Source organism: Barbus barbus, assembly GCF_936440315.1.
Source record: "Barbus barbus genome assembly, chromosome: 3".
Taxonomy (NCBI): Eukaryota; Metazoa; Chordata; class Actinopteri; order Cypriniformes; family Cyprinidae; genus Barbus; species Barbus barbus.
In genome coordinates this window covers 6446588-6518676 of record NC_136731.1, presented here as the reverse complement: position 1 = coordinate 6518676, position 72089 = coordinate 6446588, and the positions used below count along the sequence as shown (strand labels likewise).

Genomic DNA, 72089 nt, shown 5'->3' with positions numbered 1-72089 from the left:
TTGCGAAACCTCAGAAATGTTGCTGAGGAAGGATTTCATCTTTTGGTAACTAAAACGAGTGCACCCAACTGGGAGGAGGGAGCGAGTATGGCCAACTTGCTTTCTCTCTCACTTGGAGGGTTGTTCTTAACCTGTTACCGTTCACCAGAGCGACGTCGCACTGAACGCTCTTTGTTTGCATGTGTCATTGTTTTCTAATAGAATAAATGAAACGGGACAAAGTTAATCTTGACAAACTATATATCATTCTGAGGGTCTAAGCCTCAAGCATCGACGACAGATCGCTGTTTTTCGATGGAAAGCTTATAAGGAATGAGTGGCACAAATTTGCTACATTTGTGTAAGCAGTACACATCCAAACACGCAGAGTAAAAAAGCCGTACATACCTTTATCATTGTAATAACGAGCCACAAACGCGTCCACTGCTGAAATCCCAGTTTAGTTAGAGAGGTAAGGGTCCACAGAACAACATCCCAGCGAGCACTTTTAGTCCAGCGAAACAATAACGTTGTAATAAGGATGAATATTCCTTTGTTTACGTTTCATTTCTTCGGGAGAGTTATTGTTCGCGTCCGTTATGGAATAAATTACGCTCAAAAACAGCGTCTTGGTGGTAAAAAAACAACACTGTTGCAGCATACAGTTTTACAAACAGAATGAGACTGTCCACGGAAAAAAAAGTCTCAGAAAAGCGGAATATAGATTATTTGAATTTGGCGCTCCCTCCTGCCAGCAGTGACGCGGGCTATGACGCTGTCATCTGAGCGGGGGGCGTAACTTAGCGATCTGCTTTATCCATAAAAAACTTTTTTTTTTTTTCTTCTACATTTTTTATATGTGTGTCAACAATTTATTGTTATTTATTTATTAACAACATAAATGTATTTAAACATGTTTGTGTGTGCGTGGCTGCGTGCGTGCGTGCGTGTATTTCACAAAAACTAAAGGAAAGCTTTAACTGTAGCCTATATTCTGACTAGTTTATTCATTTTATATTTATATATATATAAAACTAAATACGACCTCACGTTTTATACATTTGCAGCCTCTGCAACTTCCGTCCGTCATGAAAATTAATTCGGATGGTTCGATTTTCTGTATTTTTCGCATCCGTACAAATATTTTGAGGGGTGTTTTTGACAATTGAGAGCCACCAAATGACGAATATGAAAAAACGAATACGACAGTTTCGGACTCAGTCAGGGTGCAAGGACCTTAAACTTTTGAGGCTTGCGCAGCTTCTCGAGGAGAAATCAAACAAATGAGCGCCGTTTTCTAAAGTCTATGAGCGCAGCACACACAAATAAACTAAATTGACATACTGCAGTTAAATTTCAAAATGTGGTGTTTTTATATTTATAACATTTGAATACAGTTCAGCAACATACATCACACGACCTGACGACCAAGAGAGCTGACAATTGACCATCACTTAATTTACCATCACCTCACGATTGAAAATGTGACACTGATTTCATATGACAGTTCAACAAACAAGTTAATAATATTAAGTCACTTACATTTTTGATGAAATAATGACTGTTTTGGTCTATTTTAGCAGCGAAAATAGATCCGATGAATCCAAACAAAGATCACAGCATAGCGCATCTCACAGCAACACTCAATCGTGTTTTGAATGATTCAGTGTTTTGAACGAATAGATTGAGTCAAAGATTCAATGACCCATGCACAAACATCTGTCTCATTCTTGATGAATCGGCCGTTTGAACGAATCGTTTGAATGAACGACTCAATGACTCGCTTAATAAAACCGCTTATCACCTGCATTTGCACTCACTATCGACAAACCAATCAAATTTGTTCAAAACGCTTTTTTTTAAATCAGTCCAAACACATTTTAATTTTTATTCAGGAGTTATGTATATACAAAACTATAACTTTTTATGACAGTAGTTTAGTGATAAATATATATATATATTTTTTTCAGTTTTTTTTTCTCCCATCCTGTAGCCTACTCGCCCCCAGCCCCCCCCCCCCCCCCCCCCAACTCCCCCCCCCCCCCCGCGAGAGTGTCCGCGCCCCACCGGTTGAGAACCACTGGCTTACAGAAAGCAGCATGAGCGGGCAGATCAGAAAGTCAGAGAGATTGAACAATTGATGAAAGAAATGTCAGAAGCCTCATTAGCGCAAGGTCAAGCTGAAATTTTGTGCCAGCGTCTTAATCAGATGACTGGTGTGGCAGAAAAAGCTGCTCTTCAGGTAGCCAAAGTTAATACTAAAAAGAAGCGAAAACCAAATGTACGTAAGGTACGGGCATTTGTAGCTACCGCAAATGCCGACGGGTGGGATCCATCTGCTTGGGATGGGAATATTTGGGATTCTGATGATTATAATACTGGACCAGACAAAGATGTCGGTCCAGACGAGGGATCTGAAATAAATCCTCCTTCTGTTCAGGTAAAACCAATTCAGAGAAGGAGATTAGTGCAGGGAGCATTGGGTAATAACAGACAAGATGTAATGGAAGATTATACTCATCATGAAATTTCAGACATCAGAGAGCGAATGACACAAAAATCTGGAGAGCCTCTTGATCGTTGGTTAGTTCGTTTTTATGATCAGGAAGCGAGTCAGATCAGAGTGGATGCTGTTGATAGTATGTACTTTTTAGATCTGTGTTATGATCTGATTGTTCGAGCCGGAATGAAAACTGAGGCAGAAGCTCTTGATGGAAATGAAAGTGGTCGGTTAACCCTTATTGCTAATGCAGTGTACCGGCGCTTTCCAGACGAGGGTAGCTGGCCCTCTAAGGAGGGGCAATGGCATACTTTGAATGAGGCTGTTTCACGTTTAAGAGAGTTAGCTATGAGGGTAACTGCAGTCACAGGGCATACAGGAGAGTTAGATGACACCCCACTAACTTTATCCATGAGAAATGCTATTATTAAAAATACCCCCTCTCAGTACAAAGGACCTGTGATGGGTGTCCTTTTGGGGGCAGAGGATTGGACGATTGGGGGTACAGTTACCAAATTGCGGGAGTTAGGTAATTTGGGGGAATGGGACAAAATTGAGAAACCACGATTCACTCCAAATAATGGTAATACATCGGGGAATTTTGGAGGAGGCAATAAGGAGGGGGTTTCCAGAAATGGAAATTGAATTAAATTGAAATTATTAAAATTAAATTAAATTGAAATTATTAAAATTAAATTAAATTCAAATTACATAAAAATTACAGGTGGTGACCCACATTAAATTGAATTAGAATTCTCAAATTCGTAATTAATTAATTATTCGTAATTAATTAATTAAATCCCACATCCCTAAATCTAAAAGGTTACTAATTCCTTGTGTCATTAGAACCTTCAGAACAAATTAATCTTTACCATCTCAATTTATAAAGGAAATTAAAAAAAATTCCCGGGCCTGACAATCAAACAGTTAATAATTAAGATCTTAATGGTATTGTTAACTTATCAGAGCACACATAATTATCTCAATCAGTCTATATGGAATCTGGAGCTGAAGTTATTTTAATGAAATGAGTTTAATTTCACATCTGGGATTAGTTATGAAATTAAATTATCAGTTTCAAATATTTCATAGTGATTCACCCGCTGATATCCTTAAAATCATGAGCGCAATTATAATTAAATTAATTATCTTCTTATCAAAGCAATGAGGCTAAGGCCCAGCATTGACTGCGTCTAGCTTCCTGGGGAAGAGACTAATCTTGAATAAATGCCTTATTTCTATAAAAATTAGCTGCCTTGCCTAGCAATTGTTTATTTAAGTTTGCATTTGTTAAAGTCCTTTCAAATGGGAGGAGAGGTATAGCATGAATAAATGCAAAAGAGAGAGAGAAATGATGTGAACACTCCTAGTGTGAGTTAAAGTTCAGCGGTAAGAGTTAACCGTTTAAAACACACACTGCATTCAAAACCCACAGGCTACAACATGCTAGGTGCTAATCGCTAGCCTTCAATGCTACCAGCTTTGGCTAAGCTTCAATGCTACCTACTAGTTTCAGTTAGCTCTGTGCTATGCTATTTGTTTACAAACAGCTTCAAAATCAAAAAAATTTCCGAGAGAGCCTCTGAGTCAGGCCGTTACCATAGTGACACACCCAGTCCCTTTTCTTTCTTATAGCACTAACAATCTCAACTCATTTAGACCGAATCAAATTAACCCACAGATTAATTATCAATCTAACAGTTTGGCCGTGGCGGGCCTTAGCTCTCTGTGTAACTTCACAGACAAAACACAGTGGATTTCTATCACACAATTTATCTTTTAACAAGATTAGTACAGACGCGTTCTGGCCACTGCTTCTGAGTGCCGCACGCTGGATTGACTCTTTAGTGAATCAAACATGGCAGAAAATTCATTAAGTAGCTAAGTTAATGTTCTCGCCAGGGAAATTTATTAAACATAGGTGACTTGAAGTGGAACACGCACGAAACTATATCACACTATGAAGGCCTTATAGAAGGAGAACAAGGAACACGCTTGATTCTCTTTTGCGCTTGGAGTGACTTATGTCTCAACAGATACTTTTATTTTATTTTTCTGCAGTTTGCTCTCTTCTTAACAACTAAAGTTGCTATTTCTTTAATTCAAAACACATTGCCACGAGTACATGTACAGTACTGAAAACAACTTTGATTTCTTTCTGAAAAACACACAAATTTATTATTTATGAATGTGCTATGAATTTTCAAATCAAACTAATGCCAGCTTTTATTCTCCACCAATAATGAAGTAACTTTATTACTATTATTTTAATTTTAGCTTTTAGGGAATCACTCTTAAGATTCGATGTTTTAATGATTAATTGATATTAATCAGAATGTCCAACTTATACCTTGTTAACGATACCTTATTAACAACTTGTCCAGCAAGCATTAAAATCAGCACGTTATCTGTTAACAACTTTGTTTATCTTATTCGCTGCCAACGATAAAACAAACCAAATAGTTAGTTATCAAATTCATGAGCGTAGATCTTTTGGCAAATAATTTCAGACTTGAAAAATCACATAGCAACAGACATGAGATTTCTTAATAGAATCAAAGTTTATTTCCCTACTCTAACACAATACTAAGCTAAACTAAACAACACAACACAAAACAGAAGACTTAAACACAAATTACAGGTAGTGAGTTGTTTTGATCTGAAGAGAGTTCTAGGTTCTTCTGTTCGTTCTCACGAATGCTTTACTTTGACCTGAGGGATTCACAAGCAGGAATTTCACTATCATTACTCTTAAAAGATAAATACAACCAGTTTTCAGCAGAGTTAGGGAATATTGTTTACTTTCCTTGCTTTCGGTTGAGTTCAGGCCTGTCATTTGTATTTACAACCTGTAGGTGACAGCAGTACACTAACAGTAACAGAAACCCTAACAGTATACACAGCATGCTCTTGTTGTCCAAGATGGCGCCGATGATGGCAGCTATTGTGCGTTGCTCTTCAGTGTTTGTACTGTTTTTATTTGTTTTTCCTGTTTTTTGTTTTTCAAATACGATCAGTTTTACCAGGGATGACCTGCTGAACATTCGGCAGAACACAGCACAAAATCTTTTACCGGATTTTATTTTTTATTTTATTTATTTAACCTTTGTTTAACCAGATAAAATCAGTTGAGAACAAGTTCTCGTTTACAACTGCGACCTGGCCAAGACAAAGCTAAACAGTGCGACAAAAACAACAACAGAGTTGCACATAAAAATAAATAAAAAATAAATAAACATACAATCAATATACCGATCCATATATACATAAAAAAAAAAAAGTTCTGCTCGTTCATTCTCGTGAGTGTCTACATTCCACCGCAAGCGCACGTGAGCACAGCTTTACAGAAACTCGCTGATCTGATCACAGAGAGTGAGCAACAACACCCGGACTCTGTTTTAATGATTCTCGGGGACTTTAATAAAGCAAATCTCTCCCGCAAACTGCCAAAATACAGACAGCATGTTACATGTCCCACCAGAGAGTAATATATTGGATCATTGTTACACAACAATAAAGGACGCATATCACTCGGTTCCACGAGCAGCTTTAGGACTCTCTGATCACTGTTTGGTTCATCTTATACCGTCCTACAGGCAGAAACTTAAATCTGCAAAGCCTGTATTAAGATCTGTTAAAAGATGGACTAACGAAACAGAGCGGGATCTACAAGCCTGTTTCGACCTCACTGATTGGACTGTCTTTGAAGCTGCTGCAAATGATCTGGATGAGCTCACAGAGACTGTAACATCTTATATCAGTTTCTGTGAGGATATGTGCATTCCTAACAGGACTCATCTAATCTACAACAATGACAAACCATGGTTCACTGCAAAACTCAGACAGCTCCATCAGGCCAAAGAAGATGCTTACAGAAAGGGGGATAAAGTCTTGTATAAACAGACCAAATACACACTGGAAAAGGAGATCAGAGTGGCAAAGAGGAATTATTCTCACAAGCTATGGAACAAATTCTCTTCCAGTGATCCTGCTTCAGTGTGGATAGGAATGAAGGATATCACCAGTTACAAGACACCATCCCCCAGCACTCTGGAGAATCAACACCTGGCAGACGACTTGAACGAGTTCTATTGTTGTTTTGAAAGATCACCCCACACCCGCCCTGAATACCTCTCCACACAACCATTCACACCTCCAGCAGCCCCTCTCTCCCCCACACCTACAATTCAAATCAGCGAAGATGTGTGCCAGGTCTTCAGGAAGAACAAAAGAAAGAAAGCACCAGGCCCAGACGGTGTGTCATCAGCCTGCCTAAAAATGTGTGCTGATCAGCTGGCCCCCATCTTCACACAGATCTTCAACAGATCACTGGAGCTGTGTGAAGTCCCCTCATGCTTCAAACGCTCCACCATCATCCCCGTCCCAAAGAAACCCAAAATTACTGGACTTAATGACTACAGACCTGTGGCCCTAACGTCTGTAGCCATGAAATCATTTGAAAGACTGGTTTTGGCTTATCTGAAGGACATCACTGGACCCTTATTGGACCCCCTGCAGTTTGCCTACAGAGCAAACAGGTCTGTGGATGATGCAGTCAACATGGGACTGCACTTCACCCTGCAGCATCTGGACAGACCAGGGACTTATGTGAGGATCTTGTTTGTGGACTTCAGCTCCGCTTTTAACACCATCATCACGGAAACCCTTCAAAATAAACTAACCCAGCTCTCCGTCCCCACCTCCATCTGCCAGTGGATCAACAGCTTCCTGTCAGACAGACAGCAGTTAGTAAAGCTTGGTAAATTCACATCCAGCACTCGTAACATCAGCACTGAAGCTCCTCAGGGCTGCGTTCTCTCCCCACTGCTCTTCTCCCTCTACACCAATGACTGCACCTCTAAAGACCCCTCTGTCAAGCTCCTGAAGTTTGCAGACGACACCACACTGATCGGCCTCATCCAGGACGGTGACGAGTCTGTTTACAGACAGGAGGTTAAGGAGCTGGCTGTCTGGTGCAGTTAACAACCTGGAGCTTAACACGCTCAAAACTGTGGAGATGATTGTGGACTTCAGGAGAAACCCCCCTGCTCTCCCCCCACTCACCATCACGAACAGCACTGTGACTGCAGTGGAGTCATTCAGATTCCTGGGCACCACCATCTCCCAGGACCTGAAGTGGGACATTCACATTGATTCTATTGTGAAAAAGGCCCAGCAGAGGTTGTACTTCCTTCACCAGCTGAGGAAGTTCGACCTACCACAGGAGCTGCTGAAACAGTTATACTCTGTTATACTCTGCCATCACTGAATCCATCCTCTGCACATTTGGTTCAGCTCAGCTACCAAATCTGACCTCAGAAGACTACAGAGGGTAGTCCGGACTGCTGAGCGAATCATTGGTACAACCCTCCCCACTCTCATCCAGAGTGAGCAAAAGGGCTGGTAAAATTACTCTGGACCCCTCACATCCAGCACACTCCCTCTTTGAACTGTTACCGTCTGGTCGACGCTACAGAGCTCTGTGCACCAGAACGACCAGACACAAGAACAGTTTCTTCCCTCAGGCAATCCATCTCATGAACACTCATCATTAAACGTGGAACACACAACTAATACATTATCCATTCACCACACTCACTTATTTTATTTTTTCTAATTTCTAATTTGCACATATTTGACCTGTACATACATAGTTGTCTATATTATATATTGTGTTTTTGCTGCTTTGTACATTGCCTATTTGGTTATTTGTTGTTATTCTTTTATTGCCTGTGTCCTGTCCTGTTGCTGTCTTTCTGTTGCACTGTGGAGCTTCTGTCACTACAACAAATTACTTGTATGTGTAAACATACTTGGCCAATAAAGCTCATTCTGATTCTGATTCTCTCTTTAGAGTTTGGATAACTCATTGGACTAGATAACATTTTTTAACCACAGGTTTACAGTCTGGCATTTTTTCCTCTAAGTTATTTTATTTTTATACTTTTTGATTTAATGGTTTGATCTGTGGAAGACTTACATTATGTAACTTTGTAAAATCTCAGAATAAAATGAGAATCCTCACAGAAATAGTAGAATAATGGATGCTTTTCATATTTCTGGGGTTCTCAGAAGTGGATGTTGTCATAGCTGGGTAAACCACTATAGTGGGGAATGGAAATTACAACAAATATAATTTTGGCATTTCCATTTGCTCCAATAGAAATCCATGATAGCGTCTCTATGACTTACTCTCACTTGTAAGAAACAGCAGAAGAGAGTGTTTTGTATGTTAAAAGGGTCCATTGTTGTGATTACTGCATTATGAAACTATAGGGAAGTTTTGATCATATTTGATCAAAACTTCCGCATAGTTCCCAAAAAACATTCCCATGATTACAAGCCTCATGGTTCCTGTTTGCTTGTTCACAACAATCATGATAAACCAGTTAAAAAAAAAAAATCTCAACGATGCATGACTGTCATGAACACAGCCAAAAATGCACCAAATACTTATGTTGTTATACTTCCTTATACAAAAGCACATGGTGTAAAACAAAGTTCATTTAATCATGTTAAAGGTATGTCATCTTTGTGAATGTACAATTTAATTTTTGCTTTCATATTTGCTCCAATAGAAAAAAAATCCATGATAGCATTTCTATGACTTTCCAAAAGATGAAAAAATATAGGCAGTTTGATTATGACAATCAGAAGAGAGCAAGATTTTAACATAATTTCCTAAGCCATTGTATAAGAAACAGCAGCAGGAATAAAGTGTTTTATATTTTAATGTAAATGTAAAATAACACAGAAAAAGTCTGGTAAAGGGTCCATTGTTGTTATTACTGTATTATAAAACTATGAGGAAGTTTTGTTGAAATCTTATCAAAACTTCCCTATAGTTCCCCCAAAACATTGTCATGATTACACGCTTCACGGCTCTCGTTTGTTTGTTGACAACAATCACGAAAAACCAGTTTAAAAAAATAAAAAATAAAATCCCAGAGATGCTTGACTGTCATGAACACAGCCAAAAATGCACCAGATATTTATGTTGTTATACTTCCTTATACAAAAAAACATTAATTTAATCATGTTAAAGGTATGTCATCTTGAAGAATGTACAAAATTCTGCTATTTATAATATTTAGTCATGGCCCATCTGATAATCAACAACCGCATTAAACACCTCTTTTTACAATGTTTGATGCCCTTCATACATTTAAATTGAAAGAAATGGCAATAAGTCTTTTTAATGAGGAACATGATTACTTGATACTCTCCCTATGATTTTTTTATATCATGTTTATTATAAAATGTCAACAATAAGCTCTTCATATAGTTTCACAGTTCAGCAAAAACACAACCATGTACTGGTTATTGCATTTCCTTCCTAAACTACTTTCTAAAACCAGTGTTTTCAAAACTTTTCCAAAGACATTTTGTTGCATATTGAGGGAGATTGAAATCGAAACACTATTTAATGACATACAAGTAATATGTCATTTTAAACCGCAAACATTTTTCCCTGAAGTCAGTCTGCTCACGCTCACCTCAAATGTAAAGTATACAGTATAAGTGCAGTGGACATGCTATTATTAGTGGGCGTTTGCACCTGGTCTTCCATGATCAAATAGCTATGGGATCAGTAAAATGCACAAAGTGCCAAGTGTAAAAACTGTATTCTCTGAATTTCTTGTATTGGTCGTTATTTACATTACTGTACAGTATATGTAGCATCTAACACTATTTACAATTTTTTGTTGTTGTTGTTGTTATATACACTGTGTAAATAACTACTATCACAATTTGCACTTACTGCAAGTACTGTTCAACCATAGTGCTTTAAATTAACATGAAATAAAATACATTAAAGAATTGTGCAAATAACATTTTCTCCCACAGGTTATATTCATCTTTTGGTTTGTGTATCAGTGGTGGTATTTTTCATAAGAAACTTCCCCCACAAACCAGTTTGAGGAACTTCCTCTGCTAGTGATCTGCTGTATCTACCAATGAAAGGAGAGACATATTTATTTCACCAATTGACAAAAATACTAGTTTTGAAGGGGACTAGTTTCTTTCAAGAGTTCTTTAAAATGAAACAATGGTAATGTAATGTGCAGGTTACACACACAAAACAATATATTTAAATGGTGTAGATTTGTTCCACTTCAAATCTGATCTTTGGTACAGCATGCCATGTTTTATGATCCTGTCACTAGACAATGCAGACTTTACAAAGAGGCTGTTAAGGATGAGTGAGTTAAAATGATATTGGACACAAAAGCAAACTTACAGTCAGTCTGTGAGCACTAGAGCAGAGCACTTATTTAAGCATTTATTAAAGGCAGCAGGAAGCAAAAAGTTAAAGGAAATAAATAAAAAGCAGTCATGCAATGCAGTAATTTTAGAAGAGCTACAGGGAGTGTCAGGAACGACATGGACCAGAATCACTGCAAGTTTTCATAAAACAAACAGCCCCTCTGGCTGCCACTTTACTCCTTTACTCTGGCTGCTGTTACTGAGTTTTAATAAATTGTGTTTTTTTATGGCAAGCAAAAACAGAAGAAAATGTGATCGGGTTATGTTGGGATAACATAGTGGCCCGATTCACTGATTTAGTTGTAAGTTTTACATAATTTATTCTACAAAATTAGATTCAACACTGTTTTTACAATATGAACATTTTTTTTTTTAACTTGTGCGCAAAGAGGTTGTTCTCTTGGCACACATGGACATAAAGAATCAGTATATCAATCGCATATATTTCTGATTAGAACATCACAAAGCAAGCTACTAAAATATCAAAAAGTAAAAGCAAATAATAAGATTAAAAGAAAACTCAATTTAAAAAAGACTATTTAAATGCATAATATGTTTATGTCGCAATGCATGCTGGGAGCCATGGATGAGTTGTGACTGGTGCACCCAGAATGCACTGCAGAATGAATCAGTTTGTTCATTGCCACCATTGTTGAGATTCATGTGCTGATTCTTGATGAATATGTGTGTCCAAACAATGCTGGTGTTCAAAACATTTTGTGTTAAATTCTTCACGTTATCTGATTAAAATGCTACTGTGATTAAATATGTTAAATTAGCATATAGTACATAATCACAGATTTAGACGCTTGGCGAGATCAGTTAATTACTGATTACTAATATTGATAAGTAGCCAATATGACCCAATTATTAGACTTTCTCTTGGCTTTCTTGAAAATGCACTTTATAAACACATAGCTACTGTAACGAACGGAACTCCGGCGTTACACAATCACAAGGTCAATGGGCAACAGAGTCAAAATCAGAAAAACAAACACGGTAAAGAACGCTTGGAAATGATAGCCAGGGCAAATCAAGACTTCGGCTGCGTCCGAAACCGCGTACTCAACGACTAGGTACTTATTTTCAAGAAGTACTTAACGAGCGCTAAAAGAGTACGTACTCTACAGCCAAATCTCGTTGAGTATGAATGAGATCCGCCATGTTGACGTTATCATGTGATCTATGACTTTATAACAAGCGCAAAAACAAAAGATATCCTGTTAACGTTCACCAGAGCGACGTCGCACTGAACACTCTTTGTTTGCATGTGTCATTGTTTTCTAATAGAATAAATGAAACGGGACAAAGTTAATCTTGTCAAACTATATATCATTCTGAGGGTCTAAGCCTCAAGCATCGACGACAGATCGCTGTTTTTCGATGGAAAGCTTATAAGGAATTAGTGGCACAAATTTGCTACATTTGTGTAAGCAGTACACATCCAAACACGCAGAGTAAAAAAGCAGTACGTACCTTTATCATTGTAATAACGAGCCACAAACGCGTCCACTGCTGAAATCCCAGTTTAGTTAGAGAGGTAAGGGTCCACAGAACAACATCCCAGCGAGCACTTTTAGTCCAGCGAAACAATAACGTTGTAATAAGGATGAATATTCCTTTGTTTACGTTTCATTTCTTCAGAGAGTTATTGTTCGCGTCCGTTATGGAATAAATTACGCTCAAAAACCAAGCGTCTTGGTGGTAAAAAAAACAAAACGGTGTTGCAGCATACGGTTTTACAAAAATAATGAGACCGTCTACGGAAAAAAAAGTCTCAGAAAAGCGGAATATAGATTATTTGAATTTGGCGCTCCCTCCAGCCGGCAGTGACGCAACGTGTCATCTGAGCGGGGCGTAACTTAGCGATCTGCTTTATCCATAAAAAACTGTTTTTTTTTTTTCTTCTACATTTTTTATATGTGTGTGTGTGTATTGTGTGGGGAATGTGGCCGTGTCTGCATGATTATAATATGTATGGACGCACATCAGCGTGTTTATTAGCGACTCTATGACGGCTATCATTGTGATTCATTGATCAGCTATTATTGATTATATGGCCCATCTGTATGATCATCATCTGAATGGAAGCACATCAGCGTGTGTTTACTGACTCTATGACCATGTCTGGCAATATCACTTCACGTCTGGCAGTGATATTTATCATTGTAATAACGAATAACGAAGAATACTTCAGTATACATACTATATACAAAGCATTTTTTTCTATTTTTTTTCCTTTTTATTACTCAAATAATTATGTTTTTATTTTTTAGTGCTCAAATAAATCTGTCTATTATTTTATAATTGAAAAACTATGCAAGAACATGTATAATGACTAAAATAGCTTGTATAATTCTGCAATCCATTTGGTGGTTATTTTTCCTCAAACAGGGGGGTGGGGGGGACTATAAATAGTTTCAGAAAAAATATTGCAGGAATCTCATTTTTCATGGTATCTTCTTCAAATTTGAAATATGAACTCATGAAACACATGGCTTTCGATCCATTACTTTTCTGGATTGCTCCAGGACTTATTTCATGTATTTGTATATGAAATAAAAAAAACATTCAGTGTGGAAAAATATTTTTCAAGGCACGTCAGTGTCTATAACTTTTTATCTTTTTGAGCATTATCAACTCTGGATGATAGATAGTAAAGCCCAGAGTCTCTTCTTTCCAAAGATACCTAATTTGTTTGTGTAAGCACACTTTGTCACAAACTGTTACCATTTTAATTTAGGTAGGTTATTTTCACCTGCGAGGCCACAAATGGGGGTGAAGGTTAACAGGATATGAGCGACAGGTTTAATTAATCTATCTGTAAATATTTTGATGCTGATGAAATTTGCTCATTTTTGGTCTTGTTGAAGAAACAGCTGCCCTTATGATTGTAGTATAACCAAAAAATTTTGGGTTGATTTTACGTTTTTATATTTTTAACTCAACTAATATAACCCTACAGTTTCATCCTTAAAGAAATTATTTTTTGTTACGAAAAACCAAAAATGTTCATCCACATGCAAAACTGGCTTAAATCTCCTTTGTTTTCCTCTTTTTCTTGTTGAATGTCTCTCGTTTCATCCCTGAGGCTCATAAATAACAAAAACAAATGCAATTTTAATGCATTATGATTATTCAAAGATATTTAATCTTTTTATCCCTGTGTATATAATCTCATACTATTGTAAGGTCCACCCATTTGGCCCAAAGAAGGTATCCAAATAATGGATGAAGGTTTCCTGCGTGTTCGGTCTTTTCAATGTGCAAAGTTCTTCAATTTAAGTTAAACTCTAATCTGACTCCATTTTATCATTTAATCTGACTCCATTTTATTATGACCTCGTATTTAGCTTGAAATACAAATTGATTGCTTGTCTATTTCTAATTTGTATTCTTCTGATATTTGATTATTCTAGTTAACTCTTGACTTTATATTTACTCGTTCATTCGGTTGCTCATGTCTTTAACAAGGATGCAACGTAATCTACTAGAGTCAATAATTACAGAGTAAAACAGAATAAGGTCAAATGTAACAATTTATTCTCAGTCAGGTAAATACTGTATGTATTATCTCAATTCCACAGCAATTCAAAGAGATCAAATCATATCAATACAAATCATCGAATTCTCAAAGATAAATCTACGAGTAAAGGATGCATACCTGACTTTATAGAAATACATAGTGTGAAGTATTGAGACACACCACACTACGGGCTTCTGGCTACAGAATCGCCCTGATCCTTTTGCAACATTTCCTTAAGTACCTCAGACCAAGACCAATACCCCCTGAGATGGAGACAGGAACTAACAATTGGAATTTGCTTTGATCAAATCGAGTTAACACCTTTTGGGACAGAAGGTAATTTGCATGAAAGGCACTGGGAACTGACCCACCCTCTACAGTGTGCAATACATCTCTGAACTCTTAGGATTTGTATTACCTTTTAGTTTACTTCTTATAAGAATGAGACCATTGTACCAGTCGCCCTGAGACAATTCAAATGATACCAAACATGACTGTAAATATCACTTGCATTCATGTAGAACATTATATTCTACTATCGACCATTCTGAGTGAGTTGAGTGAAGGGAAGGATGGGTGAGGGGATTTAAGAAGAAACAAATGGACAAAAGGGAAGGAAGTTTCCTGCACCTCCACTCTGTGGGGTGTCTCTTAGATGCCCGTGCATGTTTGTATTGTCTGTTTCTCAGGAGATCAAAGTATCTCAGGTTCTTTCATCCTTACACTATGATGTATGCAAACCATTTAGTTTTCTTTTTTTTTGTGTCATTATGATTGTTCATTGTTAAAGCTATCTTTCCCAGAGCTTGTATATTCTGCAGTAATAATAATTAATAATAAAAATAAAATAAGAGCGACAGGCGCACAAACATCTCAAAGCATCAATAAATCCACAACCCTACCTAGCATGTTTTCCTCCATGTTTGTAATTTCTGTGTCAATCAGCTGCTCAAAGATCTTACCTTTGGAGAGGATTGTTGATTTTCCTCGAAAGATGTAAGTATTAACACTTAGAAATTAAGATTCCTTCAGAATGCATTGGTTGCCCAACACTTATGAACAATAATAATGATAAATGCTGACCAATAATTAATTATATGTTTTTCATATGCCATAGCTATGCATGACTGTACACTAGACAAATGCAGCCAAGGTGAATACATCTCAATTTTCAGTCAAGTAATGAATTATTGCATATGTTAATGAAACAATTATATTTTATTTACTGACAACAGGAAACATGAACAAATGAGTAAAATGTAAATAAAATTAACCATGACAATAAATAAACAAGTCAATAACACATGAAAAAGCTTTATTCAAACAAAATTGTTCAAACAATCATGTATTTACAGGCAGTGAACCACATCTACTGCATCTCAACACAGCTGAGCCAGTTCTGTATGGAGCCAGAATGGCGACTTTAAAATTTGGCATCAAAGATTAAAATTGGCATTGAAAACAAAAGCAGAACTGAAAAAGGAAACATTGGCATTGAAACATTTGTATTGAAACCAGTTGTATTGGCATTGAAACAAGTATTGGCACTGAAAAAAGAAAATAATTAAAATCTTATTCTTTCATTTTATTGGGATTTATTTGTATTTTTCAATGACAATCTTCAGATTTTTTCTTCATGTCACTCTTTTTCAGTGACAGATTTTTTTTTACAATGTCAGTTTTTTTTCACTGTCACTGATTTCAGTTTCAACTTTCTGTCACTGTTTTGGCGTGGAGAGGGGAGGGGTCTGAGGGGAGGGGTAAGTAGAGCGTAATTTGCATATAATTTGCATGTCGGCATAATGAAGAAGTAGGCCTACGTCACTTTACTGGAACCCGCCGTCAGCTCTGAAGCTTCTGGCATGGTGGCGTGACGAAAATGTCTAGTTTACCGGGAACTTCCAAGCCACAAGTAAGTCTGTTTTTTTCTCTCTGCCATTTACATGTTTATTCACGTGCAACCTGGGCATTTTGGTTAACTTTTAATGGCCGTTATGCTGTTTTTTTTGACGTCGACTGGAACATGTAAGTTACTAACATTAGCCGTGTTGGCTAACTTAACCTGTGGTTAATGCAGGGTCAAAAATAAACACCCGCCACAAGCACCGAACAAGGCTAAAAGTCCGGTTTGGCAAAAAAAATAAGTTAACATTAAGTGACTGTCGGTATATAGTTGTTGCCGCTAAGTATGAATACATCACAACAGCGGCTAACAGTAACATGGCCTGTAACGTTAACATTGACATGATAAACAGCAGGGCTTCGGCTGTGTAAGTTAAGCTACTGACATCCCCAACCGCACACACACACACACACACACCGGAGAGCCTCTCCTCTTTGAGCCGCTAGTTCGGCTTCAACGCAGGTGCTTCTACCTGTGGTTAATGGTAGTTAGCGTTAAGTCTCCAGCCCTGTGATGTTTTCTTTTCTTTTTCTTTAGGAGTTAGAGGCCAGTGTTATTGCTGCTGCACAAGGCCTCATAAACATGCTAACGCAAAACATTCAGCAGCATCACACCCCAGCACAGCAGAATCCAGTGCAGTCACATGAGCACCAGAATCGACAACAAGCACAAACCACAAAACAAAATGTGCAGGAGGAGATGGCCAGGTGTCTTTAATTTTATTTGTGATGGAGAATTGTATTTCATAATGTTGATTTATACTCTTCTGTTAACCTCCTAAACATGCAGGTCATTTCCTGGCTTCTTTACAAAAAGGAAAGGCAAAAACCGCTTTTCACCCTTACAAGCCACTCCAGGGAAGCCGAAAGTCTGTAAGATATTCAGTGTGTATTATATTTGGTGAATAAGGCCTGTACCAGCACGCCTTCTGCAGCTGAAGAGCTGGAGTTGAGCCAAGCAGGGCTGGGGAAGAGGTCCCTCACTTTGACGGATGATATGAGCCATGCAATGGTATTGCAACCACTCTTTTAATTGAAATTAATCATAATTTTGGCATTATAGTACACACTATTATTAAACTTGGAAATATAGTTATTGTGATGCTATTACTATACAAAACAATTTAAAGTATTATACTGTTATTTGTTTTATTATACTACCATTTTTTTTAAACCTCCTTTTCCCATTTCTGTTATAAATTTCTCAGGTAAATAAAATTCTCATTGAAGAATATCCCAAAATGGAGGGGGTGGAAGTTCTACAAGGCTTCAGGTGCATACCATTTTCAAACACCTTTCATTTTGATGGTGCAGGTACACCAACATTCAAAATTCTTTCTCTCACTTTCTGTATATGCAGGTGGCCACGGTAGAAGAAAATTGCTTGCCATTCATCCTGATGTAGACGGTTATGCAGGTAGACTGATTCGCAGTGTTTCGGGTGCTGGGAAGACGACCATGTACATTGTTCCACTGCAGCAGGACCTTGATCTTACTCCACTGCCATCTGATGCCACTGAATTAAAAAAAATGCCTAAGGCTGCATGCCAAGTGTGCAAAGAAAACATGCCTCTGCATATCCTAGCATTGCACGTCGAGGATTGTATGGAGTCTGCAGCAGATGATGATGAGGTTAATGCATATAACAGAAGATATTGCAAAACAATACATATATTTGGTAATTAATGGTAAAATATCATCACATTGTTTTTGTCTATGGTAATACTATTTCCTAACACATAAAATCTCAATATATCTGTGTAAGTGAAGAGTAAAATATACTCCTAATGAGGCTAAATTTGAATTTGACTTTAGGAAGCAAGAATTAAACCCTGTATCATAATAAGATAATAACATCATAAAGTGCTTTCTGTTTCTCGGATGTTTTTAAGACAATTGAGATCATACTCTGCTTGCAAAAAAGTGTCCAGGAATTTTTATCGTAACGTATGTATGTCGTAGCATTGATTATTTCTCCTATGTATTTATGGATACAGCTGTTTGTTACTTTACAGGACTGGCAAAGTGAGGTCCAGGTTCTTTCTGTCACAAACTCACCACTTGTGTGCCCTAACAAAGAGTCCAGAGATTGTGGCCAGGTAATGATTTTGAGCTGATATCTTGAAAAATATGTGAAATTGCAGAGAGACCCGGTGCAATTGATTTGAATATATGTTGTCTACAGGATAGAAAGGAATGCCCTATATGTTGTGGCTGCTTTCCATCAGATTAAATTGTTCTGCATGCAAGCCTGTGTGGTGAAAGGTTTGCCATTCTATCATGTTATTATAGACATTTTATTTCACAACATATTGTCTGTGTTAAAGCTGTGTCTCCTTGTAATATAATATAATAATCTACAATGTACTATATCAGTAATTTGGGATTCATTTAAATATAATTTGCATCTTTGTTTTGTCTTATCCTTCATAATGCACAAGAAACACTGATAGCACAAGAGTGTAATGGCAAGGTCACTCAATGGGCATCTAGGTTTACAGATATGTCCAAAATATAATTTGTTTTTGAAGCTGCGGCAAATGATCTGGACGAGCTCACAGAGACTGTAACATCTTATATCAGTTCCTGTGAGGACATGTGCATTCGTAACAGGACTCATCTAATCTACAACAATGACAAACCATGGTTCACTGCCAAATTCAGACAGCTCCGTCAGGCCAAAGAAGATGCTCACAGAAAGGGGGATAAAGTCTTGTACATACAGGCCAAATACACACTGGAAAAGGAGATCAGAGTGGCAAAGAGGAATTATTCTGACAAGCTCAGGAACAAATTCTCTTCCAGCGATCCGGCTTCAGTGTGGCTAGGATTAAAGGACATCACCAGCTACAAAACACCACCCCCCAGCACTCTGAAGAATCAACACCTGGCAGACGACTTAAACGAGTTCTTTTGTCGTTTTGAACGATCACCCCACACCCGCCCAGAACACCCCTCCACACAACCATTCACACCTCCAGCAACCCCTCTCTTCCCCACACCTACAATTCAAATCAGTGAAGATGATGTGTGCCAGGTCTTCAGGAAGAACAAAAGAAGGAAAGCACCTGGTCCAGATGGTGTGTCACCAGCCTGCCTAAAAACTGTGCTGATCAGCTGGCCCCCATCTTCACACAGATCTTCAACAGATCACTGGAGCTGTGTGAAGTCCCCTCATGCTTCAAACGCTCCACCATCATCCCCGTCCCAAAGAAACACAAAATTACTGGACTTAATGACTACAGACCTGTGGCTCTAACGTCTGTAGCCATGAAATCATTCGAAAGACTGGTTTTGGCTCATCTGAAGGACATCACTGGACCGTTACTGGACCCCCTGCAGTTTGCCTACAGAGCAAACAGGTCTGTGGACGATGCAGTCACCATGGGACTGCACTTCATCCTGCAGCATCTGGACAGACCAGGGACTTATGTGAGGATCCTGTTTGTGGATTTCAGCTCCGCTTTTAACACCATTATCCCGGAAACCCTTCAAAATAAACTAACTCAGCTCTCCGTCCCCACCTCCGTCTGCCAGTGGATCAACAGCTTCCTGACAGACAGACAGCAGTTAGTATTTGTATAATTTTGTTTACTCACTATAGCATTATCTTATTCAAAATGTTAGACATGTTTAAGAACATAATCCATGTAAACTATGCAAAGTGTGATATCCTAATATTAATTACTATTATACTGGATGTCTAAATACTGATTATGGGTCTTTGGAGTGCCATCCACTGGCCATACTGATTATAAGTCTTTAAGGGCCATGCACTGGTCGGATGCAGGTGTGTGAACTTAGAATAACCCGAGGAACTTTGGGTGATTTCCAGAATATGACAGATACATGTAAACAACTATGATGTATGTCTTCTGGGATCACTGCCAACCAATGGGAGTGATACAACTGTGATGTATGTCTTCTGGGATCACTGCCAACCAATGGGAGTGATGGAATAAAGAACTTTTTACTTTTTAAAAAATGGCGGATCTGGCCAGACGCCACCATTAAAATTGGACCAGGTGGGCTAGTAATTAATTGTGGTAAATCAGACAGACATAACCAATAAGAAAAACAGGAACTACCAAATTTGGGCAATAAAAAGTGTATATATGAAGATGTACCAACACTGAGAGCTCAGAAGCAGTTTGATCTGGCGGCTGTGTTCTCGGCTTTGTTATAATAAAGTCTTTTCTTTCACATTTGAAACTCTGCTGTTTTGAGCCTTTCTAATTGCACCAACTGAAATCCAGACTAGACAACTCCGGCGTGCCACGACATTAGTAAAGCTTGGCAAATTCACATCCAGCACTCGAACCATCAGCACTGGAGCTCCTCAGGGTTGTGTCCTCTCCCCACTGCTCTTCTCCCTCTACACCAACGACTGCACATCTAAAGACCCCTCTGTCAAGCTCCTGAAGTTTGCAGACGACAGGAGGTTAAGGAGCTGGCTGTCTGGTGCAGTCTTAACAACCTGGAGCTTAACACGCTCAAAACTGTGGAGATGATCGTGGACTTCAGGAGAAACCCCCCTGCTCTCCCCCCACTCACCATCATGAACAGCACTGTGACTGCAGTGGAGTCATTCAGATTCCTGGGCACCACCATCTCTCAGGACCTGAAGTGGGACATTCACATTGACTCCATTGTCAGGAAGGCCCAGCAGAGGTTGTACTTTCTTCGCCAGCTGAGGAAGTTCAACCTGCCACAGGACTTACTGAAACAGTTCTACTCCGCCATCACTGAATCCATCGTCTGCACTTCTATAACCGTCTGGTTCAGCTCAGCTACCAAATCTGACCTCAGAAGACTACAGAAGGTAGTCCGGACTGCTGAGCGAATCATTGGTACAACCCTCCCCACTCTCCAAGAACTGTACTCATCCAGAGTGAGAAAAAGGGCTGGTAAAATCACTCTGGATCCCTCACATCCAGCACACAACCTCTTTGAACTGTTACCGTCTGGTCGACGCTACAGAGCTCTGTGCACCAGAACGACCAGACACAGGAACAGTTTCTTCCCTCAGGCAATCCATCACATGAACACTCAACAATAAACGTGGAGCACACAACTAATACATTATCCATTCACCACACTCACTATTTTATTTTTATCATTTCTAATTTGCACATACTTGACCTGTACATACATAGTCGCCTATATTATATATTATATATTGTGTATTTTTTAGCTGCTTTGTACATTGGTTATTGGCTATTGCTTGTTATTTTGTTTTTATTACCTGTGTCCTGTCCTGTTGCTGTCTTTCTGTTGCACTCTGGAGCTTCTGTCACTACAACAAATTCCTTGTATGTGTAAACATACTTGGCCAATAAAGCTCATTCTGATTCTGATTCTGAAAATAACATCAGTAGAATACTTTTTTACCATTGTTTTTCAGGTGTGCTGAAACATAAACATTGATATATTTTACTGGTAAATTGAAAGTTTTAATGTGTTTTTGTTGACCCTTTTCAGTCTACAGGACACGTTGAACTACAGTACAGACAGCTGTGATACGCGAGGGAAGCTTATCTATGGCTGACATGTCTAGGTGTTTTTTTTTTTTTTCATCAGTCATTTGTTTACTTAAGATGTCATTAAATTCAAAGATAAGTAATTTTTTTGCTGCTTTTTAATAGTGACGATAATGTACTCCAGTGGCTTGCAAGCCAAGTAGATGCAAGCAAAGATTTTAAGATCTGCATCACCCGGGACAACCTTTTCCAAAGAGGCCTAATTCAGTGGCAGAGACAGAAGAAGGGCTCACCCGTCAACAAACTCTGTGTGACTTTCATTGGCGAAGCTGGAATCGACACTGGAGCATTAAGCAAATAATTTTTGACTGGTAATGTATATTTAGGACTATCTATGGCACCTGTAACATATTGTGTTCAGAAGCATCAGTGTCTGTAACTGCGCCTGCTGTAATCATCCTATGGAGTGACGTAGCTGTCACGTGGCTGGCACGAATGTGCGTGCGCAGCAGTAATAAAGACACAGTTTTCAGCTCCACATGTCTGGTTCTTGCAAGCAATACTTTACATGGTGTCAGAAGTCCAAAGTGCATTGAATAAAGTGCATCAGGATGGCGTCTTCACAATTTGAGCACCCGAAGATCGACTGGGATGCTGCCGACCTATACCAGGAGTTTGAAAGGTTCCGAAGTCATGTTATGTTCGTCTTTGATGGACCGCTCTCGGAGCTAGCAGCTAAGCAACAAGCCGGCTGGCTAGGTACGTGGCTCGGAGAGCAAGGCAGAGAAGTGTACAAGACGTTTACCTGGGCTGAGGGTGAAAAAGAGGATCCCTCTAAAGTGCTGGATAAGTTTGCAAGCTACATCAGACCAAGAAAAAATAAAAGGATTGCAAGACATCGCTTCAAACAGAGGAAACAAGGTCAGACCGAAAGTTTTGATAACTTTTTGAAGGATCTGAGACTAATCCTGATGGACTGTGAATACCCTGATCCGGATGATATATTAATTGATGCAATCATCGCGGGTGTGAGAGAAAAAAGGGTACAAGAAAGGCTGCTGGATAGAGGCGAGGAACTGACACTTCCAAAAGCTATTGAAATTTCCCAGCAGTTTGAAATGTCACAAAAACAAATGAAAATTGTCAGAGAAGAAGAAGCAAAAGTGTCAGTAGTGACTGTGAAACCCAAACATGCAACACACAATAAGAAAATGTACAAAGGACAAACAAAACCCACGCACAACAAACAAAATCCAGACAAAAGGCAGAGAAGCTGCACGAGCTGCGAAAAAGATGCAGAGCATAAATGGAGCAAAGGAAAGTGCCCAGCAAAGGGATCGGTGTGTTCATACTGTCACAAACCGAATCACTGGGTAGCTGTGTGTCGCAAGCGTGCTGTCAACACAGTGGATATTGCACCGGACCAAGATTCTTCAGAGGAGCAGATACTGAATATCAATTTAACGCAAGATGATAGACCTGAGGACGACAAATGGACTGTGAACCTGGATATCCTGTCTCAGGAAGTGTTGTTCAGAATTGACACGGGCGCCAAGTGCAACACCCTAACATTGGACAGGTATCAGTTACTCATGCATGAAGGTGAGCTCAAACGTTCCAGTACTGTCCTACGCTCATACTCAAATCACAAACTGAAGCCTGTTGCTGCAGTTGACCTCCTGGCAAAATACAAAACTCAAGAAGTGAGTGCGGAGTTTGAAATTATAGATATTGCTCAGGAAAATGTTTCTCAGTGGCGTTACAGCAGAGGCTCTGGGCTTGATTGTTCGTCTTCACTCTGTACAAAAGACTGACGAAGCAGACAAAATACACAATACTAATGAGTATTTTAGCTCTACCTCAACACTGAGTGTATCTTCAGGTTTGATCGAGTTTCCAGAGCTGACACGCACCACCGGAACACTGCCAGGTACATATACCATCAAGATTGATCCGGATGCCAGAGGTGTGGTCCATCCTGTCCGTCGCCAACCCGCTGCTCTTAAAGCAAAGATTATAGAGAAGCTGCATGAGATGGTGGAAGATGACTACATTGCAAAAGTTGACCAACCTACTGAGTGGGTGAGTTCAATGGTGGCTGTAGTACGCAATGGTAAAATAAGAATCTGTATTGATCCCAGTGACCTAAATAAGGTCATAAAGAGAGAGCACCACCCAATGCGCACTATAGAAGAAGTTGTGTCGGCGATGCCAGGTGCTAAAGTGTTTTCAGTTCTAGATGCCAAATCAGGATTTCTCCAGATAAAACTGGATGAGGCTTCGTCCCTCCTCACGACCTTCAACACACCAATGGGAAGATATAGATGGCTGAGGCTTCCCTTTGGACTGAAATGCGCCCCTGAAATCTTTCAGCGCATCATGGATGAGATGCTTGAAGGTGTCACTGGAGCCATAAGTGTCATGGATGACATCCTTGTTGCGGCCCCCACAGAGGAGGAGCATGATGCAATATTGTGCAAAGTAGTTGAGAGAGCAACAAGCTACAACCTCAAGCTAAACTTTAACAAGTGTCACATCCGCCAACCAGCAGTGCCATATGTGGGTCATCTGATAACAGCTGACGGGCTCAAGCCAGACCCAGTTAAAATCAAAGCGGTGCAGCACATGTCACGGCCAACCGACAAAGACGGTGTTCGCCGTTTTCTGGGATTTGTCACCTACCTTTCAAAGTTCATACCGAACCTCAGCGAAGTGGATGCTCCACTACGTCAGCTTTTAAAGAAAGATGTGGAGTTCACATGGCAACCAGCTCAGCAGAAAGCCTTTGCCAGGCTTAAGGAGTTGTGCACACGTCCACCAGTGCTACAGTTTTTTGACCCTTCAAAACCGGTGGAGATATTCTGTGATGCCAGTAGTAATGGATTAGGAGCTGTCCTCCTGCAGAATGGACAGCCCATAGCCTTCTCATCCAGGTCCTTGACTGATGCAGAAACGCGCTACGCGCAAATTGAGAAAGAGATGCTCTCTATTGTCCATGCCTGCGCAAAGTTCCACAACTACATATTGGGCACACATGTCACAGTGTACAATGACCACAAACCCCTCGAAGACATCTTCAAAAAATCACTGCTGTCGACCCCGATGCGCATCCAGAGAATGCGTCTTCGCTTACAGTGGTATGACCTGACGGTTAAGTACAGGAGAGGAAAAGACATGGAGTTGCCCGACACACTGTCTAGAGCACAACTTTCAGAGTGCACGCCAGAGATCGATGGCCTGGAATGTGTCTCCATGCTCAACTTTGTCTCAGTCAGCGACCAAAAATACACGGAACTGAAGGAGCGCACACGAGAGGAGTTAAACTGTCTCCTTCAGACAATTCAGAGTGGCTGGCCTGTCCACAGACGAGATGCGCCTGTGCCTGTACAGTCATACTGGGACTCAAGAAGTCAATTAGCTTCATCTGATGGACTCATTTACAAAGGATTACGCATCGTGGTCCCCCCCACAATGCGGGAGCACATGCTGAAACTCATTCACCAGTCTCATCTGGGGATGGTGAAAAGTAAACAGCGAGCACGTGAGGTGCTCTACTGGCCAGGCATGAGTGCGGAAATTGAGGAGGTAATCAGAAATTGCAGCAAATGTGCTGACTTTCAAAATAAACTGCCCAGGCACCCCCTCAAACCAACGGAAACACCAGAGTTGCCATTTGAAGAGGTGGCATCAGATCTGTTTGAGTTTAATGGGAAACAGTACATTGTGCTTGTAGATTACTACTCAAAGTTTATTGAAGTGGATGAGCTAAAGGACATAAGAAGCAGCACTGTCATAGAGACTTTGAAAGCTCAGTTTTCCAGGTATGGCATACCGTCCTTGCTTCGGTCAGATAATGGCCGTCAGTATTCTTCAGAAGAGTTTAAAAACTTCTGCGAAAGTTATGGAATAACACACAAAACGTCCTCACCACACACTCCACATTCGAATGGTGAAGCAGAGCGTGCAGTGCAAACAGTGAAGAGGATGTGGAGTAAAGCAGCAGACAAACACCTAGCGCTAATGGACTACAGAACCACTCCACTTGAGTCAGTAGCCCTGTCACCTGCACAGCTGTTAATGGGCAGGAGGCTTCGCAACAAGCTACCAGCTGCTCGAGCCCTACTTACACCAGCAGCTTATGATCACCTCGAAGTGAAGCGCCTGCTAGACAACACGAAGTGCACTCAAAAGTTCTACTATGACTCCAAGAGAGCAGGAAACCATCCTGCTGCTCTCAAACCAGGTGATGAGATCAGGATGCAGCCGTATCCTGGCAGCAGCAAATGGTCCCCTGGTGTCGTTGTTAAGCCATACAGTGCTCCTCGGTCCTATGTGGTCGAGTGTGGAGGCAAGCAATACCGGCGGAACAGCCAGCATCTTCGTAGAAGCACAGCAGCAGCTAACAGTCCCCGTCACTATGTGTGTGATGATCAGTGGACTGAGCCCCCAAGTCTGTCTGAGGAGTCACATACTTCCTGTTCTCCTGAACTGCCCCGCTCAAACCCCAACACTCAAGTGTTACCAGAATCAAGCTCAAGTGTTGCCCCTTCCGCTCAAGTTCAGCTGCAACGCACCACCAGGCTGGGCAGAGTTGTGAAGCCCCCTGATAGACTGAATCTGTAACTGACCACAGTTTGTTGTGTTTGCCAGTAAGCATTCCTCCCAGTTGTGTGAAAGAAGACACAGTGATTGTATTTCATTTCTGTTATTTCTTGCCGTTCACTTTAAATGATGGTGCTGCATACATTAGAGAATTTATGTTTGGTGTTTTGGTTATGGAATTTCAGCTAACAAATAAGCAGTACTGAGTTGATTTAAAGTTATAAAAAAAAAAAAAGGTCAAGTCTGTATAAGGTATTTATTTTTAGGAGGAGAGATGTAACATATTGTGTTCAGAAGCATCAGTGTCTGTAACTGCGCCTGCTGTAATCATCCTATGGAGTGACGTAGCTGTCACGTGGCTGGCACGAATGCGCGTGCGCAGCAGTAATAAAGACACAGTTTTCAGCTCCACATGTCTGGTTCTCGCAAGCAATACTTTACAGCACCAAACACTAGGTTCATCAGGTTCATAGGTGCAGTATTTTTTATTTACTGAACTGTGTTTTCTGTCATTAATTATTGTATTTAGAAATGATGCATTGCATTGAGTGGTGACTGTTTGAGGGCAGTTGCAAGAAGGGAAAGAGTCCTGTCTACTCTATTTGTGACCTAGAAAATGGTTTCTACAGGTTTGCATTTTATAGTTGTCCTACATTATTGTTGATGACATGCAGAACTGCAGGAGAAGTGTTTTCTGTCAGCCTAGCTCAGGGTGGCCCAGCACCATGCTTCTTCAGAAATTGGTGTTACCAGTTTCTTACAACAGGGGGCTTTGATGCTCTGCAGCTGACCAAAGATGATGTGGATGATCTTGAATATGCTCTACTCATAGAAAGGGTGAGTACATCTGCTATGAACAGCCGTGCAAAACCATTAAAGGCTTTTCTTAATGTACAGTATTTCATTGCTATACTGTTAATGCGTTTGTTGTCATTTTAGGTGGAGGCAGCAACTGATTTGACACAGTTCACAGATGAAATCGTGAGTTGTGGTTACACGGGTTTGCTTAAGTTGGACCAAAAGGACAGTATCATAAGGTCCGTACTTATTTTCCAGAGAAACAATTTTTAAATAATGAATTTTGTTGCACACAGCATCAGTAGCCACTTTAACAGCATAGTATTATTACTGTTTTTAGAAATGCAGCATTTGAACTTAAAATATAAATTTGTACAGCCTTGTCTTAGTCTTAATTTAGTTGTGTGGAAAACAGCATATTTCCCTTTATTTAGTCTTCCGCAAAACTTTGTTCCCTGTTCTCAATAGAGCCATTGTTCTGCATGCTACAATGCGTCTGACTCCCATGCTTCAGCAAATTAGAAATGGGATGAAGGTCTACAACCTTCTGGATGTGATTGGGAAGCATCAAACTCTCTGCCCAAACCTGTTTGTCCCCAAAGAAGATGATGACAGAGTAAGGATGCTGGGCATCAAATCATCCTGATTTGCTTTACTGCTATATACTTGATAATAATCTTAGAAACCCTACAGGATGTAGTAGTAGAGCTGTATCTCTTTATGATTGATACTATTATTTTTTGGGACTTTCTGTTATTGCTTTACTTAACCTTTTTTGTTTTGGAAGAATACAAAGTCATATGTAAAGTGGACTGTGGTCTTTCTCTGTGTTCCTATCTGTGTAGTCAACCCTCCTCCTTTTTTTTTTTTTCCTTTTGCCCCACCACCCCAGCTGGATGCTGATTACATAATGAGTATCCTAGTCCCTGAGCTGAGTGAGAAGGGAAGTCCAAGGCAAGCAAGAGAAAATGCCATCATCAACTTCCTCCAAGACTTTCTACAAGACCTGGAAATCACAGGTTTGACTTAAACTGTCTTTATCACATGTTGGAGTACTATACAAATTTGCCATGCAAACAGCTGTTACCTAAAATGAGTAGGGCAGAATGTGATTCCATGTACATGACCTACATTTGGTTCTCAGTCTTTGATTAGGGAGTTGAATATTAGCACTCCAGAGTTAATTATTTTAATTATATATACAGTTATTTTTTATTTATTTATTTAGTTTTTGTTTTGTTTTTAAACTTATGCTCCACTTAGAAGATTATAAACATGAACATTTTAACCATAACATTTTTAACATTTTTGAATACAATCTACATTAACAATCTAACAAACTCTGGCCCTAAACTCAGGTTAATTGTTTTGTTGTTGTTTTTCCCCTAGACCCCCCTCCACACACACAAGGCTGAGCAAGCTCACAGAAAAAGTGGCTCTTCATCATTTTGGTCAAGGCTCTCAATGGCAGGTTCAGCAACTGAGGGAGCTGACTTAAATGAGTAAGCATCTGATGTGCCAAAAAGCTGCAAGACATTATGAGGCAGCTAGTGCTCATAGCAAGCCTCACCAGACAGCTTCAGTCCATATCTAATCCATATCTAATGTACAGGATGGAGTTAAGGGTCTGCAGTTCCTAAGTTCTAAGTTTGCTTTTTACCACACTCATCTGGCTGAATACTCTTCAGCATTCAAGTGTGGCAAGGACAACACAGACACAGCAGCCATGGCAAGTTCTTGAAATTGGTTGATATCAGCTGCATCCCTGAACTTCCTAATCTCACTCCAGAAGCCCAGTGTGTTTTTTGTCTCATTCCATTTACTAAGATGGATGGCACACCGTTGCTGGACAATCTTGTCTATCTCTGCAGGGGAGTAACCAAGGAGCTTGGCTATTTTTTCTATTTCTCCAGGGCTCTTATTGTGCTTTAGAGTTTCCTCCACATTGAAAACTGACATGAACTACAATGCTTCGATGTTGTCCGGCAGTCTCACCCTCAACTCTTTAGTGAGGGAGATGGCGAAGGCTACACACTACTTGATTTCATCCTCAGGCGCAAGGAGGAGCTCAGCTGCCTTTGACTCAAAAAGGTAACCAAGGTACGGTTTGGGACTGATGAATCCATCTATGGGCCCTTTGAGTACATCAACATTTGCCAGTGGATTCAGCACTCTGCTGCTCACAGACTTGATCAGGCTAACCAAACTGTCAAGTAGCTTAAGAGGATCTACTTGCTCTCCCTCAAAAGCCTTGATGGCCAACTGTACCTCACCCAGAACTGACTTCAACAAAGTAAGATACAATATGTTTTGAGGATCACTGTACATGGAGTATAAAATCTCAGCCATGTAGCAGTGTTCACTGGACTTGGTGACTGCGAAATGCAGCCTAAACTCCTCCCACTCGTCCAAAATGCGTGAAACCGCAGATTCAATGGACAGCCAACGTGTGGCACACACCTTTATTATCTGTAAAGGTTTTACCCCACAGTTGATGGTCTCAAATATGGCCTTGTAGGCCTCCCTGCACTTTGGAGACGCTGAAAACCAGTTATAAGTCTCTCGTACCAAGTACTCCACACTATGGGGGATGGTGTCATTGGAAGGATGATTTACAGCAAGCTGCAGAGTGGCACACACTCCGAATAAGAACCAGATCTTTGAGGCCATAGTCCACCTTCAGCACTTTATGGACCCCATTGTTAATCTCTGTCATAACAGAGGCATTGTCAGTCCCTATCCCCAGGAGTTTATCTTTAAGACAACACTTCTTGAGGAAAGCCACAACAGCATGGGCTATAGATTTGGCATCTCCTCCCTCCAACTCAACAAGCCCTAGAAATGTTGATACGGTTGTCTACTTGGAATCACTAAAGTACCTTATCACAACCCCCAGGTACTTAGAAACGCTTATATCCGAGTACTCATCGAGGAGGAGGCTGAAACGCTGGTCACCCACATCTGCGACCAACGTTTTCAGAAATTATGGTGCTAGGACACCATTAATAATTTCTGTGCACTTTGTCCTGTGCATTTTGAAGTGGGTAGCAGCAGTGGAGTCTGACAGTGCGAATAAATCACGCTATTCGCGCGTAGTTGGACGCTTGAACATTTTGAGTTTACTCGCTTTATTCGTGCGTGAAATTCACTTCACAACAGACGCGAATTCGCGTCATGGGAGGGGCTTCTGCCAGGCGGCTCAAGTCTCGTTGTGTAATGGCTGTCATGGATTTTGTTGAGAGGTTAGTTGCACTTTATGTGCTATGGAAACACTTATTTCAGCCGAGAATGTAGTTGTTTAAAACTAAAATCTGCTGTTTATTTATAAAAACAGCGCCTATTTGAAAATGTGCTTCACCGATTTCGGAGCTGTGAGCTCCAGGCGATCACCGGGCGCTCAGTGCTCATGTATCCCGAAGAGAGGAGCATAACCTCGGCTAGTCCTTCTGACATTTGCTGCTGCCCTGATGTCTCTGTAGAGGATAAACATAAGATATAATTTGTTTTTGGTAAATCTAACAGGTAATCTATCAGGGGAAGTCGTGGCATAATGGTTAGAGAGTCGGACTCGTAATCAAAAGGTTGCGGGTTCGAGTCCCCGGCCGGCAGGGATTGTAGGTGGGGGGAGTGAATGTACAGCGCTCTCTCCACCCTCAATACCACGAATGAGGTGCCCTTGAGCAAGGCACCGAACCCCCAACTGCTCCACGGGCGCTGCAGCATGGCTGCCCACTGCTCCGTGTGTGTGTGTGTGTGTGTGTGTGTGTGTGTGTGTGTGTGTGTGTGTGTGTGTGTGTGTGTGTGTGTGTGTGTGTGTGTGTGTGTGTGTGTGTGTGTGTGTGTGTGTGTGTGTGTGTGTGTGTGTGTGTGTGTGTGTGTGTGTGTGTGTGTGTGTGTGTACCTGGTATTCATCACGTCCTGGGGACCAAATGTCCCCACAAGGATAGTAATACCAGAAAATCGTAATCTTGTGGGGACATTTTTTGGTCCCCATGAGGAAACAAGCTTATAAATCATACAGCATAAAGTTTTTTGAAAATCTAAAAATGCAGCATGTTTCCTGTGAGGGCTAAGTTTAGGTGTAGGGTTGGTGTAGGGCAATAGCACATACAGATTGTACAGTATAAAAACCATTACGCCTATGGGATGTCCCCATAAAACATGGAAACCCAACAAGTGTGTGTGTGTGTGTGTGTGTGTGTGTGTGTGTTAAACCAGAATTTCGACACCAATTTCGAGTATGGGTCACCATACTTGACAATACGTCATGACTTTACTTTAATCGTACACCATACTTGACAATACGTCATGACTTTACTTTAATCGTACAGCTCCGGGTATCCACATACAGCGTCGATGATTTTGTCCTCTATTGTTGTTTTGATTTCTGCCTCCGCTCGTAATCACGTCACTACAAGAACAAGCTCCTGATTGGTTAACGCGGCGCAAATATCCGCCAAAGTTCAGATTTTTAAACTTGCGCGAATCACGCATTTCGCGCATCAAACGCCCGAAACAACAATGAAGTAAAAAACACTATAAACCTATACACAACTAACCTACTGACAGATTTGAACTATAAGTATACTATATATAAATATCTACCCTATACAAACTACAGGTGGTTTGTACAGGCCCACTCACCTGTGTGTAGCACACTTCCAACTGCACAAAAAAAGTTTCATACAGTTTTTTCTTTGGTGTGGGTCCATGTTTTAGGAGGTAGGGGTTTGCATGGGGTTTCAGAGGGGGGCGGGGTGGTTTGAGTTCAGGGCTCTCACAGCCTGGGGGAAAAAGCTGTTGAGCAGTCTGGCATAGCGGGCTCTGATGCTCCGGTACCGTCTTCCTGATGGTAGGAGCTGGAAGAGACTGTGGGAGGGATGGGTGGAGTCCTTCACGGTGCTGTTGGTTTTGCTGGAGCATCGTGTAAGGAAGATGTCCAGGATGGAGGGGAGAGGGGCACCGATGATCTTTGCAGCTGTGTTCACTGTCCGCTGGAGGGTCTTGCGGTCAGCAGCACTGCAGTTCCCGTACCAGACAGTGACGCAGCTGGTCAGCACACTCTCAATGGTGCCTCTGTAGAATGTGGTGAGGATGGGTGGAGGGAGACTTGCTCTTTTCAGCCAGCGGAGAAAGTGTAGGCGCTGTTGTGCCTTTTTGGAGAGTGACATGGTGTTGGTGGTCCAGGTGAGATCCTCTGTGATTCGCGCCGCAGGATGTCTATTCGCGTCTTTGCATTGACTTAACATGTAAATCACTCGCGCTTAACGCTTCATTCTCGCCTGGAGTGAACGCACCATGAGAAAGCAGCTCTACATGCTTCTCCAATGTGATCACATGCCAGCATAAAACAGTGTTCAGCAATGGCTAATGCTATGGTGGCTTCAGCTTTTTTTGCAGAGTCAATTTTTTTAACCATAAATGGTAGTTTGTTTTGATTGGAACTATTGTAAGGCTTTGCCTTTTGAGTTGCCATGTGTTTTTTTACATCACTAAGTTTGGCGTAGAAATCAGCCTTACAATACAGGCAGTATGCCCGTGTATCATCTCCAATAAACGGCTTCAACCAGCCTTTGAATTCAGGGTTTGATTCCCACTCCTTTCTGTATTTCTAGACTAAGACATGATGAACTAGCCAGCTAGATGTTTATGTCACAGAGAGGCACACACAGTGGACGAGTTGAGTAAGTGACTGAGGCTGTTTGAGTCAAACGCAGTGATTTATTTTTGTGCAGTGATTTATTTTAGACAAAGAACATTTTACTTTTTTATTTTATTTTATTTTATTATTATGCCATGCATCAGAACAGAACATTTTACATTTACATCCCGCCTAACGCCGGTTACAAGCCAGGGCGGGATCAGCCAGCGGCGGCTTCGTGCATGCGCGATTCATTTGCAGTCGGGACGCAGAGGGGTGAACATCTCCTGCTCTGACTGCAGCTGGGAGGGACTGCTGCATGAGGACTGGGCCGCCTGTGAGTGCTTTGGGACGGGGGAGGGGCCGGCGGCAGCAGCACTCTCTGCAAGTTGAGAAGAGTAAGAACAGTACGGTGCGGATACATCAGAGTCTCCAAAAGTCTCCAGTAACACCAGAAAAAGTCGCTAGATATGTCACTAGTCGCTTTTTTGAAAATGTGTTGCTAGAGGGCTCTGAATACTCGCTAAATATAGCGACAAAGTCGCTAAGTTGGCAACACTGAATTGCGGATGTTAGTGGACGTCCTCAAAATGTCCGCCAGCGGACGTAATGCGGACCTAAACGGACGTTCGGAACATCCGGGGGACGTCCCCTGTTTTATTGAAGATGCAGGACAAGCAGCTAGCAGTGCATTACAGTAGTCCAGTCTAGAGGTCATGAATGCATTAACTAGCTTTTCTGCATCAGAAACATAGTTGATGATCAGTCTTGATGATTAACCTAAATTAATTTAAAGTTCATTTCCTGCGATATCGTCGACCTGATTGCAAAGATACTATTTAAACTGAACTTAGCTGGATGATGACATCACTGAATTCAATAATGAAATGCCTTTAACTGAAAATCTTTTTTTAATTTTACATTGACACACTATTTTCCTTTTTTGATATTGTGCAGTTGCTTTGTCACAATTTACATAGTTAAAAGCGCTATATAAATAAAGGTGACTTGACTTGACTAAAAATCTCTATATTCACATATCAAATAAAATTATCTGCCAATTTGCTGCGAGAATGTAGTGGGTCACCCGCTGATTCAGAAAATGCCCACCTCCATACTATTTAGTGGGCGAGAATCTGTATGAATAGTGTGACGAGTCGGCTGCCTCCCCCCTGTCCATCATCACCACCCCGTCCCGTATTCGCCGCCCTTCACCAGGCTCCCGACGGGAGTGGGTGTGTGAGAGAGGAGGGGCGCTGAACACGCAGGGCTGGCGGCGTGTGATGAGGCGCACCTGACGTGAATAGAGCCTCATCACACGCCGATGTTTAAACGCCGAGCGCGCCTCTCCTCGAGAGACCGGTCTCTTTCCCCCGTGCATGCACGCTGGTGTCCTCGTGGGTCCAGGAAGGGAGCGTTGAGGGGTCTCCTGCCGCCGCCAGAGACGCGAGCCGCCGGACCCGCAGTCCAGATGACGCCGCACTCGTGATACGGCCGACGGGCCAGGATGCCGGGCCGTAGAGTCCCCCAGAAGTGCCGCGGCCAGCCGAGGACGAAGCCGCAAGCAGAAGCCGCCGCCCCTCGCGCCCCGGACCAGGAGGGGAGCGCGTGCGGCCACCGGACTCCGCCCCTTCCCTGGACCATTCCCTTCTGAACACTGCCTTCCTTCACTAGCCCCGCAGCACGACGAGGACACCAGATCCCTGTTTATTTTGGACACTTTTACCCCTTTGGACACTTTATTTTAATATTTTGGTTAATAAAAACCTCTCCGAGGCTTGACGCCACGCCCACTGTGTCTGTCGTTTGCTCCTCCCGCCACAGTGGTGGAGAATGCGGGCAGGCGGAGCCTAGACAGCGCAGTTGGGCAACATCAGATGACGTCATCCCCTCTCGCTCGCATGAAGCCGTAGAGCCCGTACGGGGACGGAGGAAGGACGGGGACAGCCTCCCAGCCACCAGTGGGGTAAGTGACGTTCTGTCTATGTCATCATTACCCCGTGGTTGGTTGAGGCTGTCAACTAAAACCCGCTTTCTCTGTCCCGGTTCCGGCGCGGTGCGAGAGGGAGCGTTGCCCGGAGAGGAATTCCTGCCCCGCCCACTCCGACCGCTGGAGCCTGGTTAAGGAAGGTAGCACTCCTGCGTGGGTGGCGACCCTAGGACGGGGATGTCGCTTGGGGGGGGGGATGTGACGAGTCGGCTGCCTCCCCCCTGTCCATCATCACCACCCCGTCCCGTATTCGCCGCCCTTCACCAGGCTCCCGACGGGAGTGGGTGTGTGAGAGAGGAGGGGCGCTGAACACGCAGGGCTGGCGGCGTGTGATGAGGCGCACCTGACATGAATAGAGCCTCATCACCGCCGCTGCTTAAACGCCGAGCGCGCCTCTCCTCGAGAGACCGGTCTCTTTCCCCCGTGCATGCACGCTGGTGTCCTCGTGGGTCCAGGAAGGGAGCGTTGAGGGGTCTCCTGCCGCCGCCAGAGACGCGAGCCGCCGGACCCGCAGTCCAGATGACGCCGCACTCGTGATACGGCCGACGGGCCAGGATGCCGGGCCGTAGAGTCCCCCAGAAGTGCCGCGGCCAGCCGAGGACGAAGCCGCGAGCAGAAGCCGCCGCTCCTCGTGCCCCGGACCAGGAGGGGAGCGCGTGCGGCCACCGGACTCCGCCCCTTCCCTGGACCATTCCCTTCTGAACACTGCCTTCCTTCACTAGCCCCGCAGCACGACGAGGACACCAGATCCCTGTTTATTTTGGACACTTTTCCCCCTTTGGACACTTTATTTTAATATTTTGGTTAATAAAAACCTCTCCGAGGCTTGACGCCACGCCCACTGTGTCTGTCGTTTGCTCCTCCCGCCACAATAGTCATGAATAGTATGTCCAAAACCTCAGTATATAGAAAAACAACAGCAGGCAGGAAAAACCTGTATTGCAAAACTTCTACAGTACTTGATATTTTTCAAGGCTTTAGCCCACAGATTTATGACATTCTTAGTAAATTACCGTAGGCCATGCCTTCAACAAAATAGCCAGAGGATTAAAACAGTAGTTTCGTTTCCGGTTCTCTAACCAGACACTCCAGCTTTGGAAAATACAAATTATATTTGAACACAATAGGGAAAATAATAATAATAATAATAATAATTTCATATATATGTTATATGTGACCCTGGATCACAAAACCAGTCATAAGGGTAAATTTTCTAAAATTGAGATTTATACATCATCTGAAAGCTGAATAAATGAGCTTTCCGTTGAAGTATGGTTTGTTAGGATCGGACAATATTTGAAAATCTGGAATCTGAGGGTGCAAAACTAAAAGAAATACTGAGAAAATCGCCTTTAAAATTGTTCAAATTTTATTACAATAGCAATACCTTAGCAATACATATTACTAATCAAAAATTAAGTTTTGATAAATTTACGGTAGGAAATTTACAAAATATCTTCATGGAACATGATCTTGACTTAATATTCTAATGATTTTGGATGGGGAAATGTATAATTTTGACCCATACAATGTATATTTTGGCTATTGCTACAAATATGCATGTGCTACTTATGACTGCTTTTGTGCTCCAAGGATCACATATACAGTACTGTGCAGAAGTCTCACAGGCATGTAGGGTGTAAGCCACTTATTTATATCTTTTGCTGGAATGTGTCAGTAGGAAACGTAAGTTTGCATTTATAATATTATTAAACACGTCATATTCATTAAAACTTAATTTTTTTAGCGTTTTAAATGACTTTATATTTAATGAAAGTCACACTGAGGAAAGTAAAAAACAGGAGAATTATTATTAAATTCTTGGGAGGACGTCTGGTGCTATGCAAATTTAAGGCGGGGCTATAGCCCAGCAGGCCCCGCCCTATAGTGCCACTACTGTATATTAGGCTGGTGTAGTTTGCTGGAGGACAGCTGTAAAAGAACACTGAAAACACAATAGGTGAGTAGTTACTATCAGTACACTATTGTCAGTCATTAACCAAATTTATATACTTTATTTGTTATTATTAAAAGTGTAACCATCAGAAAAGCACTTGTGCATTATTACTATTTTAATGCATTACTAATATCAAACAAAACCCTCCCTGCAACGTCCTGGAAGGGTTTGTTAAGGCTAAGATACAAGTCATTAGGCAAAAGAAACCTTAAAATTAGTGATCAAATTGCAAATAAAATGTATAAATTACTAAAAATGTACCTGAGTAGCTTTACTACATTCTAAGACTGATGTAAGGCACAAACTTACATGGGGTTAGTTTTAACGTGTGTGGTTTAAATATTTCCACACATGCTAGCATAACCAAATTTACGGCATTTACTAGTTACCATATCAAGATTATATAGAGGAAAAAAGTGCAGCAAAATTCAAAAATCTTTTGAAGATATCGCTGAATATGTATTTTTCCATAATTAAAGTAAATTTTTCAACTCAGATTTTAGTGTTTATTTAAAATGAGACAAATCTGCTATTATTTTAATCTCTAATCTGTTATTTATCAGTTTAGATAGTTCTTTAATGCTAACCAGTTTTAAATTCCGGTTGTGCAGATGGGGAACGTTGTGTTGTGTTAATACAATAGTGCTGCTATTATTAAACTATGTTATTCTATGACATTAGCAATATCATTTACTCGATTTACTTTTATGAGAGCCACGAGAAACAGGTGAATAAAGACTGACAATTAATGTTTAATGTTCAGAAATGATTATTTCAAGCAATGTAAAGCATTTTGTCTGGTTTGTGTGTCTGGTGTTCTGTGAGAGCTGTATGTGGAGGGAGGGGAGTGTATGTCTGTGTTTTTCTGAATGTGTCTCTTCATATATTTGCCCACATTGTTTTAAACTAGGCTATACTGTACAGCTGTCTCTTAAGATCAGGGCCGTCTCAAGCATGTTTGCAATGTGTTCGCTGTCAAACTCCAAAATTAGATTATTTTTCATTCTTAAAAAAAACCCGCCATTATTTTATTTTAAAGGTTAATAATTTTATGTTATTGACATAATATTTTAGTTTGTCTTGTATATATTTTTTTTATTAGATCAGATAATATTAAGTTGTGATATATGGTCATGTTACAGCGTTACAATGTACCCCACCTACAGGGCATGTTGAAATAAATAATAATAAAGAAAAATGTTTACAGTGTAATTATGAAACAAAGCCACATATTTGTACTAGACAAATGAAATTAATGCGGATGAAAAATTATACTCTGATCCCCACGTGGATTTGAGAACGTCAAAGTGTTAGGTTGGGATTACGTGAATAATTCTTGTTGTTAACATATAATTTTTTTAAACTACAGCGCCTCTTTTCAGAGTAGAGCCTTTGCTTTGGTTGTGTGCGGTTACTGTTTTAAACATTCTGTTGAGCTCTGTTAATATAACCATTTTGTGTAAATGATAAATGAAAGTCAGATTAACTAAAAATATACACTGAGAAATTAAATCAAAATTTGAAACTTTTACTGTACATATAAAAATCATGTTTATTTAACATGCTGAGAATGCTGAGTACCAATGTACATATTTTTTATGTTAATCTAACATATTTATTTCAGTGTATTGAAAATATAATACAAAAGGAGGTGATTGTAAATTCACTCCTTCGGTCTCAAAACTGTTTTAGTTTACTCATATTCTGTTGATTCTACTTACATCCCATCTTTTCTCTCTTTTTTTGTAAACCTTACAGTTGGACACTTCGCCAGTGAACGTTCATTAAAGACATGGCTAATACCACAGGTAAGACACCTTCCACTTTAAACTCATTCATTTAGCCTGAAATAACAGTTCTGTGCAGAGGTGGACAGTACTCTAGTCTTTTTATTCAATCAAAAATACATTTTCAAGCATCTGTAGTTTCTACTTTGGAAACATTTTACTACATCAAATTTAGATAAAACATATAATTCCTTTTGCTCCACTACATCCCATAAATACATGTTGTTGTTGTTTTTTACCTTTAATAATTGAGAACCTCAAAGCTCTAGTACTTTCTTACATTTATTGAGGTTGCATCAAAGTCTGTTTATGGAAGTTGAGCCACTCGGTGGCCATGTTTGCAACGTCTCTGGGCAGTTATTTACGTCATACTGGCAAGACGTGAATGGGGAAGAGTTGTCACGAATCCTGGCCATGCACTTCCACTCATTCACCACCAGAGGTCACCCGTTCACCACATGGACTTTTCACACTACACAGCACATTGGACTCCATTTCCCATAATCCATTGCACTGACGACACACGCACAGCTGTTCACAATTATCACGCTCACACCTGATATCCATCTCGCAATCACCATCACCCAATCACTCACTATTTAAGCCTGGGACTTGCTCTTGCTCTCTGCCGAGTATTGTTAGCCCGTCTACTCTACAAAGCGTTTCCCTATTTTCTAGTTAGTCTTCCTGTGTCTTGATTCCTGCCCGTGTTCCTGGATTATTCTCTCTGCCTTGCCCTGTCTGGATACTGTACGCTGATCGTCGACCCACGCTTGCTCCACGGATTGCTCTGTCTTGCCTCTGCCATACCTGTTTGCTGTCTCTCGACCCTGCCTGTATGACCACGTCTTTTAATAAAGCTTCGCAAATGGATCCGCACGTCTCACGTCTCGTCACTCCCGTAACAAGAGTGCTGTTTCTACAATCACCAGCTAAAATACCATTTAAACGACATATTTATGAACAACATTTAAAACTGACATCGATTGACGATTGGTGGTTTTTACTGGAAAGTGGGATGAGCCATATTGAGCATTGCATTCCCTCAACCACTAATTGTAATGACAGTGGCGCATCTTGTTAATATTTATTAACTTTGGTTAGATTTATAGGGGTTGGGTTGAGGCTCCCCTTATTTAGATTAGTCAAACAAAAATGTGTTGCTCTAAAATCTCAGTTGGCGTGCCCCAGTGTGCCACCTAAACAAGATTTTAGCCTGTTACTAACCTAATCGCAGAATATTGCAGCGTTTATTATAAATAACTTATCCGTGCGGGTCATTATTATTATTTATATAAGTGCCCCCATAATCGTTAATCAAAACTGAAAAATGCTCTTTTTCAAGGAGATCCTTCTCTGATGATGTCCGTTTGATGGCTTGGGCAGAACATCCGTTAACTCCTGCCATTTCAAAACACACACCTGTTTTATACATCCAATTACAGAATACAGAAATAAGAAATATGGCATACCTGCCAAGAGATGAGACACAGCAATGGTGTGAGAGATCTGACTACAGATTCCCATTGAAAATAGGGAAATATGGTGTTTTATGAAGACCACACAGCACTATGGGGTTCGTGTTCGTGTGCCTATACAGAATCCCCCTGGATCTTCTGCAAAGTTCCATTAAATACCCTTTCCTCCACATGAAGATATTATTAACATTAAAAAGGGACCCTGGACCTGATCAGGTCACAAATGGGTATTTACATGAAAGACCCCAGGAAGAACACACCCTCAAAATCAACAGAATATCCTTAAACTCTTGTGGCGGAACGCTGAGGGATTAGAAATTTAGCACCACTACGCCACCCTTGGTCTAGCCCCGGGACCTATAATAAATAGAATTTAGTGTTGGGCAACACAGGTCAGCTCACGATAAATTGGCAGGAGACGTAGATACAAAAAAATAATTTTTATTACACAAAGGTTTGTTACCAAAGAGGAATCATTGAGCACAACAGTTCACATATAACAGACACAATTCAACACTTCACAAAATACACTATGGATGACCTGGTTCATCAAGGACCTCCTAGGATCAAGGTACAGCAGCCGAGGTTTGACAGCAGGGCATAAGGGCACAATCAGCCTACACAGCAAAACACCCTTCACTTATACCTGTGACGCACACGCACCCACACACACACGATCACTCCAACCAACACTCGTGACAGAAACACCAACACCAGGACTCCACCCCTGCCTTAGGCACTCAGCTCCTGTAACAAGCAGAAATCAGGTTTACAGTTGAACAAACACAGTCACTTTAGCACAGATGGGCAATTTTTCTTACTGTAACCCATCCACAACTGATACACGGATGAACCACTACAAAACAAATCAACCAGAGTACCTAATACAAAACAAAAGACAATAATAATAAAAATAATAATTCGTTACAACACCAAACTTAGCCAAAGAGCACAAACGTCGACGGACTCACAACATCAACAGAGCAATACAACAATAAAGAACTCTTACAAAATAAATTAAAGTAAACATACAAAATGAGACCAGTCACAGCAAGTAAACACGTTTCACGATAAAACATCCAATCAGTTACATACAAATAAAAAAAAACCCAGGAAAATGTTTGTAACTCGAGACACACACACACACCAAGTCTGAGGCTTCAGCAACCACAGCAAAATTAAATTACAAACGAATTTAACCAAACCAAAGCAGATTATTACCCCCCTAGTATTGTTAGGTTTAGGGTTAGGTGTGGGGGAGGGGTTAGGATTAGGGGTGGGGTTAGGATTAGGCAATCAGGTAGCGATTTCAACGAGGGGGGTAATAATTTGGCAGGGAGTCGAAAATAGGCACAACACCGGTCTTGCTACAAATTCTGATTAAAAATGAATACAAAAAAATTTAAAAAACCCAATAAAACGCGAACGCATTATTAAATAAAGAACACGTCGCGACCGACTCCCTTACCTGCAGCGGGACAACCTCAGCCAGATACCAGTCACGGGTATTCCTTCAACATGCCATTCTATAAGAGAGTACACCAATAAACTTCAGTGTACCACTGACAACACAACCAACATTACCCAACATACCTGGAAGGTGACTAAATATGACGCAGAAAGCGTGACTCAACCCCATCCTACCACTCCACGAATTTATAAATCCGCTCCCTATCCGATGATAGGACAATCAATGAGCAACCAGCCAACCAAATTGAAACAGGAGGAGCTTCACTAATCCTGCCACACTCTCAAACCTTTATCTGCGCTACTGTTGAGGAGATGAGATCATTTTACCAATCACATCAAATGACATGAAACCTGAAAATATAGATTCTATGTTTACATAAAATGTGGTCTTTTGGTGTGGAAACCTTGGCACAGATCTTACAGCTGTGTTGCGTTGAGCTGATAAACATATATAAGAAGACAGTGCTGCAGTGCATGCTGCTCATTTAGAAACACTGATGGTAGTCTCTATTTGGTAGTTATGTTAGCACATGAATATGTTCTATTTGTAGATATAGTTGTTAATTTCACTGTTGATGCCACTCTGGATTTTCTCTTTTTTATTGCAGAATCCTCTGGAGAGCTGGTACTGGCTGAGTTAGGTAACTGTACACTTTTTTGTGTTTAGATTCTTTTACTACTTGCACAATTATTTTAAGTATATGTCCATCATATTATTTACAATACACATACTTGTTTGTAAGGATATTTTTAGGGGGGACAGCCCTCAGATAGGGGGGTTCCTGGTCTTTGTTTGTTGTGTAGACTTTTACTATTTACACATCTTAAATCATTTATTAATTATTTGTTAATGTTTTTGCAGTACCCAATCTAAAGTTGAGACTATTCCTCTTTTGTAAACGTTCATAAACATTTACTAATTTTTTGTATCTTTATTGCCACTGGACTTTTATCTGGCACTTTTCAGTACTGTAACAGTGATTGTATAAAGGGTGGTTATAAGTTTAGCTAAATGCTTGCTAAAGACAACATATTGCAATTTGGGTGCAAAACATGTTTTAATTACCTCAACACTTAGATTATTATACTATTGTGTATGATTAAACAGAATATTCCTTGAATTATACATCAACAGGTGGGGAAAAAACTCAAGAAAATACTTCATTTATCAAAACAATGCAATATAAACACTGTTGACCCCTTAACTAACCTTAAACCTACCCATAGCACCAAACCTGTCCCTAACCTTACCCGTATCACACCTCAACAGCAGCTGTTAAGCAGCTTTTAATCATTCTGTAATTGTATAACATCTGTTCAGATTATTTGTAGGTTTTCAAGATGTGCATGATTATATGAATAAATTAGAAGTTTAATGACATTTGTAAGCATTTTAATTTACATGAAATATAATTATTAGGTAATGTTTAATACATTTATTAGTAAAAATTAACAAGAACCTAATTTAATGTTTCTATATATGTGAATATATATGAACTAATGGTCCGTTAAGCATTACATAAGGTTTGTTGATGATTTATTAATGGAAGTTATTATAAAGTGTTACCTTAGTCATCTTAAAAATTCTAAAATGTAGTGACTGATTCTTTCAGTATTTTTACAGAAGACTGCGCTAGGTAATAAACCTGAGTATGATACGTGTGTCACGGTTTGGTTGCTGTTCAGTTTCCCTTTTGCCCTCATTTGGTTTTTCCCATTCTAGTTTCCTGTCATCAGTTAATCCTATCAATCTCATCACCTGTGCTATGTTAATTATCATTCAGCTCGCCTGTCTTGTGTTAATTATCTTGTTTGCGCCTTTGTTCCCGGTTTCTTTAAAAGTCCTGAGTTTTCCCCAGTCTGTGTCAGATCTTGATGTTGAGTTAAGTTACTTAAATGTATCAGTATGTTGAAGCTTAATAAAATACTCCTTTCGTCATTCCTCGTCGTGCGCTCATTCCCATCAACCACCATACCATAACAGAAGATCTGACCTAAACCGAAGATGGACTGCACCTATCTGCCTCCCGAAGAGGTACTGCTCCAGCTCGCACAAGAGGGCCGCTCCTTAGAAGAATATGTGGAAATTTTCCTCCAGTACCATGGGAGGATGGCACGCTGAAGACAGTCTTCTGGAGCGGTCTTGATAATCAAGATAATCTGTTTCTCCTCACGCCACCTGCCACAACCCCAGGCTCTCTGGCGCAGTACATCAACCTTGTGCTAAACCTTGCGGGTTCCTCTTGCATCTTGGAGGAGGTTTTTGCAGTCCAGCCACCGCCCGAGGTGATGAAAGTTCCGCCACACGCGCAAAGCCCGCCGTTCGCGGGGACTTCAAGCCCGCTGCCGTTCGCAGCCAACCCTACTCCGCCACCTGAGAATGTGGAAAGCCCGCCGTTTGCGGGGACTTCAAGCCCGCTGCCGTTCGCAGCCAACCCTACTCCGCCACCTGAGAATGTGGAAAGCCCGCCGTTTGCGGGGACTTCAAGCCCGCTGCCGTTCGCAGCCAACCCAAGCCTGCCGCCATTCACGGCCAACCCTACTCCGCCACCTGAGAATGTGGCAAGCCCGCCTTTCGCGGGGAATTCAAGCCCGCTGGCGTTCGCAGCCAACCCAAGCCTGCCGCCGTTCGCGGCCAACCCTATTCCGCCACCTGAGAATGTGGCAAGCCCGCCTTTCGCGGGGAATTCAAGCCCGCTGCCGTTCGGGGCCAACCCTACTCCGCCACCTGAGAATGTGGCAAGCCCGCCAGAGAAGTGTAAGAGGTCTCCGCTGGTCCCGTCCAGCTCTCCTGCGTCTCTGCTGGTTCCGTCCAACTTCGCGTGTCAAGAACCCGCTCCTCAAGAGCGCCCCACAGAGCCCGATCCTCCTCAATGGCCCCCAGAGGGGAACTTCCCCAATAATTTTTTTTTGGGGGGGCGGCATATAGCCAAGGCCACAGAGTCCCTGGATCCACCATGGCCTCCCGAGTCCCCTGATCTGCCATGGCCCCCTGAGTTCCTGGATCTGCCATGGCCTCCCAAGTCTCCAGTCCCGCTATGGCCTCCCGAGTCTCCAGTCCCGCTATGGCCTCCCGAGTCTCCAGTCCCACCATGGCCTCCCGAGTCTCCTGATGCGCCCTGGAGGCTTCCTGAGTCTCCTCCCTGTCCTGGCCCTACTCCAGCCTCCAGGGCGCCCACCCCCCCTCCCCGATGTGACTGTTACAATCTTCCAGTAGGGGGCAATATCTGTCACGGTTTGGTTGCTGTTCAGTTTCCCTTTTGCCCTCATTTGGTTTTTCCCATTCTAGTTTCCTGTCATCAGTTAATCCTATCAATCTCATCACCTGTGTTATGTTAATTATCATTCAGTTCACCTGTCTTGTGTTAATTATCTTGTTTGCTCCTTTGTTCCCGGTTTCTTTAAAAGTCCTGAGTTTTCCCCAGGCTGTGTCAGATCTTGATGTTGAGTTAAGTTACTTAAATGTATAAGTATGTTGAAGCTTAATAAAATACTCCTTTCGTCATTCCTCGTCGTGCGCTCATTCCTTTCAACCACCATACCATAACAACGTGTCCTTTGCAACAACATGGGTTTTAATGACAGCATTTAATATGTTTCTTAAAGGTTTGTGTTCCCAATATTATTTGGCATGTTTTAAACTTTATCTCACAAATCATAATGCATTTCAAAGCAGCTGTATGAAAAGAAGAGTTCAATAAAAATGAATGGTCTATCCAGTGGCGTCAGTGGACAGAGGAAGTATTTTGGAATATTTTCTGGTTTTTCAAGCCCTGTTTACACCTGGTCAGTCAGATCACAAGTGGACGACGCTAAACACGGGGTGTAAAACGTTTTGAGCTTGTCCACTTTCGACCACTTCCAGAGGTAGTCGAAGATGCATTCGACGGGATTGTGTTCAACCACAAACGACCGCCTACAGATATAACGCGTAAACATCATGGACAGTGCGCAAGCCAGACAGGAATTCAACATTTTCAGCTAAGAGATAAAAGTTTGTTTTGGAAAGGATAAACGTACCAAGCGCCATGTTCTCTCACCATTCCAGATTTCTAACACACATTGCAGAAATTAAAACTGCTGCTGTCAGTATGTTTTTCTTCCGTCTCCGGTCACGTTAATATGTAAATTGCATGCGTCCATTCATTTGCTCACCCATAAATCCTCTCCTTCAAGAAATCAGGACAGAAGTGGTTGAAAGTGGACAAAAGAGACAGCAGGTGTTAACACTTGTGTCTCCTTCGTCCACTTGTGATCCGATTGACCAAAATGCATCTTAATAACAGCCATAACCAGGGCCTTGGAAATAGGGCGAGTTTCCTTTAAAATGTTATGACAGTGGTTGGGTAAACGCATGGCTGGGTAAATATTGGACAAAACACACATCGGATTACAAATGTAACCTATGCTGGGTTGCTGTTACCTAGCCTTGGATTGAAAAAAACTCAACATTTTTTAGAGTGCATTAATTTAATTAAAACAAGTTCAAACCAAAATAGCCTTTTATTTGTAGTATCCTTTTTCATCCATTAGCTACTGAATGCCAAAGGTTGTTAACCATCACAAATGTTTGAAATATTTCAGAGGTTGTCGATGACAACTCTACATTGAGAGCGGACTTCATTCAGGACCTTCTTCCATCTGCAGAGCGAACGGCTCTCCTTTATCACCTGACTTTCCTGAGTCTGGGAAGATTCCCAAAGCTGGAGCGTGTGATCAGAGATCAAGCTATTGAAACACAACTGCTGTTCGGATCCTCTGAAGCCCTTCTGCTGAAGGTACGAGGCCTAATTCATCATAACCATCAATGTCAGCTATCAGCTCTCTGATTTAAATGTTTCTTCTAAAAGAGTCTTTCCCCCTTTAACACTTCAGCTATGAGGCTGGACAGTGGATTATATGGATGCTGTGATTAACTTTCAAAAGGTGCTCTCTGTCACTGTCTTTAATCATTTCTGTGCATGACTATATAGAAGGCCTAGTTAATGCCACATGCACTGTAATATGTTTTATACTGAAAGTTATATTTTCAAATGAAAATGGCAACATGATCATTTTATAAAGCGTATGTGTAAGGGCTAACGTTACATTTTCGCTGGAGGAAACAGCTGTGGTGTGATGAGAGGTGAACGCAGCGAAAACTTTACAGTAGATGGGAAACCGATTGCTCTCCCATGACAGTTTGGATCCTCATGTATCAAAATGACATCAAACTATATTTATCTATCGATAAACACACACCTTGTCCTCTGTTTCTCGCTCTGCGCCGCTGTGGTCTGCGGATTGAAGAACGCACTGAAAGACGGGGAGGAGCCGATCGAAGTCTGCTGCCATTTTAATATGAAATTTATATGGAACTGAGGCGATCACGAATTTGTTTATAGTTTATGGAGCTAATCACAAAATTTTTAGGGGGAGCTGAGTAGAAAGCCCCCCTAGCGACACGCCGACCCCCAAGCTCTGGACTGAGAGGAGTCATTCCAAAGATTCATCAAAATCAGCAAAGACTGGGTTCACACAGATAGAGCTTGCTTCAGGCCATCACAGGAAGGAAAGTGCAGAGAAGGCAAAGTTAGAATACCACACGGAGGAAGGCGAGCCATAGAATTGGGTGGAAAACATTGAGAAGCAGCCTAAAAACAATGTGATCCATGCATGAAGATAATAATAATCCAATTGTTGAACTTAAACATGACAGCTTTGTATCACAAGACAACACAGCAACGCACAGCTAACAGAAGAACTATGGAGCACAGGTACATCGGACAATATTTGGACTCAAACTTGTCACAACGAGCTAGAACAGGAAGAGAAAACTAGAAAATAAGAAATTGCCATAATTAGTCATGACCGCGTCACATAACTTCAGAAGTTACTATACTGTTATGATTCACTGATGTTTTTAACTGTGTACAGTTGTGTAGTCACTGGGAATTGTCTTGACTTACTAGTCTATCACATGATTAACTTGGTGATCGATGTTTTCTCGTAGTGTGTCGGCACGTGTTCCAACCTGATCACCTCACTGTTTCCAATGTTGAAAAAAGCTGTGGAGAAGAACAAACCCGGTTTGGCGGTGAGGTACCTGATGAAAGCCAAAGAGTGGATCAGCGCCGTCGTAGCACAAGTAGATGTCATAGTGAAGAGGTGAAAATATTAGTAATAACTTACAGGAACAAATATGTGCCAATATAATTCAAAGGGGAAACACATGGGTGATTTTATAATTGCAGGTAAATTTGATGTCCAAAGTCGTGTTTTTTTGTTGTTTTTTTTTGTCTTGTTTGTACAGATGGTGATCATTTTTAAGTATTCAAATAATTTGGATTAATCTTGGATCACAAGATGTTTTGGGTTATGACAATAATATATTTTTTTATAAAAAGTGTCAGTGTATATAGGTATAGATCATATAGAAATTATATGTGTAAAGTTACTGTTTGAGCATGGAAAAAAGAGAAGAAAGGAAGGTCTTCTCTACATTAGTAAGCAGTCTTCTTCTTGATTCATTTAGAAACCAAACACTGCTGTATTGATCAGAGATGTAGAACTGTTTTAGACCCTACTCTGAAGCAGGAGGTAATTTAGTTCCCCCAAACAGCATTTCTACAACTAAAACCATTCCTAGTTCCTGCGGTGCAAACACACTAAAAACTAGAAACTAACGCCAATAGTTCTAGGAACTATGAAAAGGTTCCCACGGTGTGAATCGAACTGTTGTATAGAATTACATTTGTGCATAATAATATGTCCTCTTTAAGAAAATTGTTCAGTGTCTCGTCTTGTGCAAATAAAATCCGGACCACATCACTGTATTCAATTATTTATTTGAAATGCACTGTATTATTCAGGTATGATAAACACAACGAAAGTGTGAAAACATGCACCAGTGATGTGAATGAAGAACAAACACTGACCAAAGAAAAAATAGATAAAAAATCTGATGAGATGAAGGGTCTGGAGGATGCTCTGGCTGAGCTCGAAGAGGATCTGAAAAGAGTAGGTGACACAATACAGATGAATGAGGAACAAAATCAAAAAACAACTGACGAGCTGAATTACTTCATCAGAAGATTTCAGGAAGAACATGGCCACTGGACTAAGAAGTTCCTTAACTTTTTTAGAGGCCATCCAGATGCTATGAAGAAGCCTACTGCCATCGCTCTGGATATAAACCTGAAACAACTCGACTCTGAGAAGAGCCGTCTGAAAAATGAAGAGTGGAACATCAAAATCGAGCTGACTGATCTTCAGCTGAAGCTGGCCAATTGTAAAATACGAATGGGTGAGAGTCTCTATGATTTTATTGTTACAAAATACAGTAAATGCATCTGCATGCATGTTATGCTCTTCTTCACAATGATCTCTCATAAATCATTCCAGGTGAGATTCCCAACCCTGACAACCTGAAGGAAGTCCAGCGGTGTCTTTCTCAAATCCAACAAATTCTGATTGATCTGAAAAAGTTTTGGGAGAAGGTGGATGCTATTCTGAACACGCTGAAAGATAAAACCTTTGCTGGGGAGGAACTCGTTGACATAGAGGACATGAAGGAGGAGTTTCTGAGCTCCATTGACGATGCAGGAAAGGTAAATTAGACGTTGAGCAAATGTTCCCGATGTAATTTGATTATACCTTTCATGAACTCTCTGAGTTCTCACTTTCAGTTCCTGTTGTTTTTCGTTTATCCATAATATAATCTGATTAATAGTGTACGGCTGATGCTATATTTTCTAGAAACCTCAAGCAAGATGCTAGTGTCTGATCAGTGAAAGTTATTACCATCTTAACTAGAATCAGACGAGGATGCCGTGCGACTTTAAATTCCGTGTGACAGGAGAAAAAAGATCAAAATAAATAATAAATAAAGCATGTTTGTTATTCTAGACAAATCAAAAAACAATTTTTTTAACAAGGAGCGCTTAAAGTGGCGTCTGGTTCAGGTCAGAAATGACCGAGGAGACAAACAGTATGGTAGTGTTGTAACATTATCCACTTTTATGATTTTATTTTATTTACATGTTTATTTACCTTCTTTGCCATTAATTTGCATGTGCAAATGAGCACATTTATATAACCCCAAGACTGAAAATCTACACTTCTGTAAATTAAATACAAGACAAACTGTAGGAAATTGTCATGTATTGGGTCAGATTAAAACACAACATGACTATCAAGTCAGATCAAGTCATTACAGTTGATTACTAAAGTGTTGTGGTTAAATCTTTGGAGACACATGAATGACTTTAATGTTATCTTTACAACCATTCTTGGCTTTGAAAGCTGTAGTTTACATTGAATTAACCCTTTAAAATCATCATGACAAAATGTAGGATTTTTTTAGTTTTTTTTTGTTTGTGTCATTGCAGTGTTTTTTGTTGTTGTTGAAACTAGTTCAGTTATGTCCATATATTTAATAAAATATATTTTAGTAAATGTGATTAATGGTGGCATGCGTTCTATCTTTCAGTACTGGAAGAGATTTGGTATATGCTGTCAGAGAGTTCAAGGCGCCTTCAGCGTTCAGTCTAGAGATGCATATAAATTCCTGGAGATCAATCCGTCTTCGCTCTCTGAGGAGGAGAGGAACCAGCAGTATGTGTCTATCATGGAGAAGCTGAAGGAAATCAATCCAGATCCGCCAGCACTGTGTGACACCCAGGAATGATGCTTCCTGAATGCTGCTTAATCAAATCAATGCTTACAGCTTCTCTTGTCATTTTCATAATGCTTTGTAATCTTTACAACTGCTCTTGAACATGTTCAATTATAGTTCTGCATATACATGTTCTTTAAGTTGATGTTAGGACTGTTATTTAGATCAGTTTATCTCTTTCAAAATCGCTTTGCATTTTTATTATGCTACGTACAGATCTTGTGGTCTGGTCACATGATTAATATCTATGTCACACAATAAAGAAAAAAGACATGAAACACTTCAATGTAGCCAAATCCTTAACAAAGCCATTTCTAATGCTACGGTGTACATCAGGCATCATTACAGTTCTGCTTCCATCCATAAATCATGTTAATAGCGGAGACAATATGTTGATACCTTCTCTAGAACACAAAAGAAAACGAAAATGCAGAAGAAATTGTGGAATTATTTTTAACTGTAATGCAATATAAACATAACCCTTGTCTAATCAGAAAGTTAAAGCCATTTTGTAATATATTTGGAGATGCAAGGAAATGCAGTGAAAGTACATGTGAAGTACTGTATTATGTAGCTCACATGCTATGCTAATTAGGCTCTGTGGTGTTATGAACCAATTAGTGTTGAAGACGCCTCAAATGATGGTTTATTAAAAAAAATAGTAAAAAAACAAGTAAAATAATTTGAATGCTAACCTAGGAGCATGAAGGTTGTGTATTGTCTATCAGCTAATGAGATTAAGAAATGCAACTGAATAATATTCTCCATAATAGCCCTGTCAAAGCTGTAGGCTGTCCTAAATATGTGTGTGTGTAAATTCTGCAGTGGTAAATTCATTATTTTAAGAGTTTAACCTTAAATAATTTACCAGTTTCACAGTATTAGCTCTCTATCATCCAGTTCCAGCTCCAAGTTACCTAGAATAGATTATTAGTATTATATATTAATATTACTATTATTAATTCTGCAATACCTGTGCCAGCTTCAATTATATTGTATCAAGATTGATGCCTGATAGTGAACTGTTCCAAACTCACAATTACTGTAATAAAGATAAGATTAAACATTAAAATACAAAAAATTTATATTATAATTTATTATACTACGGGGCTGTTAAATGCTTGAATCTGATTGGCTGACCAATGTTTTAAGGCGTGCAATTATTTTCAGGGAAACGCATGGCGAATGTAGTTCCAGGCAGCTCTTGACCGCATTACAGTTCCATATCACTTCGCCAAATGATTTCAGTTATTTCAAAAGGTCTTACAACAGCAAAATAACCCAAACCAACAAGACACTGGCCACATACATAAATATAGTAAACAATGGGATAAAAACGACAGATCATTTCCATGTTTTGCCACAAAATTACGTTTTATTATGTACGTAAAACACATACTCTATTTCTCCTACTCTCTCTCCCTTACAGACACACACAGTTTACACACATGAAAACGTACACGCTAATGTTGTTAGCGCTACACTGACGACTTTGTCAGTAAATAGTTTAGCAACTTAAAAGTACATGACATTTCATTGACAAGTGAAGTGAGGTAACAACGGCACTGTTCGTGAGGATAATAAACTTCAAGTTTCACTGGTAGGGACGCTGCTGCTGAACACTGATGAGAGACAGACTCAGAAATGAAAGGTCAGTTCTTATAGAGTACATCCCATACTATATGCACACATCATATACAGTATCTCACAAAAGTGAGTACACCCCTCACATTTCAGCAAAGAATTTAGTATAATTTCTCAAGGGACAATACAGCACAAATGAAACTTGGGTATATATTAGAGTAGTCAATGTGCAGCTTGTATAGAGGTACAAATTTACTGTCCTCTAAATATAACTCAACATATAACCATTATTGTCCAAATAACTGGCAACAAAAGATAAGTACACCCTAAGTGAACATGGCATCACAGAGCTGTTGGATGTTAGACACTCCACCTTCCGCTTGAGGATGCCCCACATGTGCTCAATAGGGTTCAGGTCTGGAAACATACTTGGCCACTCCATCACCTTCACCTTCATCAGCAAGGCAGTGTCATCTTGGTGGTGTGTTTGGGGTGGTTATTATGCTGGAAAACTGCTGGTCAGCACAGTTTCTGAAGGGAGGGCATCATCTTCTGCTTCAGTATGTCACAGTACATGTTGGAATCCATGTTTCTCTCAATGATGTGAATGTTTTATATAATTTTTGATAATTATAATTAGATATAATATATAAGATATAATAATTTTTTGATGATATTTTTTATACTTTACTATTTTTCTTGTTCTATGTGTGTCTAATCTGTATGTGAAACTCTCTGTGCTGCCATTTTGGCCAGGACTCCCTGGTAGAAGAGATCTATATCTCAATGGGACAATTCCTGGTAAAATAAAGGAAATGAACCACAGCTCCCCAGTACCAGCAACACTCATGCAGCCCCAGACCATGATGCTACCAACACCATGCTTGACTGTAGTGTAACAAGTCAAGTCAAGTCAAGTTGAGCTTTATTGTCATTCCGCTACATGTGGGGACATATAGTGGAACGAAATGTCGTGTCTCGCAGGACCACGGTGCTACATAAATACAGACATACAACAATGAAGTAAAAAACACTATAAACCTATACACTACTAACCTACTGACAGATTAACTATAAGTATACTATAAGCATTTACCCTATACAAACTAAAAGAATAAAGGATAAAAAATACAACTATACGAATGCTTCACATAAATATTACCCTATACAAACTAAAAAATAGAGGATAAAAAATACAAACTTCACAAGCTTCACAAATACTGTACATGTGCAAAGAGAGACATTTGAGTCAGCAGCTGGTTGGGGAACAGTGCAGGATGATTTGTAGTGCATGAGCATGTAAACATACATATATTGCTGAGTCTTTTGTGAGATTGTGCACATGCAGCAGTGTGTGTAAGTGTCCATAGTGCACATAGTGTAAAGTGTAAGTGTCCATAGTGTAAAGTGTCCATAGTGCACATAGAGGAGAGTGTCCATAGTGTAAAGTGTCCATAGTGCACATAGAGGAGAGTGTGTTACTACAGGTGGTTTGTACAGGCCCACTCACCTGTGTGTAGCACACTTGAATTGCACAAAAAAAAAAATAATAATAAAAAAAAAAAATTTAAGTTCCATACAGTTTTTTCTTTGGTGTGGTAAGGTTTGGGGTGGGGGGGTGGTCCATGTTCAGGAGGTAGGGGTTTGCATGGGGTTTCAGAGGGGGGTGGGGTGGTTTGAGTTCAGGGCTCTCACAGCCTGGGGGAAAAAGCTGTTGAGCAGTCTGGCGGAGCGGGCTCTGATGCTCCGGTACCGTCTTCCTGATGGTAGGAGCTGGAAGAGACTGTGGGAGGGATGGGTGGAGTCCTTCACGATGCTGTTGGTTTTGCTGGAGCATCGTGTAAGGAAGATGTCCAGGATGGAGGGGAGAGGGGCACCGATGATCTTTGCAGCTGTGTTCACTGTCCGCTGGAGGGTCTTGCGGTCAGCAGCACTGCAGTTCCCGTACCAGACAGTGATGCAGCTGGTCAGCACACTCTCAATGGTGCCTCTGTAGAATGTGGTGAGGATGGGTGGAGGGAGACTTGCTCTTTTCAGCCGGCGGAGAAAGTGTAGGTGCTGTTGTGCCTTTTTGGAGAGTGACATGGTGTTGGTGGTCCAGGTGAGATCCTCTGTCATGTGCACCCCCAGGAATTTAGTGCTGCTGACTCTCTCCACAGTCGAGCTGTCGATGGTCAGTGGGGGGTGGTCAACGGAGTTTCTCCTGAAGTCCATCACAACATCCTTTGTCTTCTCCACATTGAGGGACAGATTGTTTGTGCCACACCATTCAGCCAGCTGTGCCACTTCCTCTCTGTAGTGCGTTTCATCGTTGTTGCTGATGAGACCTACCACTGTTGTGTCATCAGCAAACTTGATGATGTGGTTGGAGCTGAACTTGGCAGTGCAGTCGTGGGTCAGCAGTGTGAAGAGCAGCGGGCTAAGCACACAGCCTTGTGGGGCACCTGTGCTCAGTGTTGTAGTGCTCGAGGTGTTGTTGCCGACACGGACTGACTGAGGTCTTCCAGTTAGAAAGTCCAGGATCCAGTTACAAAGGGAATTGTTAAGGCCCAGCAGGTTTAGCTTATTTATGAGCTGTTGTGGGATTATTGTGTTGAATGCCGAGCTGAAGTCAATGAACAGCATTCTAACATAGGAGTCTTTATTTTCTAGGTGGGTAAGAGCCAGGTGGAGGGTGGAGGAAATTGCATCGTCCGTAGAGCGGTTTGGACGGTATGCAAACTGGAGCGGGTCGAGTGTGTTGGGGAGGCTGGTTTTGATGTTATGCATGACTAGCCTCTCAAAGCACTTCATCATGATTGGAGTCATGGAGCCAAGAAGAGAGAGCATATTACTCCTGTGCTTATCAAATTACACTGGCTTCCTGTACGATACAGGATTCATTATAAAGTGCTATTATATGTTTTTAAAGCTTTGCATGGTTTAGCACCAGAGTATATTTCTGATTTAATCAGTTTGCATCAATCCGATAGGTCTTTGCGTTCTAATGATCAATTGCATCTGATGGTCCCTCGATCTCGTTTAAAATGCAAAGGTGATCGGGCCTTTTCTGTTGCTGCTCCTAGGCTTTGGAATGATCTTCCTCTGTCTGTAAAATCTTCTCCTACACTTCCTGTATTTCAGAGTGCGCTTAAAACTCATTTGTTTACATTAGCATTTGAAAATGTTTTGTAATTTGTTCTGTTGTTGTTGTTATGGTATATGTTTATGATGTTTTATGCTTGTCTTTATTCTTATATTTTTATTTAATCTTCCTGTACAGCACTTTGGTCTCCACATTGTGGTCTTGAAAGTGCTTTATAAATAAAGTTAAAGTTGAAGTTGAAGTTGAAGGAGTCAGTGCTATGGGACGGTAGTCATTGAGACAGGACACAGGTGATTTCTTTGGTACCAGTATGATTGTTGTGGATTTGAGACATGTGGGGACGACTGCCTGGCTCAGCGAGGTGTTGAAGATATCTGTTAGGACATCTGTCAGCTGTGCAGCACAGTCTCTCAGAACACGGCCAGGTATGTTGTCAGGACCCGCAGCCTTGCGTGGGTTAATCCTAGATAGGGTCTTCTTTACGTCGGCTGGAGACAGACAGAGCGCCCGGTCGTTGGGAGGTGTGGGCAGTTTTTGTGCAGGTGTGTCATTCTGCATTTCAAACCGTGAATAAAAGTGGTTGAGTGCATCGGGGAGGGATGTGTCCTCATCACAGGCCTGTGGCGGGGGCTTGTAGTCAGTGATGGTCTGAATGGCTTGCCACAGGCTCCGTGTGTCTCTGCTGTCTGTGAAGTGGTTGTTGATTTTTTGGGCATATGACCGTTTTGCTTTTTTGATGCCACAGGACAGATTGGCTCTTGCTGTTTTGAGGGCTGCTTTATCTCCTGATCTGAATGCTTCATCTCTGGTCACGAACCTCTGCTGTCATCCATGGCTTCTGGTTTGCACGTGTGGTGATGGTCTTGGTGACTGTCACATCATCAGTGCACTTTTTGATGTAAGCAGTCACAGTTTCAGTGTACTCATTCAGGTCTGTGTGGTTGTTGTAGGTGGCTGCCTCTTTAAACATGTTCCAGTCTGTGTCCTGGAAGCAGTCCTGCAGTGCTGAGGTGGCATTGTCTGGCCATACTGTGATCTGCTTTTCAACCGGTTTGGTGAGTTTGAGAAGTGGTCTATATGCTGGGATTAGCATAACAGTGATGTGGTCGGAGTACCCGAGGTGGGGGCGGGGTTCAGCCTTGTAAGAGTTCTTAACTGTTGTGTAAACAAAGTCCAGTGTGTTGTTTCCCCTTGTTGCAAAGTTCACATCTTGGTAGAACTTTGGCAAAACTGTCTTTACGTTTGCGTGGTTGAAGTCACCGGCTATGATGAAAAAGCCGTCGGGGTTTTTTGTTTGTTGTTCACTGATGGCGCTATACAGTTCACGAAGCGCGTCCTTAGCGTTTGCACACGGGGGATGTAAACCGCAACGATAACAATGGCCGTGAACTCCCGCGGCAGATAGAACGGTCGACACTTCACAACCATAAACTCCACCAGCGATGAACAGTGTTTTGATAATACCGCAGCATTGTTACACCAGTCTTTGTTGATATACACACACAAGCCACCTCCGCGTGTCTTACCAGACAGTGATGAATCTCTGTCCGCTCGGAAGTTGGATAGCCCGTGCAGTTGAATGGCGGAGTCCGGGATGTTGTCGTTTAGCCATGTTTCGGTGAAAACAAACACGCAACAGTCCCTTGCCTCATGCTGTGTAGATCGACTGAGTTGAATTAAGTCCAGTTTGTTTTCCAGAGAGCGAGCGTTTGAGAGCATGAGTGTTGGAAGAGCCGGTCTTGAGGGGTTAGCTCTTAGCCTAGCTCGTATACCTCCGCGCTTACCGCGCTTCCGTCCTCTCTCACACCACTTGCGACGCTGCCTTGTGCGGGTAGCGTCAGTAGGCAAGGCCGCGGTCTTGAGGTCCGGCTCCAGCAGTAAACAAAGGCCTCGTAGCTTCTCAGTAGCCGCCGGCGAGAGTTGATGCTCGTATGCGTTGCTGATATCCAGAAGACTTTGGCGATCATAGATGAATTCTGGGGTGATTTCCTTAAGAGTTAGCGGTAAACTTACACTATTTGGAGACGAACAGACGACATTAAACAACATAAAAACGTCTTTGGGACCCGGAGCAGCCGCAGCGATCGATCGCGCCGCCATCTTCCTTCTTCACCTTTTGTTAACGTAATAAAAAGGTAATATTAATATGTAATTTAAAGAAATAGTTTAATTTATCTCAAAGGGAATCATTTATGATTTTATAGGGATTTGAACAGAATCACTGTTACGGCGATTCACTGAACCAGCCGTGTAACAAATTCTGCACTGGATATTATAATCCAAAATATAGTTTAAACACTATTAAATAGCACAGTAACAAGATCAGCAGATTAACCCTTACAGAAAAAACACATGAACTTCACATGTGCAAAAACTCATGTGATCACATGTGACCACATGCACATGTGATTTTGCACATGTGAAATTTAACATGTAAAACATGTGATTTTGCACATGTGAAATATGTGGATCACATGTGAAACGTGTTTTGCACATGGGAAATGTGTGCTTTTGGAACATTTGCACATGTGAGTACATGTGAAACACATGTAATCACATGTGAAACATGTTCAATTTGATCACATGTGAAACATGTTAAATTTCCATTAGAGCCCCATGAGATCACATGTGAAACCTATAAGCACATGTGAAACTCATGAGATCACATGTGAAACCTATAAGCAAATAGACTTCCGGCTTTGCTACTGTTCAGACGCTCTTGCTTATTGCTCTGCGCTTTGCTCCCTATTTTTGCATTTTTCTCAGATCTCTCCAAGATTTTAACTTCAGCAGATCAGCACAGTGCTCAGACAACACATTTTTTGGGGGGAAAATTAAGACTTTCTCCCAGCAGTTTACATTCCAGAGACGGAAAAACACAGCTGTCTACATTCAAACAGACGAGAGAAAATGCCTCTCGTGGAATCTACTTGCTGCATGAACTGCCACAAACTTCTACAAAGGATTGCGGTTCTTGAAACAAAATTACTTGCTGGACTTCCAAAACAGGCGGAACACACAGCAGACGGTCATCACGGACCCCCTCAGCATACAGCTGGTGAGTCCTCTGAATCTCAAAAGTTTATACAAAGTGTAGAGGAAAAAGCCGAAACAGATCGACAGACAAATCGATGGCACAAACAGGGAGCGAGATCCAAAGGCAATTGAGACATCAGATTATCACGAGTATCTCATATTGCTGCCGTAGCATCCTCTACCCCAGATACGGCTATGACAAGACTTGTAAACACTGGCATCTTACCACCCCCTATACATCTTGAGAATAGATTTGAAGCATTAACGAATGTGGGTGAGGAATCCGCAAATGTGACTAAACACGGATCGAATCAGCCAGCAGCCAAGCGCTCAAGGTCGAGCAGACAGCGGCTTTCAACTCAGAGCGCAGCCAAGCCCAGGACTCTGATAGTGGGTGACGCTATTATCAGAAACATCAGTTACAGGACTACAACTACATGCTGCTTTCCTCAAGCAACCGTCTCTTATGTGAACAAAGAACTTCGGAACATTCTGATGAAGCACAAGACTGCAAATCGAGTCATCATCCATGTGGGGAAGAATGATATTCGGAAAGAGCAGTCAGAACTCCTTAAGAAGGATTTCAGTGAACTCTTTGAAACGCTTCAAAGTCTTGAAGTTCAGTCGTTCATCAGTGGACCACTCCCAGCAAGGGGAACTAACATGTTCTCACGGTTGCTTGGGCTGAATACATGGCTACAAAGAACCTGCAGTATAAAAGGAGTCAACTTCATCGACAACTTCAATCTTTTCTGGGGCCACAGACAACTGTTTAAACTAGATGGCCTCCACCCAAACAGACTTGGTGCAAGAGTGCTTAAGGACAATATCTATTTCTCCCTCCGTCATCCTTCAACGGTGTGTGCCAATCTACTCGGCCTGAATGGCACACACACACCTGGACAGTATATGAGTGACCACAGGAATTCATGTCAGCTTCTGAGTCAACATGTGGTTGACACATCCCACAAGGATACTGATAACACCACGCAGCCATAACAAGCACTGCTCATGGACATCCCAGCTGAGCCCTGCCCACAGAGCTCATCACATGCAGACTGTGACGTATTACAACAGCTCCAAGACTCAGCACCCAAGGACGACTTTCTGGAAAACAGCATCTCACAGCCACCGGAAACACCAGAGCCAGAGCCCTGCTCACCAGACACACTTTCCCTCTCTTCAGCATCCCCACTTCTAAGCTTCTCACAGAAAATGGAGGAACTGGTGTATGCTGGGACCAAACTCTCCCACTCTTTCGCTGCAAGCCCCCAGATATCAACTAAAAAACGGCGGGCCCCACAACCACCAAAGACTGCAGGCCCAGCTCACCCTCCTCTTCCTGCGAGAGCTCTCCGGCCGCTGCCACAACGCCAGGGCCCAAACCCCTCTCCATCTGGTGTAGGTAAACCAAAAACAACTGATAACAGCTCTCAGTGATATGTGTCGGGTCCCCGCTATATTAGCCACAACATTCACAAATGTTTACAGAACAAGCGGGAACCCAGTGTGCCAGTAGCCTCCTCTATTTCTGTTTTATCACGCGATAGAAAGTCTAAGGCCTTCTCAAGCCGTACGGCTGACCCATCTAACCTGCGGCCTATAATGCATCAATCTAAGATTGCTGTAGAGACAAAATGTAAATCCATCAAGTTATCATTTTTAAACATTCGCTCACTTAAACAACGAAGTTGAAGTTATTAAATCAACGATTTAATAACCACAAACAACCTGGATTTTATGTTTCTAAATGAAACATGGTTAGAAGACAGCTGCAGTACAACAGTCCTCACTGAAACAGCCCCTCCTAACTTTAATTTTATAAGTGTCTGCAGGACTGTTAGGAGAGGTGAAGGTGTAGCTGCTCTGTTTAAAGATGTTTATCAGTGCAAGCAAATGTCATTTGGTCAGTATTTGTCTTTTGAATACCTAGGTATTGTGCTGAAAGGTGCTCCACGCACCGTTTATCATTATTTACAGGCCTCCAAAATATTCTCCAGCCTTTGTTGATGATTTCACTGAACTGTTATCAACGATTTCCTCAGAGTGTGACTGTTTTGCTATTGCAGGGGATTTTAATATTCACATAGATAATGCAGAAATCAAAACTACAAAATAAATTATAACTGTTTTAAACACTTTTGACCTGAGTCAGCATGTGCATGGACCCACACACAATCGTGGACACACTCTAGATTTACTCATCAGTAGAGGTCTAAACATCTCATCCATTGTAATTAAGGATGTAGCACCATCTGATCACTTATGTATTTTCTTTGATATATTGATCTCAGTCACCACTGAATCTAGATCTGTCTCTATCAGTAAGAGATGCATTAACGAGAACACAAGTGCGCTATTTATGAAGGCAATGTCATTAACACCAAGCATTTCTGCAGACTCTGTTGATCTTCTCCTGGAGTCATTTAACTCAAAAGTTAAGAATGTTATTGTGATATTGCCCCGATAAAGGTCAGCAAGAAGACGGGGAAACAGAAATCAATTTGGAGAAAATCAACAGCAGTTCAGAGCATGAAAAGACAATGCAGAAAAGCTGAGCGGATGTGGCGGAAGACGAAACTTGAAATTCACTATAGCATCTATAAAGACAGCCTTCATGCTTTCAATGTGGAACTAGCCACAGCTAGACAGACTTTCTTTTCAAACCTTATAAACAGTAACTTAAACAACACTCGCACTCTTTTTGCGACTGTTGAGAGACTGACAAAACCCAAGCTAAGAGCTAACCCCTCAAGACCGGCTCTTCCAACACCCATCAAGTCAGATTCCCAGTGAAATGCTCTCCGACAGCAAATGCAATTAGTTTCCTTCCTTCTTTTCTGAGAAGATCAATAATATCAGAAAGGAGATTGGCACATCCTCAAGTTATGCAGAGGTCACACAGATTCGACCGCAATTTAAAAAAGAAGTGACTATGTGTGTTTTTAAAGAAATTGATAACAAAATTTTGGAAGAAATAGTACAGCACCTTAAATCTTCAACCTGCTATCTTGACACACTTCCCACATCCTTTTTCAAAAATGTGCTTAACTGTTTAGAAGCTGATCTCTTAGAAGTAGTGAACGCCTCACTTCTTTCTGGGACTTTTCCAAACTCCCTTAAAACTGCAGTTGTTAAGCCCCTTCTGAAAAAGCGCAATCTTGATAACACTATGTTGAGCAACTATAGACCCATATCAAATCTTCCTTTCATAGGTAAGATTATTGAAAAGGTAGTTTCTAATCAGCTGAACAACTACTTAAAGTCAAATGGATACCTGGACAATTTTCAATCTGGTTTCCGAGCACATCACAGCACAGAGACAGCACTCATTAAGATAATAAATTATATTCGCGTCAATTCTGATTCTGGCAAAATATCAGTGCTGGTACTACTAGATCTTAGTGCTGCGTTTGACACTGTCGATCATAACATACTCTTAGAGAGACTTGAAAACTGGGTCGGGCTCAAATGGTTCAGGTCATACTTAGAAGGGAGAGGTTATTATGTGAGTATAGGAGAGCATAAGTCTAAGTGGACGGCCATGACATGTGGAGTCCCACAAGGCTCAATTCTTGCACCGCTCTTGTTTAGCCTGTATATGCTCCCACTAAGTCAGATAATGAGGAAGAACCAAATTGCCTATCACAGCTATGCTGATGATACCCAGATTTACCTAGCCTTATCTCCAAATGACTACAGCCCCATTGATTCCCTCTGCTAATGCATTGATGAAATTAACAGTTGGATGTGCCAGAACTTTCTTCAGTTAAACAAGGAGAAAACTGAAATCATTGCATTTGGAAACAAAGATGAAGTTCTCAAGGTGAATGCATACCTTGACCCTAGGGGTCAAACAACTAAAAATCAAGTCAGAAATCTTGGGGTGATTCTGGAGACAGACCTTAGTTTCAGTAGTCATGTCAAAGCAGTAACTAAATCAGCATACTATCATCTCAAAAATATTGCAAGAATTAGATGTTTTGTTTCCAGTCAAGACTTGGAGAAACTTGTTCATGCCTTTATCACCAGCAGGGTGGATTATTGTAATGGTCTCCTCACCTGCCTTCCCAAGAAGACCATTAGACAACTACAGCTCATCCAGAACGCTGCTGCCAGGATTCTGACTAGAACCAGAAAATCTGAGCATATCACACCAGTCCTCAGGTCCTTACACTGGCTTCCAGTTACATTTAGGATTGATTTTAAAGTACTTTTACTCGTTTATAAGTCACTCAATGGCCTAGGACCTAAATATATTACTGATATGCTCACTGAATATAAACCGAACAGACCACTCAGATCATTAGGATCGAGTCAGTTAGAAATACCAAGGGTTCACACAAAACAAGGGGAGTCTGTGTTTAGCTATTATGCGGCCCGCAGTTGGAACCAGCTTCCAGAAGAGATCAGATGTGCTAAAACATTAGCCACATTTAAATCAAGACTCAAAACTCATCTGTTTAACTGTGCATTTGTTGAATGAGCACTGTGCTATATGTCCGAACTGATTGCAATAAATTTTAGGTATAATCATTTTCTTTAAATTTATTTTAAATCATTTTCTATATCATTTTAAAATTCCTTGTTTTTATTATTTTTATTTCCATGTTTTTATTGATTTTAATGTCTATTTCACTTTCTTTTATGTAAAAGCACTTTGAATTACCACTGTGTATGAAATGTGCTATATAAATAAACTTGCCTTGCCATGTGAAACCCATGAGATCACATGTTAAACCTGAAAATTCCCATGTGAAACCTATAATTACATGTAAAACCAATAATCACATGTGAAACATAAAATTCCCATTAGAGACCCATTGTAAAGGAACGGGTCTGACACAGATGGTAAGTGAAATGTCAAGGTGTTTATTTACAGGGTGCAACCGTGAATGGCAATCGTGAGGAGTCTTCGGATGTGGTGAGTGTCTCTTCATGAGGTTTAAGGTGAGCGGAATGTCAATAGTAATCAGTCTTTCTGATATTACAGATCCTGGGGGTGCGCCGCGGCTGAGAGATGCGGAGAGCCGATCGAGCCTACGGAACAGACGAGGAAGAGGACTGGAATGGAGAAGACAGAAGGTAAGTAGGGACAGGTAAGTAATCGCAGGTAGTTATACTCAGCTTTGTAAAGCAGCAGAGATGGTCCATGGAGAAATCCGGAGATCGGACAACTGGTGACTTTGGTGACTGCGGTTATATGTGGTTGGTGATAATGAGGTGCAGGTGCCGGTGATTAAAATTCAGGTGAGGTGGATCGGGGTAACTGGCTCTGGGAGGAGCCTGGTCCTTCTGTTACAGTACCCCCCCCTCCACGGCCCACTCCTGGGGGCCGACCTCGGCGTCGTGGTGGTCTGCCTCGGCCTCGAGGTGCAGGACGATCCGGATAGGAGGCGTGGAAATCCTCCAGAAGGCTGGGATCGAGAACATCATCTCTGGGGATCCAGGAGCGCTCCTCAGGCCCGTACCCCTCCCAGTCCACGAGGTATTCTAGTCTCCCACCACGACGCCGGGAATTTAGGATGTCTCGGACCTTGTAGATGGCTCCATCATCAATGATGAGTGGGAGAGGGGGTTCCTCGGTTGGACCAGGCTCTGGGGAAACAGAAGGGTAATATGGTTTGAGTAAGGAGACGTGAAAAGTAGGGTGAATTTTATATTGTGCAGGGAGCTGAAGCTTGAAAGTGACCGGGTTGACCTGTTCCAGAATGGTAAAGGGGCCAACGAACCTGGGACTCAGCTTACGGCTGGGCAGGCGTAGCCGAATATCTCGTGTGGAGAGCCATACCTTCTGTCCAGGCAGATAGGTGGGTGTTGCTGAACGACGAGCATCGGCGGCGATCTTCTGCCTGCGTACTGCCCGTTGCAGGTGGTGATGTGCTGAGTCCCAGACTCCCTCGCTTTCTCGGAACCAGTGGTCGACCGCAGGCACATCGGAAGGTTCTCCGGACCAGGGAAATAATGGAGGCTGGAAACCGAGTACGCACTGGAAGGGAGAGAGTCCAGTAGAAGATTGACGGAGTGAGTTCTGGGCGTACTCGGCCCAGCCTAGGAACTGGTTCCAAGAATTCTGGCGGCGATGGCAGAAGGTTCTCAGGAAGCGCCCAATTTCCTGGATTTTGCGTTCAGTCTGCCCATTTGATTGAGGGTGATAACTTGAAGTCAAACTGATGGTCACACCTAGGAGAGCGAAGAAGGCCTTCCAAACACGGGAGATGAATTGTGGACCTCTGTCCGAGACTATATCTTCAGGGAGGCCGTAGTAACGGAATACATGATTAAATAAAAGTTCTGCTGTTTGCATGGCAGTGGGGAGTCCAGGTAGAGGAACGAGACGGGTGAATTTAGAAAATCTGTCGATGATGACGAGGATGCAGGTATTATGGTCGGAGGGTGGAAGATCAGTGATGAAGTCCACTCCCAGGTGTGACCACGGGCGGTTGGGAATGGGTAATGGCACCAGCTTGCCGGAAGGGAGATGACGGGAACTCTTGGATATGGCGCAGTCTGGGCAGCCCTGAACGAACTTTCTCACATCCCTGGCCATGTTCGGCCACCAGAAGCGATCGCTTAGCAGCGAGAGAGTAGCGTTGGCCCCTGGGTGACCAGTACCAAGTGAAGTGTGAGAGGAGTGGATGAGGGAAGTGCGTTGTGTCCTGGGAACATACTGACGATCCGGTGGGCAGCCCGGCGGATTGGCAGGAGGAGTGTCGGAGGCCACTGGCGGAGAGGACCAAGCAATGGGACTTACGATGATGTTGGAGGGCAAGATACCTTCGGGCTCCTCGAGAGAATCCTCCTTGGTGTGAAGACGAGATAAAGCGTCCGCCTTGGCGTTACGGGAACCTGGACGATAGGAGATTTGGAAATTGAAACGGGTGAAAAACAATGCCCATCTTGCTTGGCGTGGATTTAATCTTTTGGCGTCTCGTAGATATTCGAGGTTCTTGTGATCGGTAAGCACGAGAAATGGTTGAGCTGCCCCCTCCAACCAGTGTCTCCACTCCTCCAGGGCAAGCTTGATGGCCAGAAGCTCCCTGTTGCCGATGTCGTAGTTCTTCTCCGCCGGGCTGAGCTTCTTGGAGAAGAAGGCACATGGATGGAGCTTGGGAGGCTTCCCCTGCTGCTGAGATAATACCGCACCTACTCCAGTTGTTGATGCGTCCACCTCTACGACGAAGGGCAGTTCTGGATCGGGGTGGACGAGGAGTGGTGCGGTAGTGAAGGCTTCTTTGAGACGGTTGAAGGCATTGGTGGCATTCACATCCCAGGCAAGGGACTTCTTACCTCCTCGTAGGAGGTCAGTGAGGGGGCTTGTGATAGAACTATAGTTGGCAACGAATCTTCTGTAAAAGTTTGAGAAACCCAGGAAGCGCTGCAATTCCTTGATCGTGGTGGGTCGAGGCCAGGATGTAATGGCTTCCACCTTCCCCTTGTCCATGCGGATGCCACCGTGACTAATGATGTATCCAAGGAAGTGGACGGATGGTTGGTGGAATAGACATTTTTCTGCCTTGAGGTAGAGCTGGTGTTTCCGTAACTGCTGAAGGACCTCCGCAACGTGGTGGCGATGTTCGGCCAGGCTCCGGGAGTAGATCAAAATGTCATCAATGTAGACTATTACAGAACGATGAAGAAACTCCCGGAGCACCTCATGCATGAAGCTTTGGAAGACAGAGGGGGCGTTGACAAGCCCATAGGGCATGACCCGGTACTCATAGTGCCCTGTAGGGGTTACAAAGGCGGTTTTCCACTCGTCCCCCTCTCTGATGCGGATGAGGTTGTACGCGCTGCGGAGGTCCAGTTTGGTGAATATGGTGGCACTGCGAAGCTGTTCCAACGCTGCAGGGACAAGAGGAAGTGGATAGCGATATTTAACCGTGATGAGATTTAATTTACGATAGTCTATACATGGACGGAGCCCTCCGTCCTTCTTGGCCACGAAGAAGAAACTCGAAGCAGCAGGGGAGATGGAAGGGACGATGTAACCCTGTTTGAGTGCCTCCTCAATATACTCCTCCATCGCCTTCTGCTCGGGAAGAGAGAGGGGATAAATCTTTCCCCGTGGTACTGGTTCACCCGGAACGAGGTCGATCGCGCAGTCCCATGGCCGATGAGGTGGTAACCGCGATGCCCTTTTGGGACAGAACACGTCCCTGAAAGCCTCGTAGTCCGGTGGAACCTCCACTGATTGTTTCTCCACAGGGCTCTCCACGGACGTGGCCTGCACAGATAAATTAACAACTGGATGTGGAGATGGTTTAGGCATATGTGGGAAACATTGCGGGAAACAGTTAGTACCCCACTTCAGCACTTCTCCAGAGGTCCAGGACAGAACTGGATCGTGCATAACCAGCCAGGGTCGACCCAAAACAATGTCTACTGTGGATTCTTCTAAAATTAGTAAATGAATACTTTCTTGATGGAGCTGCCCCATTCTCAGCACTAGGGGACCGACACAATATTTGACTAGACGACGAGTGAGTGGAGTACCTGTTATGGCCTGGATCTGGTAAGTGGTTTCGGTGGTAATGGGTGTGAGGTGGAGTTGCCGGCTGAGTTTCCCCGAGATGAAGTTCCCCGCTGATCCGGAGTCCAAGAGGACTGTGACTGGCATCAGGTGGTTTACAAGAACAATGTTAGCACAAGTGGTTAAGGGGTTCATCTTAGGGATGTGAGGGTGCATACCACTCACCCAAAGCCTGGACGGACGAAGGGTGCAGGATTGAATTCGGTGGTCAGAACTTCCACGATACAGGCATAAACCGTTGGTAATTCGCCTCTGTCGTTCTGTTGGTGATAGATGGAAGGTGTCAGTTTGCATCGGTTCGGAGATGGGTCTAACCTCTGGCTGGTGGCTCGGAGGAGTGTCAATGGCGGTAACGGTTGTGGTTTCTAATGTACAGGCCCGCATCCGGTTGGAGCAGCGAATGGCAAGTTGAATGAACTTCTCTAGCCCAAAGGTGTCATCGTAGGCTGCCAGCTGAATTTTCAGGCGGGTATTCAAGCCTTGCCGGAAAGCAGTTATCAATGATGGCTCGTTCCATCCACTCGCGGCCGCGAGGGTGCGAAACTTCAGGGCATATTGATGAATGGTCTGATTCCCCTGACGAAGTTTATATCACTGTTCCCCCACTGAAGAATCACCAGGAGAGCTGCTAAATACCTCCTTAAAATGAGCGAGAAACTGGGCAAACGAATGCGTGGCAGGTCCAGCTTGATTTAAAATTGTCTCCGCCCATCTCAATGCGGGTCCTGTGAGCGACGTGATCACAAAGGCTATCTTCGCCTGATCGGTCAGGAACATCTGAGGATGTAAGTCAATAGTTAGGGTACATTGGAGAAGGAAGCCATTGCACTCCTCTGGATCACCTGAGTAGGGCGCTGGTCGGGCCATGGGACTGGCGTACATTATTGCCAAAGAAATGGTTGAGGCGGAAGTGACGGGTGTGGTAACAGAGGCCGGTGGTGATGGTGAAGCCGGACGGGCTAATACCCGTTTCAAGGTGTCGACCAGTTCCTGGAATGGGTCGTTTACACTCATGGTGTAGCCGTCTTGGTCCGATCTTCTGTAAAGGAACGGGTCTGACACAGATGGTAAGTGAAATGTCAAGGTGTTTATTTACAGGGTGCAACCGTGAATGGCAATCGTGAGGAGTCTTCGGATGTGGTGAGTGTCTCTTCGTGAGTTTTAAGATGAGCGGAATGTCAATAGTAATCAGTCTTTCTGATATTACAGATCCTGGGGGTTCGCCGCGGCTGAGCGGCTGAGAGATGCGGAGAGCCGATCGAGCCAACGGAACAGACGAGGAAGAGGACTGGAATGGAGAAGACAGAAGGTAAGTAGGGACAGGTAAGTAATCGCAGGTAGTTATACTCAGCTTTGTAAAGCAGCAGAGATGGTCCATGGAGTAATCCGGAGATCGGACAACTGGTGACTTTGGTGACTGCGGTTATATGTGGTTGGTGATAATGAGGTGCAGGTGCCGGTGATTAAAATTCAGGTGAGGTGGATCGGGGTAACTGGCTCTGGGAGGAGCCTGGTCCTTCTGTTACACCCATGGAATAACATTTGAAACCCATCAACAATCTATGTTAAACCTACACAACATGTAAACCTGCAACTTCATGTGAAACCCATCTAAAAGTCATTCAGCAAAATACCACAGAAAACGGTAGGCCTACCATGTTCTTTTGTAGGGCTTATAGCCATGTTTCCCAACATTAAAACAAATAATTCAAATTGAGCTTTTATTTAATTAAAAAAATATGCAGTACAAATTGAATGTTTAAAACAAACAAAGCAAAACCAAATTAAAATTATACATAAAAAAAAAGCCTCTAAAACGATTATGTATAAGGGCATGTGTGTGTATTGTGTGTTTGTGAACGTGTGTTGTCCCGGTGAGCGTGATTTTGCCAAGTAGGATGTGATCCTGGATTAACATCCTTTGTTGGTCCTGGATCAACATTTCAATCAACCAATCACAACCCTCTGATGTCATCAGTGTGTGCCGACCACCCTATCACCAATCCATAAGTCTGAGTGGACGGCCATGACATGTGGAGTCCCACAAGGCTCAATTCTTGCACCGCTCCTGTTTTGCCTGTATATGCTCCCACTAAGTCAAATAATGCGAAAGAACCAAACTGCCTTTCACAGCTATGCTGACGATACCCAGATTTAATTAACCTTATCTCCAAATGACTATAGCCCCATTGACTCCCTCTGCCAGTGCATTGATGACATTAACAGTTGGATGTGCCAGAACTTTCTTCAGTTAAACAAGGAGAAAACTGAAGTCATTGCATTTGGAAACAAAGACGAAGTTCTCAATGTGAATGCATACCTTGACTCTAGGGGTCAATCAACTAAAAATCAAGTCAAAAATCTTGGCGATTATTTCCAATAATCAGAGTAAGGACTTAATCGCCTTTTGATGTTTACATGTCAAGAGAAATGCTCTTACTCCCCTTTACATGCAATTTCCATTATTCTTATTACTCGCTGAGAATTGTATTTTTTTTTTACTGCCATTATTCACATACCCCACTGCACAGCACAGATGATGGACTCAGAAAGAGCAGGTGTGTTACTGGCCGCTGTTTTAACTTATTTACGTCTAATGCATAATGATTTTGTGTGGCTGTATTCTGCGCTTTTTCTGCGCCATAGAAACGTGATGGAATGCCGTTTCTGGATGAGAGTAAGGAACAGAGACTGGTGGCAGCTAGTTGTGTTTTCCCCAGAATGCGATGCGTTCATCCCCTCCATTGTTTCTTATGCTGCATTCACGTGCTATCGAAATTATCGTAAATATGAGCTTCCTAGTGGGAAATTGGACATGAACGGCCTTAGAGAGGCCTTATATGGCCCGTTTCCGACTAGGAGACTCGCATCCAGGACAGCTCCGATAGCAAGCAATGAGGCATAATCTCCGTATTATTACAGGTGCATGTCACGTTATTCATGTATGTCACAAGCGGATGCGCACTTTAGTCAGAGCGGCAATACTGCGATTAAGATGTTTACATGCCTATATATTTTGATTAAAATGGGCGTACGCCACCTATGTTAATGCTTGCTGCGATTATGAGCTTAATCGCATTATTTCAATCGAAGTATTGTGTTTACATGAGATAAAGATTAATCACAATACTGTCAAAATCTCATTATAATCGCATTAACCCTTTAAAACCTAAGGGTAAAATAGGTCATTTTTACATATTTTGTTTATTTGACTGTAAAATTCTAACAGAATGTGCTATTTTCAAGTGCAAGGTGTCATTTTTTCAGAAAACAGACGGCTTTCAAAAAAGTACAGTTTTTGACCATTAATGTCGTGTGTTGAGTTTGTAAACAGAATTTAAATAGACAAAAATAAAAAACAACAGTAAAATATTTTCTGTTTTTTATTTATAAAAAAGAGAAAAATCGTGATCGAAATAATCCAACACTTCTTACTTCAAAATTCAACTATATTACATATATACAAGTAGTTTTGGGACACTGGGTTGCACAGTTTTCATTCAGGAGGCTTTTTTGTTCATACACGCATACATTTATACATGCATGTAAATGCGTGCACATGCATACACCCATACATTTACATGCACGGACTCATTATAGCGATGCACACACTACATGTGAAAAAGTCTCACTCAGACTGCTCCCAAAGTCTCATCAAAAATCATCCCAATCGACTCTTATGCTGTTTACTCCTCCTTCACCATGTTTTTGTTTGTTTCGTTTATTATTTTATGCAATCCAAAACTCCGCGCTCCCTATCGCTCCATTCAAATTCTCCCTCCCCGCTCTCCCGGAAATCAGCCGTCATTTGTCGACGGAGCGCAAGAAATTACCGTAATAAGCAATATATTGCCGAAAAGCGCATGTAGTTTTCTGTCAGGAGCAATTTGAATTATTGTGATGGTGCAAACGGTTGAAGAGTTACGGTAACATGAATACAGCTTGGTTTAGTGTGTCGGCGACGACACAGCCGGTCTTAAAGGGTCTGCACTTGGGTTCATAACTATGCTCGCCTCCAGTGGACTCCTCATTTCTGTTGAAGGTGTTTTCTGGTTCCTGCATTCCATCTACACTGTTCATCAGTGCAAGATAGCCCTGTCATACCACTGGTTACTGCACCTTTCAGAAAAATCAAAACATATTGTTTACTTTATTTCACAGTACATCACTACTAGCACTTTTTAAGAGCTAAATAATTTAGGGGAAAAGTAATAGTAACTTATTACACCCAACACTGTTAACAACTGAATTCTTGATATCACAATGGATTTGAATGGCAGCCTATGGTGACATTTAGCTAGTGAAAATACAATTAGAGATATCAAGAATTCTAGTCTTTACTAGTTGAAATGTAATTCCTGATATCAAGAATTAGCTTTTAAATTAGTGGAAATTTAAATTGTTGATATCAAGAATTCATATCCTGTGAATGAATAAAAGTCAAAACGGCTTATCATACTCTATTTATAAATACCCACCTTCCACAACACAGCAGCAGCAGCATGGCTACAAGACCTGCTGGGGCCAGCTACACAGGAGCATCCAGCTGTTTCCACTACTCCGTTATTTTGTAACATCACACGGTCTCCCATCCAAGTACTAACCAGGCCCGACCCTGCTTAGCTTCCGAGATCAGACGAGATCGGGCGCACCCAGGCTGGTATGGCCGTAAGCGAGGGCTGCTGCCAAGAGTGGGCTTTTTAAAGATCAGCCACCATAAAGGCCAGTGTATTAGATCAGTAGTGAAGAAAACCCAAGAGTTTTCCAATTTTGTCTGTACAAATTTTCCATTCATGTTCCCCCATATGCTGTCTTCTTTTAAATCATTGTATTTCCGTAACCAATATTCATTTACCACAGGTTTCTTAAAAACAGCATTTCTAAAAACACAATAAAAAAAATTCACAGTACATTCATTGAAGGCATACAGTTTTTCCCCTATCTTCACATACACATCTTTTTCTTGTTTCCCTTCTTCCATGTTTTCAATTCTTTTTATCCAATCTTGAGGTATAGCATTCTTAATTACATCATATTTGTTTGTTATCTCTTGTCTGCTATAATCCTCCTTTGCCTCCTCCATCACATCCACAATGTATTGCACTGGTAAAAACCCCTCTTTGAATTCGTATAAAATATCTCTGACTTTTGTGATTCCCAGATCCCACCATTTCTTAAAAAAAACCTCTTTCCCTTGATTTAAAATGCAGTTGTTTAAGAATAAAGGCTGATTTAAAATGTTCTCTCTACCTTGTGGCTTAAAATGCACATTAGTTAAAAATTTGCCCCATGCCCCCATCAGCTCTTTATAAAAATCTGGCAGCCCCTCCGTCATCCAATTTTTAGTTTTCATCCAAAAAATATTGTCCCCCAGATTAAAATTACTACACTTGTTTATAAAATGCCCCATTGTTCTCTTCCATGCCGCTTTGTTTTCTTCATCCAAGTACTTTTTAATTATTTTAACTCTCAACCCGTTCTTTCTTTGTTCAACATCCATTAACCCCAGTCCTCCCTTCCCCACTGCTCCTATTAGAGTCTTGTATGCTATTCTCGGCGGCTTCCCTTCCCATAAAAAATCTAAAAAACATTTTTTCAACCTTTTTTCTACCCACAACGGCATAGATGACACATATAGAATATACCACAATTTAGAAATCATTAAAACATTAAGAACTACAACCTTCCCTTTCAAAGTTAAGGTTCTCAATTTCCAAAAATTCAATCTTCTTTCAATCCCTCCTAGAGCTTCCTCCCACATAGTTTCTCTGGCTTTCTTTTCATCCCTCCCCATTAAAACACCTAAAATCTTTATTT

The 72089-nt window shown here is 41.7% G+C and overlaps 1 protein-coding gene across 1 annotated transcript; it reads left to right on the top strand.

Annotated features, from left to right (window-relative positions):
• Window positions 1-36613: 36613 nt before the first annotated feature.
• On the top strand, window positions 36614-50878 carry LOC306845054 (uncharacterized protein). Its single transcript, XM_079377589.1, has 8 exons — window positions 36614-36646; window positions 38402-38451; window positions 41987-42019; window positions 45963-46156; window positions 47371-47525; window positions 48230-48663; window positions 48762-48967; window positions 49849-50878. The coding sequence occupies exons 2-8, from the start codon at window positions 38436-38438 to the stop codon at window positions 50044-50046; spliced, it is 1236 nt and encodes a 411-aa protein (XP_079233715.1). The 5' UTR covers window positions 36614-36646; window positions 38402-38435; the 3' UTR covers window positions 50047-50878.
• The last annotated feature ends 21211 nt before the right edge of the window (window positions 50879-72089 follow it).

Excerpts from the sequence above, each read along its gene's own strand:
- LOC306845054 (XM_079377589.1), top strand. Across the intron at positions 48,664-48,761 it reads CAATTGTAAAATACGAATGG|GTGAGATTCCCAACCCTGAC; the intron begins GTGAGAGTCTCT and ends AAATCATTCCAG. Across the intron at positions 48,968-49,848 it reads CCATTGACGATGCAGGAAAG|TACTGGAAGAGATTTGGTAT; the intron begins GTAAATTAGACG and ends TCTATCTTTCAG.